The following is a 72,089-nucleotide window of genomic DNA, read 5'->3' on the forward strand; positions in this document are numbered from 1 at the left end:
AGCCAGAAAGACCTCGACGCCCCTATTCCTAAAGAATTGGGCCTCCCATCTCTTGAGGGGGAAATGTTAGGTAGGCAGAATAGGGAAAAGGAGTCCAAAATGGTGGTGGCTAAAAGACAAGTAAGGTCCGAGGACCAGAGTGAAGACTTCAGGCAGAACAAACACAACAAACAGCACTCCTGGCTAAGCCAAATTTACATAGGGCAGGCCCAGGTGGAGGAAAAAATATATAAAAGGAGGAGCCAAAGCGCTTTCTCTCGGGCTCTCTCTCCCGCGTGCGTGTGCTCTTTTCTTTCTCTCTCTCTCTCTCTCTCACCCTCTTCCTCTCTCCTGCTATCTTCTAAATAAAATGGAGCTGTAACACTGATTTGCCTAAGAGCTATAGTACGGTTTGTCCAAGACCCGAGAGCTGTGACACGCCGAGGGCTTTAATGTCCGTTGCTCCAAATCTTTGCTGTGATGAGACAAAGAACCGAGGAACATACACTAGTGTGACAGTATGATTTCAATCATCCTAAATTTTGAAGACTTCAATTTTATCCTAGTATATGATATATACTGGAGACAGTTTCAGGTGCACTTGTAAAGAATGGTATTCTGGCCCTTTCAGATAGAATGCTGTCTATATACTTTTTAAGTCTGTCTCATCTAATGTGTTGTTTAAGGCTTGTGTTCCTTACTAATTTTATGTCTGAATTATCTGTCTATGGGATGCAAACTGGGTGTTAAAATCTCCTATGGTTATTGCATTATTGTCAACGTCTTCCTATATGTTTGTTTGCATTTACTTTATGCCTTCACATGCCGTTCCCTGGATTTGAGTGCTGATAGTTTATCAGACCAAGTACACATTTCAGGAATTCAGGACAAAAGGTATAGCTTTAGGCTAATGTAGTAAGATGTTTATTGATGTTTTTTGATGTCTCAGACTCCTACACTGACTACCTAGCAATTTATACCTCACCTTAATTACTTATTGAGGATTTAAATAATTTACCACTTTTATCTTTCATATAGGCCTTATATGTGATTGATCTACCCTGTTCACTATGTGTTTGCCTTTACCACTGGGATCTTTACTGTTGCAATTTTTATACTTCTAGTTATGTTCTTTTCTTTTCTGCTTAAAGAAGTCCTTTCAACATTTCTTGTATAGTCAGTTTAGCAGTGCTGAGTTTTCATAGCTCTTGTCTGCTTGTAAAACTTTTTATACCTCTTTCATATCTGAATGACAGATTTTTCAGGTAGAGTGTTCTTGATTGTAGAGTTTTTTCTTTGCATCACTTGAAATATATTATGCCTCTTCTTTCTGGCCTGCACAGTTTCTGCTTAAAGGTCAGCTCAGCCTAGAGGCTTATGGGAGTTACCTTATGTAGAACTAGTTGCTTTTATCTACTGCTTTTCAGATTTTCTCATAATCTTTAGCTTGCATCATTTAATTACAGTGTACCTTGTTGTGGACCTCTTTGAGTCCATTTTAACTGTGACTCTCTGTTTCATTTAACTGGAAGTCTGTTCACTCTACCAAGTTAGGAAAGTTTTCAACTATTGGTTCCTTAAGTAAATTCTCTGCCCCTTTCTCTCTCTCTTCTCCTCCTAAGATCCCTGTAATATGAATGTTAATATGTGTGTGATATTGTCCCATAAGTCTCTTAAACTATTCCCATTCTTTATTTTCTTTTCTTTTTTAAGCTTGGGAGATTTTCACTGCTCTGTCTGTTACTTTTCTAATTTGTCCCTGTATATATCAGCTAATGTATTTTTCATTCCATCCTCTGTATTTTTTAAAAATTTCAGTTATTGTGTTCTTCATCTCAATTTGTTTATGTTTATATTTTCTTTCTAACTCTTTGTTAAACTTCTCATTGTTTTCATTAATTCTTCTCTTGTGTTTATTGGCCTCCTTATGATCATTATCTTGAGCCCTTTATCAGATAGATTTCTTATTTCCACTTGTTTATTATTTTTCAGAAGTTGGTATAAGTCCTCCTCCTCCCTCACCCCCCATTCTTTTGAAACTCTTTCCACTGTCTCCTCATTTTGCTGAACTGTCTGTGTTTACTGCATATATTAGGCAAATCAGTTTTTCTTTTTTTTCTTTTTTCTTTTTTAATTAGTGAAGTATCTTTATATAAGAAGTATTCAGTGAGGCCTAGCAACATACTGCCCTCTGGCTACAGAGTTTTGTGCTTTAAGTGTCCTTCAAGGTTTTCTGCATGTGGAGAGGCTGACTACTATGCATGTGGTGATAGGTGAGGATAGCCCACAGTTTGGTTGTCTCCAGGCCATGAGCCATGCTTTAGTCTTTTCTTGCTGGTGGATGGGTCCATGTCTTGGCATAGATGCTATGTGACATGGAACTTAGGTGGTGCTAGTGGTAAAGAATCTGTTTGCCAATGCAGAAGACATATCGGTTTGATCCCTGGGTTGAGAAGATACCATGGAGAAGGGAATGGCAATCCATTTCAGTATTCTTGCTTAGAAAATCCCATGGACAGAAAAGCCTGGTGGGCAGCAATCCATGGAGTTGCAAAGAGTCAGATACGACTGAACCGAATTAGCACAATGGGTGGCAGAGCTGGGTCCTCATACTGTTTACTGCATGGACTGGAGGGGATTGGGGCTGATGCCTGACTGCTGGTGGATGGATAAACCCAATTGCACTCAATTCACATGCCAGCAAGTTCATGCTTGAAATCCTTCAAGCTAAGCTTCAAAAATACATGAACGACGAACTTTCAGATGTTCAAGCTGGATTTAGAAAAGGCAGAGGAACCAGAGATCAAATTGTCAACATCTGTTGGATCATAGAAAAAGCAAGAGCATTCCAGAAAAACATCTACTTCTGCTTCATTGGCTATGTTAAAGCCTTTGACTATGTGAAACAAAACAAACTGGAAAGTTATTAAAGAGATGGGAATACCAGACCACCTTACCTGCCTCCTGAGAAACCTGTATGAAGGTCAAGAAGCAACAGTTAGTACCAGACATGGAACAATGTACTAGTTCCAAATTGGGCAATGAGTACATCAAGGCTGTATATTGTCACCCTGCTTAATATATAATAATGCTTAGTATATAATAATTATATATATATATATATATATATATATAATATAATGCAGAGTACATCATGTGAAACAAAATACCAGGCTGAATGAAGCACAAGATGGAATTAAGATTCCCAGGAGAAATATCAATAACCTCAGGTATGCAGATGATACTACCCTTAAGAAGAACTAAAAAGCTTCCTGATAAAGAAGTGAAAAATCTGGCTTAAGTCTCAACATTCAAAAACCAAAGACCATGGCATCTGGCCCCATCACTTCAAGGCAAATAATTGGGGAAACAATGGAAACAGTGATGAACTCTATTTTCCTGGGCTCCAAAATCACTGCAGATGGTGACTTCAGCCATGAAATTAAAGACGTTTGCTACTTGGAAGAAAAGCTATCACAAACCTAGACAGTAAATTAAAAATCAGAGACATTACTTTGCCAACAAAGGTCTGTGTAGTCAATGCTATGATTTTTCCAGTAGGCATGCAAGGATGTGAGATTTGGACCATAAAGAAGGCTGAGCACTGAAGAATTGATGTTTTAGAACTGCAGTTTTGGAGAAGACTTGATTGTCCCTTGGACTGCAAGATCAAACCACCCAATCCTAAAGGAAACCAACCCTGGATACTACCCTGAATATCCATTGGAAGGATTGATGCTCAAGCTGAAGTTCCAGTACTTTGGCCACCTGATACGAAGAGCTGACTCACTGGAAAAGAGTCAGTGGTATTGGGAAAGAAAGAAAGAAGGACGAGAAGAGGATGATAGTAAATGAGATGGTTGGACGGCATCACTGACTCAGTGGACATGAGTTTGAACAAACTCAGGGCGATTGTAAAGGACAGGGAAACGTCAGTCCATGGGGTTCCAAAGAGCTGGATAAGACTGAGTGACTGAGCAACAACAATATGCTAAAGGGAAGTCTTCAAAATATCACTTTTCTCTCTATTGTCCTCCCTAAGATGGCTGGCTGACAAACTCTTTAAAATGGCTACTTCCCATGAGTACATCTCCAGGGAAATGAATTGCTTCTTGCCTCGCTGGGAGTCTTACCAAATCACATATGTGTTTACCCACGCTCCTTTCAAGCTATTCATTCTCCACTGGGACTCAGAGATTGGGAGATTTTTTGCACTTTATGAGCAAAGTCTCTGTTTCCTATTGCCATCTGGTTCTTTCATATACAAACCTCACTGGCCTTTAATGCTAAAAGTTAGGGGGGCTTGTATTCTTGGTGCAGGACCTCCAGCCTGGGGATCCTAATGGGAAGCTCTGACTTCACGCTTACATTTATGATCATCTGTCCAGGAAGGTCGTTGATTATACTTCATCTCTGCCCCTCCTACCCACCTCAATGTGGCTATTTCCATATATCCTTAGTCAAGAAAAATCTTTTCTGCTAGATTTTAGGTTGTTTTTATAGGTGAAAGTGAAGTCCTCAGTCGTGTCTGACTCTTTGCGACCACATGGATTTGTAGCCTGCCAGGCTGCTTCATCCATTGGATTTTCCAGGCAAGAATACTGGAGTGGGTTGCTATTTCCTTCCCCAGTTTTTATAGGTAGCATCTTTATTAATCAGTATAATTTTGGTGTACCTGTGGAGGAGGTTAGCTAAGATTCTTCTTCCTCTGCCATCTTGGCCACATTTCTAGAGGAGATATATAAAATTAAAATCTTTAATGCTTTTTATATTTTTCCAAGTGTACATGTCAGAGACTTTAACATTTGGGTATTTTCCATAGCTATCTCATACTGACAAATAAAAATTTTCAACTAGAGTATCTATCATAATAAGAGATTATTATAAAAAAGAATGTATTGATTTGCTTTTCCAATATTTTGCATATTAAACAATTCTTTGGAAAAATTTTTCACTAGCATTTCTGACTAACAAAAATCAGAGTCACTCAATTCAATGTCCACATAAGGAAATACTTTATAGAGTCTATATAAAGAAAACTCAAAGTCTAGAAGCACTTGGTTATCCTCCTGTTTTTTATGATTAAAAAAAAAATCCCTTTTGTTTTTCTTCTCAGGTTAGTCTTCTTTCAATGATGTTCAAATTATGCTATTTATCTAATTTTGGCTTAAGTCAATATGAATGAATATGTAATTGCACTATTACTTAGAAAGGAACCTATATCTTCCATTTTGTGCTTTGTTTTGTTGCAATTTAGACAAAATAAAGGGCTTCTCCTAGTGGCTCAGACAGTAGAGAATCTGCTTGGAATGTGGGAGACCCGGGTTCACTGCCTGGGTTGGGAAGATCCCCTGGAAAAGGAAAGAGTTACCCATTTTCAGTATTCTTGTCTGGAAAATCCCAGAGACAGAGGAGCCTGGAGGGCTACAGTCTATTGGGTCACATAGAGTAAGACATGACTGAGCAACTAACACTGTCACTTTCACTTCATGGCAGGCCAAAAAATCCAAAAACTCATAAGACGATGGAAGTATAACAAAAAACTAGCCCCCCCCATATCCTTACATAGACATTTCCTACTGATCTTAATTGTGACATAAAAAAGAAAAGTTATCTGTGATGAGAGAAAGTTTTTGATTTGATAACCTAAATGGTTTGAAATGAAGTAAGAATGTATCTTGTCACGGCAAAGCTTGTAGTTGATTGCAAATGCTTTTTGGAATACATGTTCCAATAGACCCCCTACTACTACCAGCATGGGAGATAGCTATAAGAGTAAGGAGGAGAAAATTATCTTAATTCTCCATAACCCACTCGCATAGAAAAATCCAATTAAAAGCCATTAATTCAGTCTATAAAGAAAAATGCAAGCCACGTGTTAACTATGTCGGCCAAAGGAGGAAACAGAGACAGCCATCACCTTTCTCTTTAATCCTCAGCTTTTTCCAAGACAATAAATGGCCATTGTCCTGAGAACATCCTTCAGGAACAATGTGGGCAGTAACAGATGTTATATTTAGGATTCCTTTTAAATGGTTTGATGAACATTTGATTTCTTATACAGTCACTTGTTTACAATAATAAAAATCAAAGTAGAATGTTCAGATTCAGTGGGTTATAAAAGAGACACAATAACCTCTCAACAAGTTGCATTAGAGAATTATAAAATCTCAAAAAAAGCATCTTCCTCTTGGGTAAAGATTTGCTTTTTAAAATTTGGTAATAAGACAGATATTTCATTTTTTAGGAGATACAGATACCGGTGTTTTTCTTCATCCTCTTCTTCTTCTTTTTATGGATTTAAAACAATCTAACACAGTAATTATGTTGTATCAATACATTCCTTGTGAAACATTTTTACATATATTAAAGTTTGTTTTCTTATATGGAATTCTTAATATTTAATTTGGCTTTCCAGAAGGGAGAGGAATTTTTAACATTTATTATAAAACTTTGATTGAGTAAAATTGTGTGACAATTATTACACTCAGTCCTAATAGTGTTATTTTATTTGAAGCAAATTTAATAGGAAGGTCCATCATGTTCTTGTACAGCATTGAGCAGCAAATTGGAACAATTTTAGAGAAACTTGATTAGCAGAAACTTTGCAAGTATTACACTATCCATTTGTTGAACTAATAAATCATATCATATTGCATTAGGACTTACCTGAAAACTGCCATTAGCAATACAATTGTTAACTTTATGCTGATGAGAAGAGAAAATATTACTAAACATATAGCTTAAACTCAATATTCTTGAAGCAAATACAGCTCAACCCCAATTCCTAGAGTGTTTACCTGATTGATGAGACCTATTTTTGCCCAAGTTTGTTTCACTGTAAGCCAAAGTTTAGTTTCTTTTGAATCACTGCTTTATATCACTGATGGGCATAAAGTAAGATCAGATATTTTGTATTTATATTATCAATGATAAATTCACCTTTGTTGCAAGCTGGTTTTTTATCATAGAACTTGAATACTGGAAATGAACCTTTCTTTCTTCATATCCAGGTGCCTTAAGAAATGTCCTCTTGTGTTCAGTTCTCGATGTTGTCTATGGATTACATCAGATAACTATGGGAGATATAGTGTTTCATGGGTAATTTAGTATAAATAAAATTGAACAGAATAAATAAATGAACCAAGTTAGAAAGGTAAAACACAATTCTTTGTGAATTCTCAGCTACCTTCAGAACCAAGGATAATGATCTCACACTGAGAATGCAGCCAGCTTCATTGAGTGCTGTTGAGCACTCAGTGAAGTGGGGTGAGTGGGGTGGGTGAGCAGGGGTATTAGAAAAGGGTTAAGTTAAAATGCCACCAAACTTTCCCACAATGTTTATGCTGTCTTTTTCTTTGAACAGATTTTGCTTTCTTTCTGCAAAGTTTGGCCTCTTTTCAGATTTGGGGCAAAGTTGGATTTGACAGTATCTGTCTGTATTTCCTGGAGAGGGCAATGGCAGCCTACTCCAGCGTTCTTGCCTGGAGAATCCTAGGGACGGAAGAGCCTGGTGGGCTGCTGTCTTTGGGGTCACACAGAGTCGGACACAACTGAAGCGACTTAGCAGCAGCAGCAGCTTGTGTTTCTATGTTTCTGTGGAGGCATGAGCATTTGGAGCTACTTACTTCACCTTTTTGCTAATATTCAGTTCAGTTCAGTTCAGTTCAGTTCAGTCACTCAGTCATGTCCGACTCTATGACACCCCATGAATCGCAGCATGCCAGGCTGATATTACTTTCTCTCTTTCAAATCATTTTATTTACATTTTATATTGGTGTGTGCTTGTGAATTTTTGCTGCCCCATTTTTATTTTTATAAGTTTATTTATTTATCTTTAAAACTTGATTAAAATTACTTACCAGTATAACTTCCAACTTTTTTTTTTTTTGATATATATCATTACACCTTACAAAGCTAGGGTACAGAAATTCTACTTTGGAAGTTAATTTAAAAAAAAATTGAATCATTTTGTTCAAGTAAATAAGTACCATAAAATATGATCCTTTCATTTTTTGATTCTCAAAATCTGCCATTATGTAAAGATTCTCAGATATTTAAAATATTTCAAGTGGTTCAAACTGGAAAGAAATATTTTGACAACAAACTGATATGATGTCAGATCATACTTATAACTCTATCTTATTTATTTAAATGTCTTCAAAATACTCTAGAGTATACATAAAAGTTATAATAGCATTATTGTAAGCCACTTTATGGAAGATAAGAAGCATAAAAAACTCAGATTATAAGCTTGCAAAGACAAATTCTAGGAAAATTCTAGAAGGAAAATTCTAACTCTGGAATATTATGTAGAGTGTCACATTGAGTGCTATAATCATACAGGCAGCAACCGATAACATGTAAAACTTATTATAATAAAAAAATAGAGACAAGATGGCAGAGTAGTAAGTGAATGAGGAATGCATCACTCTCTGCAGATACATCAGGATTACACTTTCAGACACAGAAGTGCATGCGGAACAGCAGCTGAGAGGAGACAGGAGTACCTGACCAGTGGAAAAGTATATATCAGTTCAATTCAGTTGCTCAGTCGTGTCCCCATGAATTGCAGCATGCCAGGCCTCCCTGTCCATCACCAACTCCCGGAGTTCATTCAGACTCACGTCCATCGAGTCAGTGATGCCATCCAGCTATCTCATCCTCTGTTGTCCCCTTCTCCTCTTGCCCCCAATCCCTCTCACTATCAGAGTCTTTTCCAATGAGTCAACTCTTTGCATGAGGTGGCCAAAGGACTGGAGTTTCAGCTTTAGCATCATTCCTTCCAAAGAAATCCCAGGGCTGATCTCCTTCAGAATGGACTGGTTGGATCTTGCAGTTCAAGGGACTCTCAAGAGTCCTCTCCAACACCACAGTTCAAAAGCATCAATTCTTTGGCGCTCAGCCTTCTTCACAGTCCAACTCTCACATCCATACATGACCACTGGAAAAGCCATAGCCTTGACTAGAAGGACCTTCGTTGGCAAAGTAATGTCTCTGCTTCTTAATAGGCTATCTACGTTGGTCATAATTTTCCTTCCAAGGACTAACCCTCTTTTAATTTTATGGCTGCAATCACCATCTGCAGTGATTTTGGAGCCCAAAATAATAAAGTCTGACATTGTTTCCACTGTTTCCCCATCTATTTCCCATGAAGTGATGGGACCGGATGCCATGATCTTCGTTTTCTGAATGTTGAACTTTAAGCCAACATTTTCACTCTCCACTTTCACTTTCATCAAGAGGCTTTTTAGTTCCTCTTCACTTTCTGCCATAAGGGTGGTGTCATCTGCATATCTGAGGTTATTGATATTTCTCCCAGCAAGCTTGATTCCAGCTTGTGCTTCTTCCGGCCCAGCGTCTCATGATTGCCTCTGCATATAAGTTAAATAAGCAGGGTGACAATATACAGTCTTGACGGACTCCTTTTCCTATTTGGAACCAGTCTGTTGTTCCATGTCCAGTTCTAACTGTTGCTTCCTGACCTGCATATAGGTTTCTCAAGAGGCAGGTCAGTGATCTGGTATTCCCATTTCTTTCAGAATTTTCCACAGTTTATTGTGATCCATACAGTCAAAGGCTTTGGCATAGTCAATAAAGCAGAAATAGATGTTTTTCTGGAACTCTCTTGCTGTTTCCATGATCCAGCGGATATTGGCAATTTGATATCTGGTTCCTCTGCCTTTTTTAAAACCAGCTTGAACATCAGGAAGTTCACAGTTCACATATTGCTGAAGCCCGGCTTGGAGAATTTTGAGCATTACTTTAGAACCACACAAAACTCAATAAGAGGAAGGAACTGGGGGGTGGAAACAGGAGTTTTAGTAGGAATGGACCTGTCCTCAGTGGGTTGGAGAACTGAAGCAGGGGTCTGATCCCCACATTGGGGCAATTGTCTGAGTCAGAGGAGAAATATTAAAGGCTGAGATTGAAACAGCTGATATGTGGCAGCTTAAATGGAATGAGAATCAGACAGTCCTTGCTTCAGCCATACATACCCTGGAAAGGGATGCACGCCCCCTGGAAGGCCTGGCAGCTGGGAGCTGGAGTTTAGGGATTGTGGAGCAATCTCAGGGCAAGGGCTGCTGTGGACTGCAGAGAGACGGATCCAGGGGATGTGAGGGAGGAGATCATGGTGTTAAATGCCTGAGGAGGAAAGCCAAGGCAGCCATGGAAGCAAGGAGATACTGCTGAGTCATGCATAGTGGGTGGAGGCATCACCATAGCCTCTTTCTCCCCACACGCCAGCATCTGCAGCTGAACAATAGAGAGACTGGCCCATCAAATGACTGATGCACTGAGCTACAGAATAGGACCTCACACGGGGTGCTCCTCTATGTGCATGACACGCCAAACAACAGAGAAAGACCCCAGGCAAGGGAGCCCTCTAAGTGCCTGAATGAGCTGAGCTATGGAGGAAGACTGGTCAAAGAGGCTTTCTGATCACCAGCTACAAGAGGCTCAAAAAAAGACTGATAGGGCCATAACTCTTGTGGCAGAGGCAGTCCATGTCCCTGCACACTTGGTGCCGCCAGGGTCTCCACCAGCCAAAGAGCTGTGCCACCTTCATATTCAGCTTTCACTGGGGCAGAGCTGCCACAGGCAAAAAAAGTCTTGCATCTATGCACGCAGTGTCACTTTGATCGTGTCTAAATCTTTGCAACCCTGTAGACTGTGGCCTGCCAGGCTTCTCTGTCAGGGGGTTTCTCCAGGCAAGACTGGAGTGTATTGGCCAATACTGGTTGTCATATCCTTCTAGAGCACTCTATTTCCTGCTACCCTAGCCACCAACTCCCCTGAGTACATGGTGATGTCTGGTCCCCTGAGACTCAAGTAGCTGCACCACCTTCACTCCTGGCCCTCACAGGGGCAAGCCCAAACCTTCCAGGGCAGCCTCAGGAGCGAACCCCTGTGGACAACCCACATGCAAAGGTGGAAATAAAACCACGATTGAAACCCAGGGGCAGTGTGGCTAAGGAAGAAGACCAAAAAGCTTCCCACAGCTGTACAAACTGCACATTAAATCTACATGATAAACCAGACAGACTCTTTGTCTTTGGAATATATAAAAGGACAGTGAGAGCTCCCACAAAAGAAAACACTAGCTCTGATAGCTGTGGACCTGGGAGGCAAGAACACACAGGGTGTAGGACCAGATTATAATCTGAGCTGCTCCCATGGAAGGGCCAGAGACCAGCACAATGTTGGAGAACATCCTGGGGAAATGAGGTGGACTGTGATTCCCAGCGAAGGAAAGGACGCTGACAGCAGTGAATCAAGAAAAAAGTTATTATCTTTATGTTTTGACTTGTTCTGTAGATTCTGTTGGTTTTTTTTTTTTTCTTTGTGTTTGTCCTCTTTTTTTCCCCTTTGTTATAGTTGTCAATTTTACTGGCATTATGAAATCTAATTAAACTTTTGAGTTTTTTTTTTTTTTTCCTGAGTCACATTTTTTATTGTTGTTATTAACCTCTGCCTCTACATTGGGCTTTTGCAGTTCTGTGTCCTTTTTATTTTCTTCGTCTTCTTCTCTTTTTTTAATTTCAATTTTTAAAATCCATTATTGTTTTTTGACATTTATTCCTTTGTGTCTTTTCCTAACTGTTCTCTTCCCATTGCATTTAATCTGTAATGTATATAAATCTTTGTCTATATCTAGATTTACATATCAATTCTTTCTTTCTTTTCCTCTCAACATATATGGTAATTTCATTTTCATTGCTTTATTCCCCAATTGGCACCTTGTTTATTTTTGTTTTCTAGTTTGTGCCTTAGTTAGTTTTGTTCTTAGCTGATAATTATAATTTTTGGTTCCCTTTGTTCACTGGGCCAATCTATTTTACTTTATTTTTTTTTTGGACTTTTTTGATTTTGCTTATGAGTGTATATGTATATTTATATATTCCATCATACTTTTTATTGTTGTTATAAACCTCTGCCCCTAAGTTGGGTTTTGCAGTTCTGGAGTTTTATTTTTCTTTCTTTTCTCTTTTCTATAATTTTAATTTTTTAATCTATTATATTTTTTCTATATTTATTTCTTTGTTTTCTTTGCCTACTGTTCTTTCCCCTTTGTGGTTAATCTTTAATGTATATAAATCTTATTCATCCACCTCTATTTAACTTTGTGTGTCTATTCTGCTTCCTTTACTTTCTTTCCTTTCATCTCAACATATTTGTTAGTTTTGTTTTCATTCCTTTATTCCCTACTTGGCACCTTGCTTTAGTTTTGTTTTCCAGGTTGTGCTTTGGTTAATTTTGTTCTTAACTGGTAAATATGTTTTTTTATGTCCTTTGTTTCCAGTGTCAATCTATTGTACTTTATTTTTGTTAGACTGTTTTGACTTTGCTTATAGGTGTGTATATATATATGTGTGTGTGTGTGTATTCCATTATTTTAATTATTATTTTCCTGATTTTTTAACTGCCATTTGTCTAGGGTTCCTCTTTATTTTTTCATTTTGGGGTATCTGTTTTATTCTCACTTAGTGCCATAACAAACCAATTGTGGAATCTTTATTCCTGACAGAAGGCCAAGCCCTGAAGCTTTGGAGTGGGAACACTGATTCCAAGACACTAGACAACAGAAGAAATATCCCTATTTTAATAAACAAACAGTAAGATATCACACAAAGGAAACCTCTCGAATACAAGACCCAGCAGCACTCAAACACCAGTAGAACCCTGTTTAAGATGCCTCATATAAACAACAAACAAAACAAATATACAAGCCCAATCATTGGTAGACAGGATTATCATCTCACTCAGCCATGCCCATCATAAGAAAAGCAAACAAACAAACAATTAAAAAAAAAAAAAACAACACAAATTTCACCCTATAGGAAGCTTATACAAACAACTGGACTAACCTTAGGAGGGAAGAAAGCAAAAGGAAGAAAAAATTCATACTTGAACCCTGGAAAAGCAGACCTCAAACACAATAAGGTAAAAAAAAAAGAAAAGAAAAGATATCAAAATACTATACAAATTATAACAAACAAACAAAACACTAGAAGCACAAAAATGCAAATAAATTAAGAGGAAACAGGTAAACTACCTGAAAAAGAATTCAGAATAATGATAGTAAGGATAATCAAAAACCTTGGAAACATAATGGAGAAAATTGAAGAATCAATTAAAATGACCTACAAAATTTAAAGAATACACATACAAAGACAAACACAATTACTGACATAAAAAATACTCTAGAAAGAATCAATAGCAGACTAGCTGAAGCAGACAAATGAATCAGTGAGCTGGAAGATAAAATGGTGGAAATAACTTCAGAAGGCCAGAATAAAATAAAAAGAATGAAAAGAAATGAGGATAGTCTCAGAGACCTCTGAGACAATATCAAATGCACCAACATATGAATTATAGAGTTCCCAGAAGAAGAAGAGAGAGGAAAACAAATGAAAAGAAAAAAAAAAAAAACAAACAAACAGTATGAGAAAATTTTGGAAGATATTTTAGTTGAAAATTTCCCCAACATGGAATAGGAAATTGTCAGTCAAGTCCAAGAGACACAAAGAGTCCCCTACAGGATAAACCATGGAGAAACATGCCAAGACACATACTAATTAAACTAATAAAGACAAAATACAAAGAAAGAATATTAAAAGCAGCTAGGAAAAAATAACAAGTAACATACAAGGAAACCCCATATAATTAACAGCTAATCTTTCAGCAGAAACTCTGCAGGCTGGAAGGGAATGGCAGGATATTTAAAGTACTGAAAGGGAAAAATCTACAACCAAGATTACTATACCTGGCAAGGATCTCCTTCAAAATTGATGAAGAAATAAAAAGCTTTTAAGACAGCAAAAGTTAAGAGAATTCAGTACCACCAAATCAGCCTTACAACAAATGTTAAAGGGACTTATCTAGTCAAGAAATACAAAAGAAGAAAGAGAAGAAAAAAGATCTACAAAATTAACCCCAAACAGTTAAGAAAATGCTAATAGGAACATATGTATCAATGATTACTTTGAATGTAAGTAATGTAAATGGATTAAATGCTCCAACCAAAAGACAGAGACTGACTAAATGGATACAATAACAAGACCCATAAATAAGCTGTCTATAAGAAGCACACTTAAGACCTAAAGACACATATAGACTGAAAGTGAGAGGATGGAAAAAATATATTCCATGCAAATGTGAAACAAAAGAAGGCTGTAGTACCAATCCTCATATCACCCAAAACAGACCTTAAAATAAAGAGGATTACAGGAGATAAGGAAGGACACTAAATAATGATCAAAGAATCAATCCAAGAGGAAGATATAACAATCTCAAATATCTATGCACACAACATAGGAGCACCTCAATACATAACACAAACACTAACAGGCATAAAAGGAGAAACTGACAGTAACACAATAATAGTAGGAGACTTTAACACCCCACTCACACCAGTGGACAGATCATCAAAACATAAAATTATAAGGAAACACAAGTCTTAAATCATACATTAGGTAAGATGGATCTCATTGATATCTTCAGGATATTCCATCCAAAGGCAGAAGAATACATCTTCTTCTCAAGTGCACATGGAACATTCTCCAGGAGAGACCACATCTCAGGTCACAAATCAAACCTCAGTAAATTTAACAAAACTGAAATTCTATCAAGCATTTTCTCCAACCACAATGCTATGAAACTAACCTCAAAATGGATTAAAGACCTAAATATAAGACCAGAAACTATAAAACCCTTAGAGGAAAACATAGGCAGAACACTCGATGACATAAATCAAAGCAAGATTCTCTATGACCCACCTCCTAGGGTAACAGAAATAAAAACAAAAGTAAACAAATAGGACCTGATTAAATTTAAAGGCATTTATACAGCAAAGGAAACCATAAGCAAAGTGAAAATACCACCCTCAAAATAGGAAAAAAACAATAGCAAATGAAACAACTGACAAAGAATTAATTTCAAAATATACAAGCAGCTCATACAACTCAATACCAGAAAAACAAACAACCTGAACAAAAAGTAGGGAAAATACCTAAACAGACATTTCTCCAAACAAGATATACAGATGGCTACCAAACAGATGAAAAGATCCACAACATCATTCATTATTAGAGAAATGCAAATCAAAACTACAATGAGATATCACCTCACACCGATCAGAATAGCCATCATTAAAAAGTCTATAAACAGTAAGTCCTAGAGAGGATATGGAGAAAAGGGCAAATGTTCTTGCAATGTTGGTAGGTATGTAAATTAATAACAGCCACTATGGAATATGGTGTAAAAAATATACCATCATCCTTAAAAAATAGGAAGAAAACCACCATATGACCCAGTAATCCCACTCCTAGGGATATACCCTGAGGGAACCAAAATTGAAAAGACACATGTACCCCATTGTTCATTGCAGCACTATCCACAATACCTAGAACACGGAAGTAATCTAGATGTCCATTGACAGATGAATGGATAAAGAAGTTGTGATGTATACACATAATGGAATATTACTCAACCATAAAAAATAACACATTTGAGTCCATTCTAATGTGGTGGATGAACCTAGTACCTATTATACAGAGTGAAGTCAGAAAGAGAAAAATAAATATTATATTCTAATGCATACATAAGAAATCTAGAAAAATGGTACTAAAGAATTTATTTACAGGGCAACAATGGAGGAAAAAACATAGAGAACAGACCTATGGACTTGGGGAGATGGAAAGAGAGGGTGAGATGCATGGAAAGATCAACATGGGAACTTACATTATCATGTGTAAAATAGATAGCCAAACGGGAATTTGCTAAATGGCTCAGGAAACTCAAACAAGGGCTCTGTATCAACCTAGAGGAGTGGGATGGGGAGATGGGAGGGAGGTTCCAAAGGCAGGGTATATGTATGTGTATTACATACACCTATGGCTGATTGGTTTTGAGGTTTGACTGAAAACAACAAAATTCTGTAAAGCAATCATCCTTCAATAAAAAGAAAAAAAAAAAAAAAGAAAAACAGTATAAAGGATTTTGAGTCCAGTTAATGTTTGAACTGTGGTGTTGGAGAAGACTCTTGAGAGTCCCTTGGACTGCAAGGAGATACAACAAGTCCATTCTAAAGGAGATCAGTTCTGGGTGTTCTTTCGAAGGACTGATGCTAAAGCTGAAACTCCAGTACTTTGGCGACCTCATGCGAAGAGTTGACTCATTGGAAAAGACTCTGATGCTGGGAGGGATTGGGGTAAGGAGGAGAAGAGGACGACAGAGGATGAGATGGCTGGATGGCATCACCGACTTGATGGACATGAGTTTGGATGAACTCCGGGAGTTGGTGATGGACAGGGAAGCATGGCAGGCTGTGAGTCATGGGGTCGCAAGGAGTCTGACGCGACTGAGCGACTGAACTGAACTGAATGCTTACATGACAATCTAAAGCATCTCTTACATATATTTTAATATCAATTAATTAATCTAAATTTTATTATACAGAATTTAAAGTTTATAACATATACAATTATAAATTTCTCAAACTTTGCTAAAATGGAAAAATTCAAAGAAATTACTAACCTTTATTTAGGATTCTTTAGGTCATCTTTAGTGCATCATTGGTAATGCTATTAATTGTCAGTGGTTGACTTCTTAGTTTCTCCATGGTGCCTTTTGTTTACAGAAGAAAATCGTTAATTTTGTGATGGTTTTAAAAATAATATTTTAAAATTTAGTTCATTAAAGTTACAAATCCCAAAGCATAGTTCTTTCTTAAGATTTTCTTTTTAGTTTATATATCTAGGTTTCCATATAAAAATATAAAGCACATTTAATAACACCTTAAGTGGGTTTCTTATAACTTATTTTCCTTAAACTTGGATTTAGACTTTAAAGTATTTGACTTTCTTCTTAAGAACTAGGATTTTTCTCTAAGAAATAAAATCTTTCAAAATAATTAAAAAAATTATAAATGCAATAAATTTAACACAAATCAAATGAATATGATGACTCTTAAGATCTTCTCTATAGTCCAATAATGTTTATGAACATATTCATGAAACAACTTAAAATTTTAAATCAATTACTCAATAATTTATTTTAAATTGCATCACAAGGTAATTTATTACTCTTTAATATGGAAACTTTAAAAAATTTAATGTAAATTAAATGTACAAAAGTTATATTTCTTCTCAGAATATTAAACTATGGTTTTCATTAATATTAATATCCATGTAACTAATTCAGAAACTTCTTAGCTTTAAAAATAAGTACACCGCATGGAAACAATTATCTCCTAATCTCCTGAGTGTATTAACTTATCTGCTCTGTATGCTATGATAAGAGATACAGAGATATAGAAATCTATGATTATATCTAGGATAATATTGTTTAGGGTCTTAACTCTCAGATACCATTTTTAGAATACTATGTCAAAGACTATCAGACATGAAGATAGAATTAGTATTTTTATTCTATGAAGCCATGTTTTCTTAATAAAGAATCTACTTTTGTTCTTTGGTTTTGCAATTTTTTTCTTTTTTTACTTTTTGAAAGTGCTTAATTTTTTTCACATTTTTAAATGATACATTCAAGTTATTCCACTCAATCCTTTGTACATTTATATATATTTTACAAACTTTTCAACTCAAACCTCCTAGCCATTTTCTTAATACCTAGTGGCACTGCAACATTTTGCTCATGACAACTGATTAGATTCTAGAAATTGAATGATTGCTTGAATTTAGTCTGTGGTTACAGCTTCACAAATTAGTGACATCTATGGTTAATAGAATTATGCTATAGAAAGTCTTATGATCCTATAATACTAGTCTGGATGCTTGATTCAAATCCAGTGTTAAGTTCAATCATTCTAAATAAAATTCTGTATTTGAAATGTTTTAAATATTTGATAAACAACAGTCTTTCTTGAATTTACTTTTTTTCCTCTCATACATTTGTTTTCTACTTTTTCTTGAATGATGATTCCATAATATTTGTTTAAATTAAAAATAAAAAAACTATTACTGTGATAGAGATATAAAATTAATATATATTACAGTTTTATTTAACTTACTATTAATAATGTCATAACTAGTTCAGTGGAGAATGAGCAAAGTTCCTGACTTACAATAGCTTGACTTTAGTTGATTTTGTTTGTTTGTTTTTTACTTTACAATGGTACTAAAGTGATATGCATTCAGTACAAACTGTACGTCAAATTGTGAATTTTCTTTTCTCCAAGTAGTGATATGCAGTATGGTACTCTCTAGTATTGCGAGGTGGAGGCAGCAAACTTTAACCTCCCTTCAGCCACATGATCACCAGTGCAAACAATCATGCACTTATAATCATTCTATACTCATAAAATCATTTTTTTTTCATTTTTTACAGTAATCAATAAATTACATGAGATATTAAAAAGTTTACTGTGAAATAAGATTTGTGTTGAATTATTTTAGGCTAATGTAATTGGCTTAATGTAATTAGCCTAAAATAATTGAACACAAAGGCTACTTCAAGCCTATGTAAGTATTCTGAGCATGTTTAAGTTAGAGCTATGATGTTCAGTAGGTTTGGTGTATGAAATACACCATTTTTTATTTTATATTTTTGAAATACATTGTAGTTTTTAGCTTATGGCTGGTTTATTGTGACTTAATTCCATCATAAATTAAGTAATCTTTGTGCACGAATGAGACACTTACAGCTCAGGAATATTAAAATAAATTTGAAAGTGGACACAAAAGTGACGTTTTCACAATGGGAAAGATTGTTCTTCTACCGACAAGGAATCATTTATGTGTCTACAATACAATCATTATTTTGTAATTTTCTAAACTATCTACAATTTACAGAATTGTGAAATAGTTTGTATGTAATGAAAGGAATCATTTATGTGTCTACAATACAATCATTATTTTGTAATTTTCTAAACTATCTACAATTTACAGAATTGTGAAATAGTTTGTATGTAATGAAAGGCTATGATCAGATAACCAACAATGTTGTTCTAAATAATATCTTCCATTGGCAACTTCTAGGAATGTACTTTTTCTCCTACATTGATTTTTATTCAAAATATTTCTGCAAATTTAGTATAATTATATTGCATTCTGAGGAAGACAATGTGGATGATACAAAGCAAATTGTATTGTAATAACTGCATTTTCTTATATCACCTTAGTTAAATGCATCAAGGAATTAAAATTTATTATTCTAGGAAATTATACTAAACATGAACTTTTAGGTTGAAATTCTCATTGAAATAATTGTAGATTCATATGAAGTAATAAAATATAATACCAGAGATCACATACATAATTTAATAAGTTATTTAAATAAGTTATTTCCAATGGTAATATTTTACAAAATGATAGTATAATATCAAAAGCAGGATATTGCTATTGACACAGTCTATTTATGTAACATTTGAAATTTCTTGATATCATCTATTTAATTAAGTACATATCTAACTGAACTATCACATTGCAGGGCAAGTGTCTTAAAATTATGACCCTTAGGGCAGAAAATATGAAAGAAATGATTGCTAGATATACTACATGAAAAAAGTTTATATCATTTAATTTATTGTTTTGCAAGTCAGATATATTTTGTTTATAAAGGAAACAGTTAAAAAATCTTTCAAGCCTAAAATAGTTTAATACTATGTCTACATAATTAATCTATTTATCTGTCTATTCACTTAGACAGTGATAAGTGACAAGTTTCAAGTGAAAAGATGAGGGTTTTTTTTCTCATTTAACAAATAGCATTACTTTTTTTTTTTTTAATATTATGTGTTTGTAATTCTTGTTGTATTATTGTCAGTGGAAAAATAAATACTGGACAGACTCTCTTTGTTTGGAAACAGGATTGATCATTTTCAAAACAAGTTTTTTGGCATAGTTAGAAAAATCAATTTATAACAACTTCTATGTAGAAATACTCTAAATCAGCCATTATAAGATAACTTTTTTAATTGACAATAATTTCTTTATTTTTAATTCTAAATTAATTGAGACAATCTTTCAAAAATCAAAATTTTATAATGATTATTAGACTAAATTCATGATTTTAATTATTTTGCTTTGAATCAGGTGAAGGCATACCCTAGCTAGTTATTGAAAATGTATTATTAGTATTTTATTTCTTCTTATTCCAAGCTTTTTTGATTATCAAATATTTTAAACAAATAGATTTGGTATTTCCAAATAACTCGAAAATCACCCTCTTTCATACACTGCATAATCATTATTTCCCTGTGTAGTTAGAAATAGTAGACGAAATAAAGATGTCACACTCAAATAAAACCTGTTAAAGTCTTTTGGAATGCATAAAAATTCACCTTTGCCCTATATTTCATGATAATATAACTGATTATTAATTAATAATTATAACAAATAATATTTTATGTCATAGAAAATTATATACAAATAAAATAAGATTAAAATTAAATTTTTATGGACATAACAATTATCATGACCTCCTATGTCCAGTGATCTCTTAGTCAAAAATTGTTCATTTATTCAAAAATAATCTCAAAAAATAGTATCAGCAATATATTTTTTCAAGAAATATAGGCATTATCATAACTGAAAAGTTAATATTTCATTTATATTTGAGATCATTCATATTTTCATATTGATCAGGAAAAAATCATATCTTGATGAAATAAAGAATCTGAGGAGTTTGAATGTTTTGCTTCATGTCTTGCTCATCACTGAGTATGAAAGAGGTTGAACTGTCTGACTAAACATCTATGGGGTGCCTGTGTCAGAGTCTGCTCTCTTTTTCATGATGAATCAACATGTATAGCATTATATGGAAAGAACCACAGACACTGAGAGCAAAACTGCTCTTGTTCAGTGACCTGTGAATGTAATATTCTTTGAGAAATTGGTTGCAAAATAATAACAAGAAGTAGACTTGAAAATTATTCTAGAATCAAAGCTGTATACTAGTCTATCTACTTTCAGTTCAGTTCAGTCTCTCAGTCATGTCCGACTCTTTGCGACCCCATGAATCACAGCACGCCAGGCCTCCCTGTCCATCACCAACTCCCGGAGTTCACTCAGACTTATGTCCATCGAGTCAGTGATGCCATCCAGCCATCTCATCCTCTGTCGTCCCCTTCTCCTCCTGCCCCCAATCCCTCCCAGCATCAGAGTCTTTTCCAATGAGTAAACTCTTCACATGAGGTGGCCAAAGTACTGGAGTTTCAGCTTTAGCATCATTCCTTCCAAAGAAATCCCAGGGCTGATCTCTTCAGAATGGACTGGTTGGATCTCCTTGCAGTCCAAGGACTCTCAAGAGTCTTCTCCAACACCACAGTTCAAAGGCATCAATTCTTCAGCACTCATCTTTCTTCACAGTCCAACTCTCACATCCATACATGACCACTGGAAAAACCATAGCCTTGGCTAGACGGACCTTTGTTGGCAACGTAATGTCTCTCTTTTTCAATATGCTGTCTAGTTGGCCATAAATTTCCTTCCAAGGAGTAAGCGTCTTTTAATATTGTTGCTGCAGTCACCATCTGCAGTGATTTTGGAGCCCCCAAAAAAAAGTCTGACACTGTTTCCACTGTTTCCCCATCTATTTCACATGAAGTGATGGGACCGGATGCCATGATCTTCTTTTTCTGAATGTTGAGTTTTAAGCCAACTTTTTCACTCTGCACTTTCACCTTCATCAAGAGGCTTTTTAGTTCCTCTTCACTTATGACATAAGGGTGGTGTCATCTGCATTCTGAGGTTATTGATACTTCTCCCGGAAATCTTGATTCCAGCTTGTGCTTCTTCCAGTCCAGCATTTCTCATGATGTACCCTGCATATAAGTTAAATAAGCAGGGTGACAATATACAGTCTTGACGGACTCCTTTTCCTATTTGGAACCAGTCTGTTGTTCCATGTCCAGTTCTAACTGTTGCTTCCTGACCTGCATACAGATTTCTCAAGGGGCAGGTCAGGTGTTCTGGTATTCCCATCTCTTTCAGAATTTTCCACAGTTTATTGTGATTCACACAGTCAAAGGCTTTGGCATAGTCAATAAAGCAGAAATAGATGTTTTTCTGGAACTCTCTTGCTTTTTCCATGATCCAGCAGATGTTGGAAATTTGGTCTCTGGTTCTTCTGCCTTTTCTAAAACCAGCTTGAATATCAGGAAGTTCACTGTTCACATATTGCTGAAGCCTGGCTTGGAGAATTTTGAGCATTACTTTACTAGCGTGTGAGATGAGTGCAATTGTGCGATACTTTGAGCTTTCTTTGGCATTGCCTCTCTTTGGGATTGAAATGAAAACTGACGTTTTCCAGTCCTGTGGTCACTGCTGAGTTTTCCAAATTTGCTGGCATATTGAGTGCAGCACTTTCACAGCATCATCTTTCAGGATTTGAAATAGCTCAACTGGAATTCCGTTACCTCCACTAGCTTTGTTCGTAGTGATGGTTTCTAAGGCCCATTTGACTTCACATTCCAGGATATCTGGCTCTAGTTGAGTGATCACACCATCGTGATTATCTGGGTCATGAATATCTTTTTTGTACAGTTCTTCTGTTTATTCTTGCCATCTCTTCTTAATATTTTCTGCTTCTGTTAGGTCCATACCTTTTCTGTCCTTTATCGAGACCAACTTTGCATGAAATATTCCCTTGGTATCTACTAGAAGGATTTAAGGGATAAAAAGCACTTTCTTTTAAAAGCAATAAGGGAATTTTAATTGGAGTAAGTGTATGAATAATACATCAAATATATTCTATCATTTTTATTATACAGAAACTGCTGAGGTCTTAGAGATGATGACTGTTAATTAAGTTTATTAAGTCAAAGCCTTAACAGATAAAGAAAATGTTAGGATGAATTAAAAATAATATGAAATGAGCTTTTTTATCAGTAAAAGGAGATTTTTGTAGTAAAATGTCTATAAGTAACTGGTACTTTAGTTGTTCAGCAGGTACAGTATACATAGATCATTGGATTAAAAAATAATTCTATACTTAATTTAATGAGGTGTTCAGAAGTTACAAGTAGTTACTTTCAGTCTCATTATTCTTCATACAGTTTAGCACCGTCATACCTTTTAGGATGTTTCTGTCATTGAAAATGACAAACATGTTAAATATAAAACTACACATGATGACATGGTTTAGAAAATTATGGATGTATTTCAGATAGGTTCCATATTTTTCTGTATTTATTTTTTAATAATTCAACAAAGTCCAGTTTAATAACATCTCAATTGCTATGCTTTTGCTTTTTTATACTGCTTAGGGGGTTCTCACAGCAAGAATACTGGAGTAATTTTCCATTTCCTCCTTCATTATGATCCATCTGTTTTGGGTGGCCCTGCAGAGCATGTCTCATAGCTTCATTTAGTTATGCAAGCCCCTTCACCAAGACAAGGCTGCAATCCATGAAGGGGGGTTGGACCATAAGGAGGACTGAGTGATGAAAATGCTTACAAATGTGGTGCTGGAGAAGACTTTTAAGAGTATCTTGGATGGAAAGGAGTTCAAATCAGTCAATTCTAAACTGAATCATCCCTGAATATACATTGAAAGAAAGGATTCTGAAGTTGAAACTCCAATATTTTGGCCACCTGATGTTAAAAGCAGACTCATTGGAAAAGACCCTGATACTGAGAAAGATTGAAGGCAAAAGGAGAAGGGAGTGGTAGAAAATAGGATGGTTAGATAGCATCACCAAACTCAATGGACATAAATTTGAGCAAACTCAGGGAGATAGTGGGGGACAGAGGAGTCTGGTCCGCTGCAGTCCATGTGGTTGCAAAATGTCATACACTGCTTAGAGACTGAACAAGTGCTATGTATATTTTATCTCATGCTAACTTTTGATTTTGAATTGTTTTGTTACAAAGCTTTAATTTTTGTACTCACTACAAAATATTGGTAAATTCAAATGAGATAAAATAAATACTGTAGTTTTTACATCACTAATAACAGAAATGCACCTCAAAACTATGATGAGGTATCACCTCACACTAGTCAGAATGGCCATCATTAAAATGTCGGCAAATAACAAATTCTAGAGAAGGTGTGGCGAATAGGCAACCCTCCTATACTGTTGACGAGAATGAGAATTGGTATAATCACTATGGGAGACATTATGAAGTTTCCTCAAAAATCTAAAAATAGTGTTGTTCTATGATACAGCAATTTCACTCCTGGCCATATACCTGGACAACACTATAATTCAAAAACATGCATGCACTCCAATATTCATAGCAGTACTATTCAGAAGAACAAAAACTTGGAAGTAAGCTAAATGTTCATTGATGAATGATTGGATAAATAAATTGTGGTACATATATATAATGGAATACTATTCAGCCATAAAAAGAACAAAGGAATTCTATTTGTAGCAACATGAATTCAACTAAAGATTATCATACCTCATGAAGCAAATCAGAAAGACAAATACCATATAATATCATTTTTATGTGGAATCTAAAATATGGCACGAATGAATCTAACTACAAAATAGTAATAGGCTCAGGGACACAGAGAACAGATTTACGGTTGCCAAGAGGGATGGGGGAAGGAGCCAGAGGGATGGACTGAGAGTTTTGGTTTTGTAGATGCAAAGTATTACATTTATAATAGATAACAGAAGTTCTTACTATGTAGCAAAGTGAACTAAATCTAATCTCCTTGGATACACCATAATGGAAAAGAATATAAAACAGAATGTATGTATTTGTATAACTGAGTCACTTAGCTGTACAGTAGAAATTAGTTCAACATTGTAAATAAACTATTCTTCAATTTGAAAAATAAAAAAATAAATAATTATGAGAATATACTAAAATGTGCTTGTTGCTTATACATAAAAATAATATACAATTTGGTAAGAAAAGCAAAAATATATCTAAATATAAATAACAAACAGATAATTTCAGTGAAAATATAAGCAACAAATGAACACTTTAAAGAATCTGATATCTATAGTAATCAAGAAAGCAAATTAAAATGAAATGTATTTCTTACTTTTCAAATTTGGGGAAAAATTGCATGTTATTGATTTTTAGAGGTGATCACTATGTATATAGAAGTCAAAATCTGAAGCACAACTGAAATTTGTAGTTAAATGATTATAATTTATTATAAAATTATAAATAAATCAAAGTTAAATAATTTAAATAATTGCAACATCCACCATAACAGTTAATATTTCAGTATATAGTATTCATACTTTAATTTTGTATTTGCATTCATTTCTAAACATACATATGTTTATATAAACATGTAAATGTATACATTTATAAAAACGCTTCATAAACCATTACGTTTTATAAAATTATTTAAGGCCTTGTTTTCATTCTGTGACAGATGATACACAGTGCAATTTTGGGGGTCATACAGAAATATGTTCTTATCTTGGCTTTTTCCTTTACCAATAAGTAATACGGAATAATATATCTGTGAAAAGGGAGCAATAGAATTTTCTCATACTGATGTGAGAATTTAAAGAGAAAATTCATAAAAGTACTTCACACATACTCCTTTCTTCTTCAAGAAATTAAAATATCCTCAAGTATTTAACTATAATTATTTTATCAAATTAATTCTAACTTGAGATCAGCTGTTTCATTTACTAGAAATGTATTTCTAAAAAACTTGGGAACTTTTTAATGCATGATATGGAAAAAGTTAATAGCATAGCAATGATCTCTTTTTTTGAGATCTAGTAGAAAACTCCCAGAATATTCTTTTAACCTAATGTTATTAGTGTTATTCAGAGTAGATTAGCCTTTTTTTTTTCCTCCCATTTTAGCTATTGTTAATTATATATAGTTTCTTCTCTTGAGTTTATTTATGTTTCATAGAAAAAATTCCATTTCAATTTTTTCAAAATTTATTATAGACATATTCATATCCTTTCTTCATAAATTTAAATGTTTTCCTTATGTAAAACAATAATTTATTAGTCATGGTATTTTCTGTGTGTATCATAACAGTATACTAAAGGAGTGTGACTCCAATTTTTTATATGTGACTGCATACAACTTTTAAGCCTCATTGCTTTCTCTACACTTTCCTTACCCAAATTTCAGCTGATGATTAAAAAGTCCTGTAATTCCCCCTTTTGTGGTCTCCAGGAGATACAAACCATGCAAGGCCTTCCTTTTCTTGGAAACCCTAATTCCAGTCCCACTACACAATCTCCATAACAACCTTGAAGCTGTAGTCACTTATGGCTGTTTCTCAGAATATTTTCAGGTCAGCCTGGAGGATATTACCTGATCTCCCAGGAAATCTCATTACGTAAGTAAGAAACCTTTTCATACAGTCTTGGTGTACATGTACGTGTGTGTGTGTGTGTGTGTGTGTGTGTGTGTGTGAGAGAGAGAGAGAGAGAAAGAGAACCAGTCTTAACATCCAAATTGAATATAAGTTGGATTTGGAGTCCATCTCCTTTCTTCTGAATAGCTAAAATAAATGCAAATGCAATGGTATTCTTAAGAGTAACCTCTTAATGTCTCATAAATAGGTTAGAAAATAAAAAATAAATTTACATAAACCTCCCCCAAGATAAATTATAGGTAATTTACTTTTTTGTGTATCTATAGTACATATGTGAACACTTTTTATTCCACAGAATATCCAGAAAAAAATAGTGTGGTTTCCTAAACTCTATAGAGTGAACTTAATTTGCCAAATTAAGAAAAAAATACTATTTTTTTCTGGATATTCTGTGGAATAAAAAGTGTTCACATATGTACTATTGATACACAAAAAAATAAATTACCTATCATTTATTCTTGTTCTCATTCTAGTTTTATATATATATATATAAAATGACAGGCTGTGAATATGCATAATTTCACTGATTTTATTTTTCTAAACTCAAAATGTATTCACTTTCCCATTTAACCAGATTCCATTCCTCTAGATCTTCATTTCTAATCAGCCTTAAGGCAAAGAAATGTAATATATACAAAAACAAACCAAACATAGACTAACTAAAATGGAACTAGATGTGAAATGTAGATCTCTCCATAATAGGACTGTGTATATAAAATAAACAATATTTTATATTATTATTATATTTCTGATATCCTCATATACAACTACATTTTCAAGTCTTTTTTTTTTTCCTTGCCTTGAAGTGGTCATCAGTAAGTTTCCCAGAAACTTTACTTGGGACACGTGATTCTCTTCTGTGTTCCTTGTGTTGGGCTCAGTTGCTCCGTGGCATCCCACTCTTTGTGACCCAATGGACTGTAGTCCACCAGACTCCTCTGTCCATGGGATTTCTCAAGCAAGAATACTGGAGTGGGTTGCCATTTTCTACTCTCGACTCTCTTTTGGTATATATATATATATATATATATATATATATATATATATATATATATATATATATATATATACACATACACACACAATATCTTATTTGTTCAACATGGATTTTTCGGTCCTGGTGTTAGTCAGGAAATTAGGCATGAGCAATAAGGAGTGGCCAAACTGAAAAAGATTCAAGTTGATCTCTAAACCCCATCCAAGACACACCGCAGTGTAGCCCAGGACAGATCACAGATATGCTACAAATCACCACAGGAACTTTTCCAACTCTGGTGCATGTGCCCTAGGTACACAGTGAATACAAACTAACCACAGGAGCTTCTCCAACTAAGGCGCATGTGCCCCTGATGCACAGCTGTGTCCTCTGCTGTGTCCTCTAGTGACAACAGACAGTCAGGAACTTACTCAGTTCAGTTCAGTTGCTCAGTCGTGTCTTACTCTTTGCAACCCATGAATTGCAGCACGCCAGGCCTCCCTGTCCATCACCAACTCCCAGAATTCATGCAGACTCATGTCCATCGAGTCAGTGATGCCATCCAGCCATCTCATCCTCTGTCGTCCCCTTGTCCTCCTGCCCCCAATCCCTCCCAACATCAGAGTCTTTTCCAATGAGCCAGCTCTTCACATGAGGTGGCCAAAGTTCTGGAGTTTCAGCTTTAGCATCATTCCTTCTAAAGAACACCCAGGATTGATCTCCTTCAGAATGGACTGGTTGGATCTCCTCGCAGTCCAAGGGACTCTCAAGAGTCTTCTCCAACACCACAGTTCAAAAGCATCAATTCTTCTGCACTCATCTTTCTTCACAGTCCAACTCTCACATCCATACATGACCACTGGAAAAACCATAGCCTTGACTAGATGGACCTTTGTTGTCAAGAGCTTATTAAGGGTTAATAAATATTCTATACATGTATACATCTGATTATAACAGACTGAATTGTGGGAAAGACATGCACAATAGAGCCTGTTGTTGTGTAACTTGCAGCTGTAAGTCAAAACTGTCAGCCCATGCCCGCCTAAATGTATATGTAAAATCCCTTTCTTGAAAAGTATAATATCTCTTCTTTCTGGTGCCAGTGCCCCTCTTGGCTTGGCCCACCTTTCCCTTGAAGTATTCTTTCTGTTCTTTCCTTAATAAACTTGTTTTTGCCACATGTAAGATCTCACATTCTTCCTTGTGTCCTTACCAAGAACCAAGGCCCACAAAAGAAGGTCCTCATCTACTCTCCCCAAATCCAATAACACTGGGAGTAAGGAGCCTATACTGACCAGGGGAGCCTGAGCAGAGGGTCCATTAGGTCACAAAGAGTTGGACATAACTGAGCACTACACGTACTCACCATGGCACTCCCCTTATCCCAGTTTGCAATTAGAGAAAGTTGGTCTGAGGGATGCCTTTGGAACAAACACAAAAACATTCTGTATTCACAAGGGCCCAAAGGAATAATTATTGTGAGTTTAGGAGCCCCTGACACTAGCTCCAGGATCAGAATCAAAGCCTTCTTCATATCTCACACTATACCACAGGGAAAAAGCATTTACTGTATTTGCTACTCACTTCAGCCCTTCCTTCCAAAAAATCTGTCCTTGTACACAAGTAAATCTTATATATTTTGGACCTTCTTTTTCATGTGACCATGATGACCCATCACCTGTACTTTTTCCATCTCATATAAGTGCCAGACCTGGAGACATAAAAAGAATGCTCATATGAGTTACCCAGGTCTACCATATGGAAATCACTAACTAATGAAGAAATATACACAGATGAATATAGAATCAAACATTTGAAAGAGGGAAAAAATAGATATTTGAAACTCTGCATTTGATGCTGGGAAAGATTGAGGGCAGGAGGAGAAGGGGACAACAGAGGATGAGATAGTTGGATGACATCACTGACACAATGGACATGGGTTTGGGTGGACTCCAGGAGTTGGTGATGGACAGGGAGGCCTGGTGTGCTGCAGTTCATGGGATCGCAAAGAGTCGGACACGACTGAGCAACTGAACCAAACTGAACTGAATTCAACCATTCTCAATCCTGTCTACCACTAGATAATATATAAAAGAGAAATGTTGTAAAATTGCTTCAGCTTGTGATTAAATATTTTCTCAATAAAATCAGTATCTCAAATGTGTTTTTTAAAAATGTCAAAGACTTTCATATATAGCTGAAATAAAAATTTAAACATAAATCAGTTCAGTTCATTTCACTCAGTCATTTCTGACTCTTTGTGACGCCATGAACTGCAGCACGCCAGGCCTCCCTCTCCATCACCAACTGCTGCAGTCTACCCAAACCCATAAATAAATATGAATATATTTATATAGTATAAAATAAATGTAAATATAAATATATATATATATATATATATATATATCTCAATCTGATTTCAGCATTGACTATCTGGTAATGTCCGTGTGTAGAGTTTTCTCTTGTGTTGTTGGAAGAGAGTGTTTGCTATGACCAGTGCATTTTCTTGGGAAAACTCTATTAGCCTTTGCCCTGCTTCATTCCGTACTCAAAGGCCAAATTTGCCTGTTACTCCAGGTATAGAAAAAGGAGTACATCAAGACTGTATGTTGTCACCCTGCTTATTTAACTTATTTAACTTATCATGAGAAATGCTGGGCTGGAAGAAGCACAAGCTGGAATCAAGATTTCCAGGAGAAATATCAATAACCTCAGATATGCAGATGACACCACCCTTATGGCAGAAAGTGAAGAGGAACTAAAAAGCCTCTTGATGAATGTTAAAGAGGAGAGTGAAAAAGTTGGCTTAAAGCTCAACATCAGAAAACTAAGATCATGGCATCTGGTCCCATCACTTCATGGGAAATAGATGGGGAAACAGTGGAAACAGTGTCAGACTTTAATTTTTTGGGCTCCAGAATCACTGCAGATGGTGATTGCAGCCATGAAATTAAAAGACACTTACTCCTTGGAAGGAAAATTATGACCAACCTAGATAGCATATTGAAAAGCAGAGATATTACTTTGCCAACAAAGGTCCATCTAGTCAAGGCTATGGTTTTTCCAGTGGTCATGTATGTATGTGAGAGTTGGACTGTGAAGAAAACTGAGCATCCAAGAATTGATGCTTTTGAACTGTGGTGTTGGAAAAGACTCTTGAGAGTCCCTTGGACTGCAAGGAAATCCAACCAGTCCATCCTAAGGGAGATCAGTCCTGGGTGTTCATTGGAAGGACTGACAAAGCTGAAACTCCAATACTTTGGCCACCTCATGCGAAGAGTTGACTTATTGGAAAAGACCTTGATGCTGGGATGGATTGGGAGCAGGAGGAGAAGGGGACGACAGAGGATGAGATGGCTGGATGGCATCACTGACTCGATGGACATGAGTCTGAGTGAACTCCGGGAGTTGGTGGTGGACAGAGAGGCCTGGAATGCTGCGATTCATGGGGTCGCAAAGAGTCGGACACGACTGAGCAACTGAACTGAACTGAACTGATAGATGCTGAAATTCACAATACTGGAAATCTAAACCCAATACATTAAAAGGATTAAACACCATTATCAAGTAGGGTTTATCCTGGAAATTCAATGGTGGTTCAACGTAACTAAGTTAATCAATGCCATAATATTAGTAGAAGAGAAAAAAAAAAAAAAAAAAAGCATCTCAGTTAAGGCCAAAGACGTATGTAATAGGTGCAAACACTTTTTTATGATAATGCTACTCATGAAACTAGAAAAATAATGAAAATTCATGGACATAATAAATAGCATTTAGAAAATTTCACAGCTAACAGCATACTCAAGAGGAAACTAAATTTTTTCTACTAAAGAAAGGAATAAGATAAAGGTGTCCACTTTTAGCACTACTATTCAACATTGTACCAGAAGTTCCAGCCAGACTTATTAGAGAAGAATAAGAAATAAAAGATATATAAATTTTAAATGGAGAAGTAAAAGTATCTCTATTTATAAATGCCAATACTATTTACAGATTTTCACAAATAATAGTCAAGAAAGTGTCTAGAACTAATAAATAAGTTCAATAGAGTTGTATCTCTAATATAATAAATCTGCTTCTAGATGATGGACCAATTCTTGTGGGAAATGTTTTATATTGAGTCCTTCACTTTGATCTTTGTAGAATAGTAAGAGGTAGAATGGTCATTAACAATTGTAGGATCAGTTTTGGTGAAAGGAAGCCCATGTATCCAAGTTCATAGATAAATTTCATCTTTCTTGAGATCTTTGAGCAATTTGGGGGTAACTAGGTAAAGGGTCTGACAGACATCATCATAGCAATTTTCTTGTCCATCTGATTATTGAAAATCTCTTCTGCTACTTGGGTGAGCATTCTCATAATTTTACACGTATCCTATTAATAATCTTTTCCATCTGTCCTTCCAAGTGGCTTCATTACAAAGTCAAGACACTAGCAACTGCTTTTGAATAAATCTTTGTAACTATGTCTCTTCTTGGGCAAATTTGACAGACAGTTTCACTGCTTAAAATATCTGCTTATTAGAGTATCTCATTTCCTCACTGTTCTTTAGGATCATAATGCTGTGGACATGAGGTTTCTGCAGTCAGTTTCTACAGTTTCTGCTAAAATATCTGCTTATTAGAGTATCTCATTTCCTCACTGTTCTTTAGGATCATAATGCTGTGGACATGAGGTTTCTGCAGTCATATTCTACAAATATTGGAAAGAAAAAATTATAAATCAAGCCACATTTTTCTTCTTGCCTTGTTGATTCTCCATAGGAAGGAGTGTGAATGTGTCTGTGTGTGTGTGTGTGTAGGCATGCATGGTCAGGCACACGTGTGCCTACAAAACAAAATAATGGATTTTTTTTCTATCAGGTTTTAAACTTAGAGTTTGATAAGATATATTAGCTACATTTTCAAAACACAAAAAAATAAAGCCCACAACTCAAAAATATGTGGCAGACAAATAGATACAAATTCCCTTTCCAGAAGATTATGAGGAAATGTAACATCTGGCTGAAGTTGGGACATATACACTTTACTCCCTTCATTCTATCTCATTAAAAAAAAAAAAAGTAATTGCTTCCTTCATAATTCTGTATTGGTCAGAATAAAACCTGCAGAATTAAAGAAGTCTTATTTAGTAGTAGTTATAATTTTGCTTCACATTTTAAGAGTAGATTGTGTAATGTAAAATTATATTAAAAATAATATTGAAAGCATGGCTGTATACATGTTATCAAGTCCAAATTTGCACTGCTTGCAGCACAACAGGCCAATAAACTGATAAATGTGTCATTGGGGCAAGGAATTAGTAACTTTATTCAGAAGCCAACAGATCCAGAAGATGGCGAACTAGTTGTCCCAAAGAACACATCTTACTCAAATTAGAATCCAGCTTTCTTCTACAACTAAAAGGCGAGGGAGAGTGGCTGGTTGTTGCAAAATTTCTTGGTGCAGGAATATCTTGCTCTTGCAGCTGTCCATGTAGGTCTAGTCACAGTATTCTTATGAGCCTCCAACAAAACAAACTGTTATTTTCTGCTCTATAACTTTTTATCTCTGTATAAATTGAAACCTTTACACTTATAAAGTTCAGAGTCCTTAGAAGAAGGTTATTGTGCATATTTTCAGGCTATGCTGCTGCTGCTGCTGCTAAGTCGCTTCAGTCGTGTCCAACTCCTGTGTGACCCCATAGACGGCAGACCCACCAGGCTCCCCTGTCCCTCGGATCTCAAGGCAAGAATGCTGGAGTGGATTGCCTTTCCTTCTCCAATGCATGAAAGTGAAAAGTGAAAGTGAAGTTGCTCAGTCGTGTCCGACTCTTCATGACGCCATGGACTGTAGCACACCAGGCTTCTCCATCCATGGTATTTTCCAGGCAAGAGTACTGGAGTGGGGTGCCATTGCCTTCTCCAATTTGAGGCTATAGGTAAACATTTATTTTACAAAGGCTCAGAGTCATCATGGCTAAGCACAGGGAACAGAGCAAAAGGGTTGGAGCTAAAGAAAGCAGATGGAACATAGAGTCAGGTTTGCTCTTCTCTATTGCATACAGATTCTATTTCATGAGCAAAATAATTAATCTCTTGTATTTTAACAATAACAACAACAAAAAAAAACTTTTCTGAAATTTGGTGAAGAAGTGGAAAAGAGGGATGTTTCAAAGTTTGAACTAATTTGGCTCTGATTTTAATATTCTACAATTATTGTTAAAGTTTAAAATACTCTTTGCCTTCTATAACATGGTTTTGTGAAAACATCCTTGATTCATTGTATGACCATGACTATGAGTCAAACTAAATACACCTGTTCCTGATTCACAACACACCTAGTCCTCAGATAAAGTGAACTGCATAGATTTTATTTTTCTGGATTTAGTAAAACTATCATTGAATGGAATATGATTTAGAATAAGCAGTCCTTTTTCAAATATTATACAAAAATAATGCTAGTGATTTTTTCATTGGGGAATGCAAATCTACTTCATTTTGTTATTTCCTGAGAAAATAAAGATCATTTCTATTGAAGAATACTGAGAGCTCTGCAGCTCAGCGATGCCTATGCTAGTCATCTTGAATATTGCAACTTAAAAGTAGATTCATTTCATCTTGAAAAATAAAGAAAACATTATAGATACTACAAAAAGTTTGTTTTGATTATTAAATGATTTTACACTATATATATTAATAAATTAAATTGCCCCGATACATATTAACACTCACTAAATCGTTAGGTAGTGTTATTATGAGAACTTTTGTCAGATTAAACATAGTTGCATGCATAAATATAAAAATATAAGTCCTAGTAAAAGTGTCAAAATTAATGTACTAGGTAGGCCACTTTTGGTCTTCTATAATGTGAGTCAAAATAAATTGCATTGGATTTAAACTAAGGTCAAAAGGAAATATCCCCATTTTTACAGCCTGCATTTATATGCCAAATCTGGTCCTTTAGTGATTTTTTGTGTGGGAAGACCAAACCAAGTATAAATTTAAACTCAATGAATGACACTTTATTAAATCACAAAATGTCGCCTTTAAACGCCAAATAGGTTTTTAATACATTTCAGAGTTAGCGCTATCTGGCAAGTCAACAGATGTACATGACCAGGCTTGCCATAATTTATCTACTAACAATAGTATTGGTCCTTTCTAAGAGCTTGTAACATTGCCTGCAATAACAATCTTAATACATCATTGATTTCTGGCTTCACAATTTGCAATAGAGTTTTTAAAGCAGTACCACTTTGAAAATGTCAATAAAATATACATTTTATTTAATTCAGATGCACAGTATGATACACATAATTTCTCAAAACTGATGCAAGGATCTGTCAGAAGATATGTCACAGCTAAGAGTTTACATGTGTATCCTTATCAAAATCAAAATGTCCCAATTAATATTATCTTTTCTCAAGGATCGTGAAGACAAAAATTCTTTTTCTCAAGGAAATGTTTTTATTTATGAGACTGTGTAGCATATTGGGTAAGGGTCATACATAACCTGGAGGCAGATTACCCACAATTAATTTCACCTTCTAGCACTTCCTAGCTGTGTGACTTTGTATAACTTACTTAACCTCATCAAGACTCTACTTCCTGTGTTATGCTGTTGTTTTTCAGTTACTCAGTCATGTCTAACTCTTTGTGACTCCATGGACTGCGGCACAGCAAGCTTCCCTGCTGAAAGGTTGTTGCTGAATCACAAAAGACACTGGGATTATTGGCTTCTAGAAGAGAGGAATTCAATCCTGGGCTGGTGACAAGGCTTGATCACTCAGTTTTTGTTTAATAAAGTTTTATTAAAGTATAAAAGAGATAGGGAAAGCTTCTGAAATAGGCATCAGAAGGGGGCAGAAAGAGTGTTCCCCTGCTAGCCTTTAGCAGTATGTTATATACCTATCAGCACACTGTTAATTAGTGAAAGAGGAAGTATCAGAACTCAGAGTGGCACTAGGCCCCTCATCCACAACATGCATTTTGAGATAACATTTTCACCAGGTGAGTCATACAGGGCCATAAAAGGTTCTTTGACATGAATCTCGAAGAAAGGTGGGGTTTCCAAGTAAATATATAGTTTCATTAACATAAGATTAGGAGAACAATGTATGAGTAAAAAAATACAGGTTTGTTAAGCCATTATCAGTTCTAAGTCTTAAGTGGGAGCTGACTTGAAGAAAGACAAATTTCTCTGTTGTCTCCCTTCTCTTCTTTCCCTCAATTATTCCGAGCACCAGGTTCTTTTCCAATGAGTGGACTCTTCCACATCAGGTGGTCAAAAGTATCTAGGGCTTCAGCTTCAGCATCAGTTCTTCAGCATGTGTTATGTTAGGGAAAACAAAAATAGCTTCTTCATTGGACTGTTGGGGAAAGGGAGAAAAAAATGTATAGGCATATGTGTGTAGTTTCTTCAGTTTTGGCCTTGGAGTACAGAATGAAGCAGGCAAAGGCTAATAGAGTTCTGTCAAGAGAATGCACTGGTCATAGCAAACACCCTCTTCCAACAACAGGAAGAGAAGACTCTAGACATGGACATCACCGATGGTCAACACCGAAATCAGATTGATTATATTCTTTGCAGCCAAAGATGGAAAAGCTCATACAGTCATCAAAAACAAGACCAGGAGCTGACTGTGGCTCGGTCATGGAAATTCTTACTGCCAAATTCAGGAGTTAAATTGAAGAAATTAAGGGAAAACCACTAAGACCATTCAGGTAGGACCTAAATCAAATCCCTTAAGATTATACAGTGGAAGTGAGAAATAGATTTAAGGGACTAATATCTGCATAGACAGACTGCCTGATGAACTATGGATGGAGTTTCATGACATTGTACAGGAGACAGGAATCAAGACCATCCCCAAGAAAAGAAATGCAAAAAAGTAAAATGGCTGTTTGAGGAGGCCTTACAAATAGCTGTGAAAAGAAGGGAAGTGCAAAGGAGAAAAGGAAAAGATAAACCGCATTTGAATGCAGAGTTCCAAAGAATAGCAAGGACAAGATAAGAAAGCTTCCTCAGTGATCAAAGCAAAGAAAAAGAGGAAAACATAGAATGGGAAAAGACTAGAGTTCTCTTCAAGGAATTAGAGATATCAGTGAAATTTCATGCAAGCAACTCATCTTTCTTTCACAGTCCAACTCTACATCCATACATGACCACTGGAAAAACCATAGCCTTGACTAGACGGACCTTTGTTGTCAAGAGCTTATTAAGGGTTAATAAAATTCTATACATGTATACATCTGATTATAACAGACTGAATTGTGGGAAAGACATGCACAATAGAGCCTGTTGTTGTGTAACTTGCAACTGTACAGTCAAAACTGTCAGCCCATGCCCGCCTAAATGTATAGTAAAATCCCTTTCTTGAAAAGTATAATATCTCTTCTTTTCTGGTGCCAGTGCCCCTCTTGGCTTGGCCCACCTTCCCTTGAAGTATTCTTTCTGTTCTTTCCTTAATAAACTTGTTTTTGCCAACATGTAAGATATCACATTCTTCCTTGTGTCCTTACCAAGAACCAAGGCCCACAAAAGAAGGTCCTCATCTACCTCTCCCCAAATCCAATAACACTGGGAGTAAGGAGCCTATACTGACCAGGGGAGCCTGAGCAGAGGGTCCATTAGGTACAAAGAGTTGGACATAACTGAGCACTACACGTACTCACCATGGCACTCCCTTATCCCAGTTTGCAATTAGAGAAAGTTGGTCTGAGGGATGCCTTTGGAACAAACACAAAAAACATTCTGTATTCACAAGGGCCCAAAGGAATAATTATTGTGAGTTTAGGAGCCCCTGACACTAGCTCCAGGATCAGAATCAAAGCCTTCTTCATATCTCACACTATACCACAGGGAAAAGGCATTTACTGTATTTGCTACTCACTTCAGCCCCTTCCTTCCAAAAGATCTGTCCTTGTACACAAGTAAATCTTAATATTTTGGACCTTCTTTTTCATGTGACCATGATGACCCATCACCTGTACTTTTCCATCTCATATAAGTGCCAGACCTGGAGACATAAAAAGAATGCTCATATGAGTTACCCAGGTCTACCATATGGAAATCACTAACTAATGAAGAAATATACACAGATGAATATAGAATCAAACATTTGAAAGAGGGAAAAAAATAGATATTTGAAACTCTGCATTTGATGCTGGGAAAGATTGAGGGCAGGAGGAGAAGGGGACAACAGAGGATGAGATAGTTGGATGACATCACTGACACAATGGACATGGGTTTGGGTGGACTCCAGGAGTTGGTGAGGACAGGGAGGCCTGGTGTGGCTGCAGTTCATGGGATCGCAAAGAGTCGGACACGACTGAGCAACTGAACCAAAAACTGAACTGAATTCAAACCATTCTCAATCCTGTCTACCACTAGATAATATATAAAAGAGAAAATGTTGTAAAATTGCTTCAGCTTGTGGATTAAAATATTTTCTCAATAAAATCAGTATCTCAAAATGTGTTTTTTTAAAAATGTCAAAGACTTTCATATATAGCTGAAATAAAAATTTAAACATAAAATCAGTTCAGTTCATTTCACTCAGTCATTTCTGACTCTTTGTGACGCCATGAACTGCAGCACGCCAGGCCTCCCTCTCCATCACAACTGCTGCAGTCTACCCAAACCCATAAATAAATATGAATAATATATTATATAGTAATAAAATAAATATATATATATATATAATATAATATATATATATAATCTCAATCTGATTTCAGCATTGACTATCTGGTAATGTCCGTGTTAGAGTTTTCTCTTGTGTTGTTGGAAGAGAGTGTTTGCTATGACCAGTGCATTTTCTTGGGAAAAACTCTAATTAGCCTTTGCCCTGCTTCATTCCGTACTCAAAGGCCAAATTTGCCTGTTACTCACTCCAGGTATAGAAAAAGGAGTACATCAAGACTGTATGTTGTCACCCTGCTTATTTAACTTATTTAACTTATCATGAGAAATGCTGGGCTGGAAGAAGCACAAGCTGGAATCAAGATTTCCAGGAGAAATATCAATAACCTCAGATATGCAAGATGACACCACCCTTATGGCAGAAAGTGAAGAGGAACTAAAAAGCCTCTTGATGAATGTTAAAGAAGAGAGTGAAAAAGTTGGCTTAAAGCCAAACATCAGAAAACTAAGATCATGGCATCTGGTCCATCACTTCATGGGAAATAGATGGGGGAAACAGTGTCAGACTTTAATTTTTTGGGCTCCAGAATCACTGCAGATGGTGAGGCCGCCATGAAATTAAAAGACACTTACTCCTTGGAAGGAAAATTATGAACCAACCTAGATAGCATATTGAAAGCAGAAGATATTACTTTGCCAACAAAGGTCCGTCTAGTCAAGGCTATGGTTTTTCCAGTGGTCATGTATGGTATGTGAGAGTTGGACTGTGAAGAAAACTGAGCACCAAGAATTGATGCTTTTGAACTGTGGTGTTGGAAAAGACTCTTGAGAGTCCTTGGACTGCAAGGAAATCCAACCAGTCCATCCTAAGGGAGATCAGTCCTGGGTGTTCATTTGGAAGGACTGACAAAGCTGAAACTCCAATACTTTGGCCACTCATGCGAAGAGTTGACTTATTGGAAAAGACCTTGATGCTGGGATGGATTGGGAGCAGGAGAAGAAGGGACGACCAGAGGATGAGATGGCTGGATGGCATCACTGACTCGATGGACATGAGTCTGAGTGAACTCGGGAGTTGGTGTGACAGAGAGGCCTGGATGCGCGATTCATGGGGTCGCAAAGAGTGGACACGACTGAGCAACTGAACTGAACTGAACTGATAGATGCTGAAATTCACAATACTGGGAAATCTAAACCCAATACATTAAAAGGATTAACACCATTATCAAAGATGGGTTTATCCTGGAAATTCAATGGTGGTTCAACGTAACTAAGTTAATCAATGCCATAATATTAGTAGAAGAGAAAAAAAAAAAAAAAAAAGCATCTCAGTTAAGGCCAAAGACGTATGTAATAGGTGCAAACACTTTTTTATAATAATGCTACTCATGAAACTAGAAAAATAATGAAAATTCATGGACATAATAAATAGCATTTAGAAAATTTCACAGCTAACAGCATACTCAAGAGGAAACTAAATTTTTTCTACTAAAGAAAGGAATAAGATAAAGGTGTCCACTTTTAGCACTACTATTCAACATTGTACCAGAAGTTCCAGCCAGACTTTATTAGAGAAGAAAAGAAATAAAAGATATATAAATTTTAAAATGGAGAAGTAAAAGTATCTCTATTTATAAATGCCAATACTATTTACAGATTTCACAAATAATAGTCAAGAAAGTGTCTAGAACTAATAAATAAGTTCAATAGAGTTGTATCTCTAATATAAATAAAAATCTGCTTCTAGATGAGGACCAATTCTTTGGGAAATGTTTTTATATTGAGTCCTTCACTTTGATCTTTGTAGAATATAAGAGGTAGAATGGTCATTAAACAAATTGTAAGGGATGACAATCTGATTATTGAAAATCTCTCTTCTGCTTACTTGGGGAGCCATTTCTCAGTAATTTTACACGTATCCTATTAAATAATCTTTCCATCTGTTCCTTCCAAGTGCTTCATTACAAAGTCAAGACACTAGCAACTGCTTTTGAATAAATCTTTGTAACTATGTCTCTTCTTGGGCAAATTTGACAGACAGTTTCACTGCTAAAATATCTGCTTATTAGAGTATCTCATTTCCTCACTGTTCTTTTAGGATCATAATGCTGTGGACATGAGGTTTCTGTCAGTCTAGTTTTTCTTTAAAGTCCATTGTTTTTGTCATATTGGGACATGAGGTTCAGATAAATATTTGAAAAAATATAAATCAAGCCACATTTTTCTTCTTGCCTTGTTGATTCTCCATAGGAAGGAGTGTGGAATGTGTCTGTGTGTGTGTGTGTGTGTGGTAGGCATGCATGGTCAGGCGCAACGTGTGCCTACAAAACAAAATAATGGATTTTTTTTCTATCATTTTAAACTTAGAGTTTGATAAGATATATTAGCTACATTTTCAAAAACACAAAAATAAGCCCACAACTCAAAAATAATGTGGCAGACAAATAGATACAAATTCCCTTTCCAGAAGATTATGAGGAAATGTAACATCTGGCTGAAGTTGGAACATATACACTTTACTCCCTTCATTTATCTCATTAAAAAAAAAAAGTAATTGCTTCCTTCATAATTCTGTATTGGTCAGAATAAAACCTGCAGAATTAAAGAAGTCTTATTTAGTAGTAGTTATAATTTTGCTTCACATTTTAAGAAGTAGATTGTGTAATGTAAAATTATATTTAAAAATAATATTGAAAGCATGGCTGTATACATGTTATCAAGTCCAAATTTTGCACTGCTTGCAGCACAACAGGCCAATAAACTGATAAATGTGTCATTGGGGCAAGGAATAGTAACTTTATTCAGAAAAGCCAACAGATCCAGAAAATGGCGAACTAGTGTCCAAAGAACAATCTTACTCAAATTAGAATCCAGCTTCTTCTAACACACTAAAAGGCGAGGGAGAGTGGTGGTTGTTGCAAATTTCTTGGTGCAGGAATATCTTGCTCTTGCAGCTGTCCATGTAGGTCTAGTCAACAGTATTCTTATGAGCCTCCAACAAAAACCAAACTGTTATTTTCTGCTCTATAACTTTTTATCTCTGTATAAATTGAAACCTTTACACTTATAAAGTTCAGAGTCCTTAGAAGAGGTTATTGTGCATATTTCAGGCTATGCTGCTGCTGCTGCTGCTAAGTCGCTTCAGTCGTGTCCAACTCTGTGTGACCCCATAGACGGCAGCCCACCAGGCTCCCCTGTCCCTCGGATTCTCAAGGCAAGAATGCTGGAGTGGATTGCCTTTCCTTCTCCAATGCATGAAAGTGAAAAGTGAAAGTGAAGTTGCTCAGTCAGGTTCGACTCTTCATGACGCATGGACTGTAGCCACCAGGCTTCTCCATCCATGGGTATTTTCCAGGCAAGAGTACTGGAGTGGGGTGCCATTGCCTTCTCCAATTTGAGGCTATAGGTAACAATTTATTTTACAAAGGCTCAGAGTCATCATGGCTAAGCACAGGGAACAGAGCAAAAGGGTTGGAGCTAAGAAACAGATGGAACATAGAGTCAGGTTTGCTCTTCTCTATTGCATATCAGATTCTATTCATGAGCAAAATAATTATTCTTGTATTTTACAATAACAACAACAAAAAAAAACTTTTCTGAAATTTGGTGAAGAAGTGGAAAAAGGGGGATGTTTCAAAGTTTGAATTAATTTGGCTCTGATTTTAATATTCTACAATATTGTTAAAGTTTAAATACTCTTTGCCTTCTATAACATGGTTTTGTGAAAACATCCTTGATTCATTGTATGACCATGACTATGAGTCAAACTAAATACACCTGTCCTGATTTACAACACACCTAGTCCTCAGATAAGAAGTGAACTGCATAGATTTTATTTTTCTGGATTTAGTAATAACTATCATTAATGGAATATGATTAGAATAGCAGTCTTTTCAAATATATAAAAAATAATGCTAGTGATTTTTCATTGGGGATCAAAATCTACTTCATTTTGTTATTCCTGAGAAATAAAGATAATTTCTATTGAAAATACTGAGAGCTCTGCAGTCAGGATGCCTATGCTAGTCATCTTGAATATTGCACTTAAAAGTAGTTTCATTTCATCTGAAAAATAAAGAAAAACATTCTAACTTGAGATCAGCTGTTTCATTTACTAGAAATGTATTTCTAAAAAAACTTGGGAACTTTTTTAATGCATGATATGGAAAAAGTTAATAGCATAGCAATGATCTCTTTTTTTGAGATCTAGTAGAAAACTCCCAGAATATTCTTTTAACCTAATGTTATTAGTGTTATTCAGAGTAGATTAGCCTTTTTTTTTCCTCCCATTTTAGCTATTGTTAATTATATATAGTTTCTTCTCTTGAGTTTATTATGTTTCATAGAAAAAATTCCATTTCAATTTTTTCAAAATTTATTATAGACATATTCATATCCTTTCTCATAAATTTAATGTTCCTTATGTAAACAATAATTTATTAGTCATGGTATTTTCTGTGTGTATCATAACAGTATACTAAAAGGAGTGTGACTCCAATTTTTATATGTGACTGCATACAACTTTTAAGCCTCATTGCTTTCTCTACACTTCCTTCCCAAATTTCAGCTGATGATTAAAAGTCCTGTAATTCCCCCTTTTGTGGTCTCCAGGAGATACAAACCATGCAAGGCCTTCCTTTCTTGGAAACCCTAATTCCAGTCCACTAACACAATCTCCATAACAACCTTGAAGCTGTAGTCACTTAATGGCTGTTTCTCAGAATATTTCAGGTCAGCCTGGAGGATATTAACCTGATCTCCCAGGAAATCTCATTACGTAAGTAAGAAACCTTTTCATACAGTCTTGGTGTACATGTACGTGTGTGTGTGTGTGTGTGTGGTGTGTGTGTTGTGAGAGAGAGAGAGAGAGAAAGAGAACCAGTCTTAACATCCAAATTGAATATAAGTTGGATTTGGAGTCCATCTCCTTTCTTCTGATAGCTAAAATAAATGCAAATGCAATGGTATTCTTAAGAGTAACCTTTAATGTCTCATAAATAGGTTAGAAAATAAAAATAAATTTACATAACCTCCCCAAGATAAATTATAGGTAATTTACTTTTTTGTGTATCTATAGTACATATGTGAACACTTTTTATTCCACAGAATATCCAGAAAAAATAGTGTGGTTTCCTAAACTCTATAGAGTGAACTTAATTTGCCAAATTAAAGAAAAAATACTATTTTTTCTGGATATTCTGTGGAATAAAAAGTGTTCACATATGTACTATTGGTACACAAAAATAAATTACCTATCATTTATTCTTGTTCTCATTCTAGTTTTATCATATATATTATATAAAAATGACAGGCTGTGATATGCATAATTTCACTGATTTATTTTTCTAAACTCAAAATGTATTCACTTTCCCATTTAACCAGATTCCATTCCTCTAGATCTTCATTTCTATCAGCCTTAAGGCAAAGAATGTAATATATACAAAAACAAACCAAACATAGACTAACTAAAATGGAACTAGATGTGAAATGTAGATCTCTCCATAATAGGACTGTGTATATAAAATAAACAATATTTTATATTATTATTATATTTCTGATATCCTCATATACAACTACATTTTCAAGTCTTTTTTTTTTTCCTTGCCTTGAAGTGGTCATCAGTAAGTTTCCCAGAAACTTACTTGGGACACGTGATTCTCTTCTGTGTTCCTTGTGTTGGGCTCAGTTGCTCCGTGGTATCCCACTCTTTGTGACCCAATGGACTGTAGTCCACCAGACTCCTCTGTCCATGGGATTTCTCAAGCAAGAATACTGGAGTGGGTTGCCATTTTCTACTCTTGACTCTCTTTTGGTGTATATATATATATATATATATACACACACACACATACACACACAATATCTTATTTGTTCAACATGGATTTTTTCGGTCCTGGTGTTAGTCAGGAAATTAGGCATGAGCAATAAGGAGTGGCCAAACTGGAAAAGATTCAAGTTGATCTCTAAACCCCATCCAAGACACACCACAGTGTAGCCCAGGACAGATCACAGATATGCTACAAATCACCACAGGAACTTTTCCAACTCTGGTGCATGTGCCCTAGGTACACAGTGAATACAAACTAACCACAGGAGCTTCTCCAACTAAGGCGCATGTGCCCCTGATGCACAGCTGTGTCCTCTGCTGTGTCCTCTAGTGACAACAGACAGTCAGGAACTTACTCAGTTCAGTTCAGTTGCTCAGTCATGTCTGACTCTTTGCAACCCATGAATTGCAGCACGCCAGGCCTCCCTGTCCATCACCAACTCCCAGAATTCATGCAGACTCATGTCCATCGAGTCAGTGATGCCATCCAGCCATCTCATCCTCTGTCGTCCCCTTGTCCTCCTGCCCCCAATCCCTCCCAACATCAGAGTCTTTTCCAGTGAGCCAACTCTTCACATGAGGTGGCCAAAGTTCTGGAGTTTCAGCTTTAGCATCATTCCTTCTAAAGAACACCCAGGATTGATCTCCTTCAGAATGGACTGGTTGGATCTCCTCGCAGTCCAAGGGACTCTCAAGAGTCTTCTCCAACACCACAGTTCAAAAGCATCAATTCTTCTGCACTCATCTTTCTTCACAGTCCAACTCTCACATCCATACATGACCACTGGAAAAACCATAGCCTTGACTAGATGGACCTTTGTTGTCAAGAGCTTATTAAGGGTTAATAAATATTCTATACATGTATACATCTGATTATAACAGACTGAATTGTGGGAAAGACATGCACAATAGAGCCTGTTGTTGTGTAACTTGCAACTGTCAGTCAAAACTGTCAGCCCATGCCCGCCTAAATGTATATGTAAAATCCCTTTCTTGAAAAGTATAATATCTCTTCTTTCTGGTGCCAGTGCCCCTCTTGGCTTGGCCCACCTTTCCCTTGAAGTATTCTTTCTGTTCTTTCCTTAATAAACTTGTTTTTGCCACATGTAAGATATCACATTCTTCCTTGTGTCCTTACCAAGAACCAAGGCCCACAAAAGAAGGTCCTCATCTACTCTCCCCAAATCCAATAACACTGGGAGTAAGGAGCCTATACTGACCAGGGGAGCCTGAGCAGAGGGTCCATTAGGTCACAAAGAGTTGGACATAACTGAGCACTACACGTACTCACCATGGCACTCCCCTTATCCCAGTTTGCAATTAGAGAAAGTTGGTCTGAGGGATGCCTTTGGAACAAACACAAAAACATTCTGTATTCACAAGGGCCCAAAGGAATAATTATTGTGAGTTTAGGAGCCCCTGACACTAGCTCCAGGATCAGAATCAAAGCCTTCTTCATATCTCACACTATACCACAGGGAAAAAGCATTTACTGTATTTGCTACTCACTTCAGCCCTTCCTTCCAAAAAATCTGTCCTTGTACACAAGTAAATCTTATATATTTTGGACCTTCTTTTTCATGTGACCATGATGACCCATCACCTGTACTTTTTCCATCTCATATAAGTGCCAGACCTGGAGACATAAAAAGAATGCTCATATGAGTTACCCAGGTCTACCATATGGAAATCACTAACTAATGAAGAAATATACACAGATGAATATAGAATCAAACTTTGAAAGAGGGAAAAAAATAGATATTTGAAACTCTGCATTTGATGCTGGGAAAGATTGAGGGCAGGAGGAGAAGGGGACAACAGAGGATGAGATAGTTGGATGACATCACTGACACAATGGACATGGGTTTGGGTGGACTCCAGGAGTTGGTGATGGACAGGGAGGCCTGGTGTGCTGCAGTTCATGGGATCGCAAAGAGTCGGACACGACTGAGCAACTGAACCAAACTGAACTGAATTCAACCATTCTCAATCCTGTCTACCACTAGATAATATATAAAAGAGAAATGTTGTAAAATTGCTTCAGCTTGTGATTAAATATTTTCTCAATAAAATCAGTATCTCAAATGTGTTTTTTAAAAATGTCAAAGACTTTCATATATAGCTGAAATAAAAATTTAAACATAAATCAGTTCAGTTCATTTCACTCAGTCATTTCTGACTCTTTGTGACGCCATGAACTGCAGCACGCCAGGCCTCCCTCTCCATCACCAACTGCTGCAGTCTACCCAAACCCATAAATAAATATGAATATATTTATATAGTATAAAATAAATATATATATATATATATATATATATATATATATATATATCTCAATCTGATTTCAGCATTGACTATCTGGTAATGTCCATGTGTAGAGTTTTCTCTTGTGTTGTTGGAAGAGAGTGTTTGCTATGACCAGTGCGTTTTCTTGGGAAAACTCTATTAGCCTTTGCCCTGCTTCATTCCGTACTCAAAGGCCAAATTTGCCTGTTACTCCAGGTATAGAAAAAGGAGTACATCAAGACTGTATGTTGTCACCCTGCTTATTTAACTTATTTAACTTATCATGAGAAATGCTGGGCTGGAAGAAGCACAAGCTGGAATCAAGATTTCCAGGAGAAATATCAATAACCTCAGATATGCAGATGACACCACCCTTATGGCAGAAAGTGAAGAGGAACTAAAAAGCCTCTTGATGAATGTGAAAGAAGAGAGTGAAAAAGTTGGCTTAAAGCACAACATCAGAAAACTAAGATCATGGCATCTGGTCCCATCACTTCATGGGAAATAGATGGGGAAACAGTGTCAGACTTTAATTTTTTGGGCTCCAGAATCACTGCAGATGGTGATGCCGCCATGAAATTAAAAGACACTTACTCCTTGGAAGGAAAATTATGACCAACCTAGATAGCATATTGAAAAGCAGAGATATTACTTTGCCAACAAAGGTCCGTCTAGTCAAGGCTATGGTTTTTCCAGTGGTCATGTATGGATGTGAGAGTTGGACTGTGAAGAAAACTGAGCACCCAAGAATTGATGCTTTTGAACTGTGGTGTTGGAAAAGACTCTTGAGAGTCCCTTGGACTGCAAGGAAATCCAACCAGTCCATCCTAAGGGAGATCAGTCCTGGGTGTTCATTGGAAGGACTGACAAAGCTGAAACTCCAATACTTTGGCCACCTCATGCGAAGAGTTGACTTATTGGAAAAGACCTTGATGCTGGGATGGATTGGGAGCAGGAGAAGAAGGGGACGACAGAGGATGAGATGGCTGGATGGCATCACTGACTCGATGGACATGAGTCTGAGTGAACTCTGGGAGTTGGTGTTCGACAGGGAGGCCTGGCATGCCGCGATTCATGGGGTCGCAAAGAGTTGGACACGACTGAGCAACTGAACTGAACTGAACTGATAGATGCTGAAATTCACAATACTGGAAATCTAAACCCAATACATTAAAAGGATTAAACACCATTATCAAGTAGGGTTTATCCTGGAAATTCAATGGTGGTTCAACGTAACTAAGTTAATCAATGCCATAATATTAGTAGAAGAGAAAAAAAAAAAAAAGCATCTCAGTTAAGGCCAAAGACGTATGTAGTAGGTGCAAACACTTTTTTATGATAATGCTACTCATGAAACTAGAAAAATAATGAAAATTCATGGACATAATAAATAGCATTTAGAAAATTTCACAGCTAACAGCATACTCAAGAGGAAACTAAATTTTTTCTACTAAAGAAAGGAATAAGATAAAGGTGTCCACTTTTAGCACTACTATTCAACATTGTACCAGAAGTTCCAGCCAGACTTATTAGAGAAGAATAAGAAATAAAAGATATATAAATTTTAAATGGAGAAGTAAAAGTATCTCTATTTATAAATGCCAATACTATTTACAGATTTTCACAAATAATAGTCAAGAAAGTGTCTAGAACTAATAAATAAGTTCAATAGAGTTGTATCTCTAATATAATAAATCTGCTTCTAGATGACGGACCAATTCTTGTGGGAAATGTTTTATATTGAGTCCTTCACTTTGATCTTTGTAGAATAATAAGAGGTAGAATGGTCATTAACAATTGTAGGATGACATCTGATTATTGAAAATCTCTTCTGCTACTTGGGTGAGCATTCTCATAATTTTACACGTATCCTATTAATAATCTTTCCATCTGTTCCTTCCAAGTGCTTCATTACAAAGTCAAGACACTAGCAACTGCTTTTGAATAAATCTTTGTAACTATGTCTCTTCTTGGGCAAATTTGACAGACAGTTTCACTGCTAAAATATCTGCTTATTAGAGTATCTCATTTCCTCACTGTTCTTTAGGATCATAATGCTGTGGACATGAGGTTTCTGCAGTCAGTTTCTACAGGTGTCAAATATTGGAAAGAAAAAATTATAAATCAAGCCACATTTTTCTTCTTGCCTTGTCGATTCTCCATAGGAAGGAGTGTGAATGTGTCTGTGTGTGTGTGTGTGTGTGTAGGCATGCATGGTCAGGCGCACGTGTGCCTACAAAACAAAATAATGGATTTTTTTTTTTCTATCAGATTTTAAACTTAGAGTTTGATAAGATATATTAGCTACATTTTCAAAACACAAAAAATAGAGCCCACAACTCAAAAATATGTGGCAGACAAATAGATACAAATTCCCTTTCCAGAAGATTATGAGGAAATGTAACATCTGGCTGAAGTTGGACATATACACTTTACTCCCTTCATTTATCTCATTAAAAAAAAAAAAGTAATTGCTTCCTTCATAATTCTGTATTGGTCAGAATAAAACCTGCAGAATTAAAGAAGTCTTATTTAGTAGTAGTTATAATTTTGCTTCACATTTTAAGAGTAGATTGTGTAATGTAAAATTATATTAAAACTAATATTGAAAGCATGGCTGTATACATGTTATCAAGTCCAAATTTGCACTGCTTGCAGCACAACAGGCCAATAAACTGATAAATGTGTCATTGGGGCAAGGAATAGTAACTTTATTCAGAAAGCCAACAGATCCAGAAAATGGCGAACTAGTGTCCCAAAGAACAATCTTACTCAAATTAGAATCCAGCTTTCTTCTACACTAAAAGGCGAGGGAGAGTGGCTGGTTGTTGCAAATTTCTTGGTGCAGGAATATCTTGCTCTTGCAGCTGTCCATATAGGTCTAATCACAGTATTCTTATGAGCCTCCAACAAAACAAATTGTTATTTTCTGCTCTACAACTTTTTATCTCTGTATATATTGAAAACTGTACACTTATAAAGTTCAGAGTCCTTAGAAGAGGTTATTGTGCATATTTCAGGCTATGCTGCTGCTGCTGCTGCTAAGTCACTTCAGTCGTGTCCGACTCTGTGTGACCCCATAGACGGCAGCCCACCAGGCTCCCCTGTCCCTCTGATTCTCAAGGCAAGAATGCTGGAGTGGGTTGCCTTTCCTTCTCCAATGCATGAAAGTGAAAAGTGAAAGTGAAGTTGCTCAGTCATGTCTGACTCTTCATGACGCCATGGACTGTAGCCCACCAGGCTCCTCCATCCATGGGATTTTCCAGGCAAGAGTACTGGAGTTGGGTGCCATTGCCTTCTCCAATTTGAGGCTATAGGTAACATTTATTTTACAAAGGCTCAGAGTCATCATGGCTAAGCACAGGGAACAGAGCAAAAGGGTTGGAGCTAAAGAAACAGATGGAACATAGAGTCAGGTTTGCTCTTCTCTATTGCATATAGATTCTATTTCATGAGCAAAATAATTAATTCTTGTATTTTAACAATAACAACAACAAAAAAAAACTTTTCTGAAATTTGGTGAAGAAGTGGAAAAAGAGGGATGTTTCAAAGTTTGAACTAATTTGGCTCTGATTTTAATATTCTACAATATTGTTAAAGTTTAAATACTCTTTGCCTTCTATAACATGGTTTTGTGAAAACATCCTTGATTCATTGTATGACCATGACTATGAGTCAAACTAAATACACCTGTCCTGATTCACAACACACCTAGTCCTCAGATAAGTGAACTGCATAGATTTTATTTTTCTGGATTTAGTAAAACTATCATTAATGGAATATGATTAGAATAAGCAGTCTTTTCAAATATATAAAAAAATAATGCTAGTGATTTTTCATTGGGGATGCAAAATCTACTTCATTTTGTTATTTCCTGAGAAAATAAAGATAATTTCTATTGAAAATACTGAGAGCTCTGCAGTCAGGATGCCTATGCTAGTCATCTTGAATATTGCACTTAAAAGTAGTTTCATTTCATCTGAAAAATAAAGAAAACATTATAGATACTACAAAAGTTTGTTTTGATTATTAAATGATTTTACATATATATATTAATAAATTAAAATTGCCTGATACATATTAACACTCACTAAATGTTAGGTAATGTTATTATGAGAACTTTTGTCAGATTAAACATAGTTGCATGCATAAATATAAAAATATAAGTCCTAGTAAAGTGTCAAAATTAATGTACTAGGTAGGCCACTTTTGGTCTTCTATAATGTGAGTCAAAATAAATTGCATTGGATTTAAACTAAGGTCAAAAGGAAATATCCCCATTTTTTACAGCTGCATTTATATGCAAAATCTGGTCCTTTAGTGATTTTTGTGTGGAAGATCAAAACAAGTATAATTTAAACTCAATGAATGATACTTTATTAAATCACAAAATGTGCCTTTAAATAGCAAAATGGTTTTAATACATTTCAATTAGCTATCTGGCAAGTCAGCAGATGTACATGACCAGGCTTGCATAATTTATCTACTAACAATAGTGTTGGTCCTTTCTAAGAGCTTGTAACATTGCCTGCAATAACAATCTTAATACATCATTGATTTCTGGCTTCACAATTTGCAATAGAGTTTTTAAAGCAGTACCACTTTGAAAATGTCAGTAAAATATACATTTTCTTTAATTCAGATGCACAGTATGATACACATGATTTCTCAAAACTGATGCAAGGATCTGTCAGAAGATATGTCACAGCTAAGAGTTTACACATGTATCCTTATCAAAGTCAAAATGTCCCAATTAATATTATCTTTTCTCAAGGATCGTGAAGACAAAAGTTCTTTTTCTCAAGGAAATGTTTTTATTTATGAGACTGTGTAGCATATTGGTTAAGGGTCATACATAACCTGGAGGCAGATTACCCACAATTAATTTCACCTTCTAGCACTTCCTAGCTGTGTGACTTTGTATAACTTACTTAACCTCATCAAGACTCTACTTCCTGTGTTATGTTGTTGTTGTTCAGTTACTCAGTCATGTCTGACTCTTTGTGACTCCATGGACTGCGGCACAGCAAGCTTCCCTGCTGAAAGATTGTTGCTGAATCACAAAAGACACTGGGATTATTGGCCTCTGGAAGAGAGGAATTCAGTCCTGGGCTGGTGACAAGGCTTGATCACTCAGTTTTTGTTTAATAAAGTTTTATTAAAGTATAAAAGAGATAGGGAAAGCTTCTGACATAGGCATCAGAAGGGGGCAGAAAGAGTGTTCCCCTGCTAGCCTTTAGCAGTATGTTATATACCTATCAGCACACTGTTAATTAGAGAAAGGAGAAGTATTAGAACTCAGAGTGGCAACAGGCCCCTCACTCACAACATGCATTTTGAGATAACATTTTCACCAGGTGAGTCATACAGGGCCATAAAAGGTTCATTGACATGAATCTCGAAGAAAGGTGGGTTTCCAAGTAAATATATAGTTTCATTAACATAGATTAGGAGAACAATGTATGAGTAAAACATACAGGTTTGTTAAGCCATTATCAGTTCTAAGTCTTAAGTGGAGGTGACTTGAAGAAAGACATTCTCTGTCGTCCCCTTCTCTTCTTTCCCTCAATCATTCCAAGCACCAGGTTCTTTTCCAGTGAGTGGACTCTTCACATCAGGTGGTCAAAGTATCAGGGCTTCAGCTTCAGCATCAGTCCTTCAGCAGGTGTTATGTTAGGAAAACAAAAATAGCTTCTTCATTGGATTGTTGGGAAAGGAGGAAAAAATGTACAGGCATATGTGTGTTAGTTCTTCAGTTTTGGCCTTGGAGTACAGAATGAAGCAGGGCAAAGGCTAATAGAGTTCTGTCAAGAGAATGCACTGGTCATAGCAAACACCCTCTTCCAACAACAGAAGAGAAGACTCTAGACATGGACATCACCTGATGGTCAACACCGAAATCAGATTGATTATATTCTTTGCAGCCAAAGATGGAAAAGCTCATACAGTCATCAAAAACAAGACCAGGAGCTGACTGTGGCTCGGTCATGAAATTCTTACTGCCAAATTCAGAGTTAAATTGAAGAAATTAGGGAAAACCACTAGACCATTCAGGTAGGACCTAAATCAAATCCCTTAAGATTATACAGTGGAAGTGAGAAATAGATTTAAGGGACTAAATCTGATAGACAGACTGCCTGATGAACTATGGATGGAGTTTCATGACATTGTACAGGAGACAGGAATCAAGACCATCCCCAAGAAAAAGAAATGCAAAAAAGTAAAATGGCTGTTTGAGGAGGCCTTACAAATAGCTGTGAAAAGAAGGGAAGTGCAAAGGAGAAAAGGAAAGATAAACCCATTTGAATGCAGAGTTCCAAAGAATAGCAAGGACAGATAAGAAAGCTTTCCTCAGTGATCAATGCAAAGAAATAGAGGAAAACAATAGAATGGGAAAGACTAGAGTTCTCTTCAAGGAAATTAGAGATATCAAGTGAAATTTCATGCAAAGATGGGCTCAATAAAGGACAGAAATAGAATGGACCTAACAGAAGCAGAAGATATTAAAAAGAGGTGGCAAGAATACACAGAAGAACTATACAAAAAAGATCTTCACAACCCAGATAATCATGAAGGTGTGATCACTCACCTAGAGCCAGACATCCTGGAATGTGATGTCAGAGAGCCTTGGGAAGCATCATATGAACAGAGCTAGTGGAGGTGATGAAATTCCAGTTGAGCTATTTCAAATCCTAGAAGGCAATGCTGTGAAAGTGCTGCACTCGATATGCCAGCAAATTTGGAAAACTCAGCAGTGGCCATACGACATGAAAAGGTCATTTTTCATTCCAACCCCGAAGAAAGGCAATGCCAAGGAATGCCCAAACTACCACACAAGTGGACTCATCTCACATGCTAGTAAAGTAGTGCTTAAAATTCTCCAATCCAAGCTTAAGCAATACATGAACCATGAACTTCCAGATGTTCAAGCTAGTTTTAGAAAAGGCAGAAGAACCAGAGATCAAATTGCAACACCTGCTGGATCATCGAGAAAGCAAGAGAGTTCCAGAAAAGCATCAATTTCTGCTTTATTGACTATGCCAAAGCCTTTGACTATGTGGATCACAGTAAACTGTGGAAAATTCTGAAAGAGGTGGGCATACCAGATCACTTGACCTGCTTCTTGAAAAATCTATATGCAGGTCAGGAAGCAACAGTTAGAACTGGACATGGAACAACAGACTGGTTCCAAATAGGAAAAGGAGTACGTCAAGGCTGTATATTGTCACCCTGCTTATTTAACTTATATGCAGAGTACGTCATAAGAAACACTGGGCTGGAAGAAGCCCAAGCTGGAATCAAGATTGCCGGGAGAAATATCAATAACCTCAGATATGCAGATGACACCACCCTTATGGGAGAAAGTGAAAAAGAACTAAAGAACCTCTTGATAAAAGTGAAAGAGGAGAGTGAAAAAGTTGGCTTAAAGCTCAACATTCAGAAAACCAAGATCATGGCATCTGGTCCCATCTCTTCATGGGAAATAGATGGGGAAACAGTGGAAACAGTGGCTTACTTTATTTTTCTGGGCTCCCAAAATCACTGCAGATGGTGACTGCAGCCATGAAATTAAAAGACGCTTACTCCTTGGAAGGAAAGTTATGACCAACCTAGATAGCATATTAAAAGGCAAATACATTACGTTGCCAACAAAGGTCCATCTAGTCAAGGCTATGGTTTTTCCAGTGGTCATGTGTGGGTGTGAGAGTTGGACTATAAAGAAAGCTGAGCACATAAGAATTGATGCTTTTGAACTGTGGTGTTAGAGAAGACTCTTGAGAGTCCCTTGGACTGCAGGGAGATCCAACCAGTCCATTCTAGAAGAGATCAGCCCTGGGTTTCTTTGGAAGCAAAGATGCTGAAGCTGAAACTCTAGTACTTTGGCCATCTCATGCAAAGAGTTGACTCATTGGAAAAGACTCTGATGCTGGGAGGGATTGGGGGCAGGAGGAGAAGGGGACGACAGAGGATGAGATGGCTAGATGGTATCACCGACTCAATGGACATGAGTTTGTGGGAACTCCAGGAGTTGATGATGGACAAGGAGGCCTGGCGTGTTGCGATTCATGGGGTCACTAAGAGTCGGACATAATTGAGCGACTGAACTGAGCCGATCTTGTTAGGAAGTGTTCTAATCTCATCCTTTTATATGTATGTTTCTTAAAGAGATTATCTTTCCCCAGTGTATATTCTTGCCTCCTTTGTCAAAAATAAGGTGCCCAGAGGGTTTGTGGGTTTATCTCTGGGCTTATATCCTATTTCATTGGTCTATATTTCTGTTCAGTACCATCTTTTAAAGAGACTGTCTTTTCTACATTTTGTAGTCTTGCCTCCTTTGTCACAGATTAATTGACCATAGATGCATGGGTTTATTTCAGGGTTTTCTGTTCTGATTCATGGATCTATATTTCTATTTTTGTGCCAGTACCATAGTATTTTTATAATTGTAGCTTTGTAGTATTGTCTGAAGTCAGGGAGACTGATTCATCCTGCTCTGTTTTTCCTTCTCAAGATTTCTTTTGTTATTTGGGGTCTTTTTTGTCTCCACACAAATTTTGAGATACTTTGATCATGTTTTATGAAAAATACCATTGGTATTTTTATAGGGATTGTGTTGAATCTATAGATTGCCTTCAGTGGTATAGTCATTTTAACTATTGATTCTTCTAATCTATGAACATGGTATATATTTCACTCTGTTGTTTTCTTCATTTTTTTTTTTTTTTTAATCAGCATCTTATAGTTTTCAGAGTACAGGTCTTATGTAGCCTTAGGTAGTTTTATTCCTAGGTATTTTATTCTTTTGATGTGATGATAAATGGAATTATGTCTTGAATTTATCTTTATTATCTCTCATTGTTAGTATGTAGAAGTGCAACATATTTCTGTGTGTTAATTTCCATAACCTGCAATTTTACCAAATTAATTGATGAGTTCTAGTAGGTCTCTGGTAGCATCTTCAGGGTCTTCTATGCATAGAATCATGTCATCAGTAAACAGTGACAGTTTAAATTCTTCTTTTCCAATTTTGGTTCCCTTTACTTCTTTTTCTTCTATGATTGCTGTAGCTAAGATATTCAAATCTATGTTGAATAAAAGTGGTGAGGGTGAACATCCTTGTCTTGCTCCTAATCTTAGTGGAAATGTTTTCAGTTTTTAATAACTGAGTATGATGTTAGCTGTAGGCTTATCATATGTGGACTTTATTATATTGAGGTATGTTCCCTCTATGTCCATGTTCTGGAGAGCATTTATCATACTGGATGCTGAATTTTGTCAAAACTTTTTCTGCACCTACTGAGATAATCATATCTGTTTGTTTGTTTGTTTTTTCCTTCAGTTTGTTGATGTGGCATATCACATTGATTAATTTGTGGATATTTAAAATTCTTGCATCCCTGGAATGAGGCATACTTGGTATGCTGTATGATCTTTTTAATGTATTGTTGAGTTCAGACTGGTAGTATTTTGTTGATGATGTTTGCACCTATATTCATTAGTGATACTGATTTATAATTTTCTTTTATGTGGTGTCTTCATCTGGTTTTGGTATCAGAGTGATAGTGGCCTCATAAAATGAGTTTGCAAGTTTTCTTTCCTCGTAATTTTTTTTCTAATAGTTTCAAAAGTGTAAGTGTTACCTCTTCTCAAATCAACTGTGAAGTCGTCAGGTCCGGGGCTCTTGTTTGTTGGGTGTTTGTTAATCCCAGTTTTAGTTTCAGTGCTTGTGATTGGTCCATTCATATTTTCTATTTCTTCCTTTTTCAGTATTGGAGGACTGTTCATTTCTAATAATTTGTCCACTTTTTCCAGGTTGTCCACTTTATTGGCATACAGTTGCACAGAGTAGTCTATTATGATTCTTTATATTTCTATGGAGTCAATTACAACTTATTCTTTCTCATTTCTAATTTTAATTATTTGAGTCCTTTCCCTTTTGTTTTCTTGATGAGTCTGACTAAAGGTTCATCAGTTTTGTTTATCTTTTCAAGCACGAGCTTTCAGTTTCATTATCTTTGCAACTGTTTTCCTTGCCTCTATATCTTTTGTTTCTGTTCTGATCTTTATGATTTCATTCCTTCCATTAACTTTAGGTTTTGTTTGTTTTTCTTTCTCTATTGTTTTAGGTATAATGTTAGGTTGTATATTTGAGATTTTTCTTTGTTTTTGAGGTAAGATGGTATTGTTATAAACCTTCCTATTAGAACTGCCTTTGTGGCACATTGCAAAATGGCAGAGGAATAGGATGGGGAGACCACATTTCCCCCACAAATACATCAAAAGATCATCTGTATGTGGAGCAATTCCCACAGAACAACTTCTGAATGCTGGCAGAGTACCCCAGATGCCCAAAAAGGGAAAGCAAAATCCTTGGAATGCTACTGTAATATGTCAGGACTGAAACCCAGAGGCTCTCAATTCTAGGAGTTTGGGCCATTAGAGAACTCCTGACCTCAGGGAATATTAGTAGAAGCCCACTCAAAAGCCTTCATACATACACTGAGGCCAAACTCCACCAAAGAGCCAGCAAGCTACAGTGCAATATACCCCACACCAATTTGCCACCAAGAGAGGAATGCAGCCCTGCACATTAACTGACAGGGTGCCCGATACATACCATAGCCATAGAAATGCCAACCTCACTACTAGACACTGTACTACCCTCCAGAAAGATGAGATACAGCTCCATATACTAGAACACAGGGACAAATTCCCCAACCAGGAAACACTTACAAGTGGTCCAATTCCACCCACAGGGAGCAAACCCACAAATAAGAGGAACTATGACCCTTCAGCCTGAAGAAAAGAGACCCCAGAGAAAACTAAACAAAAAGAAAAGGCAGAGAAATATTCAGCAGGTGAAACAACATGATAAAAACCCACTAAGCCAAAGAAAAAGAAAGATGGGAAGTTTACCTTAAAAGAATTAAAAATAATAATAGTAAAAATGATGCAAATACTTTAAAACATCATAGGGACACAGACATATAACCTGGAGATCAAGAAAGAGAAGATGCAAGAAATATTTAACAAGGGCCTACAAGAAATAAAGAATAGTCAATCAGCAGTGAACAACACTGAAGAAGCTGAATTTGCAGTTCTAGGAAGACCTGCAAGACCTTCTAGAACTAACACCCAAAAAAGATGTCCTTTTCATTATACGGGACTGGAATGCAAAAATAAGAAGTCAAGAAATACCTGGAGTAACAGGCAAATTTGGCCTTGGTGTACATAATGAAGCAGGGTAAAGCTAGTAGAGTTTTGCTAAGAGAACACACTGGTCATAGCAAACACCTCTGTTCCAACAACACAAGAGAAGACTCTACACATGAACATCACCAGATGGTCAATACCAAAATCAGATTGATTAGATTATTTGCAGCCAAAGATGGAGAAGATTTATACAGTCAGTAAAAACAAGACTGAGAGTTGACTGTGGCTCAGATCATGAACTCCTTATGCCACATTCATATTTAAAATGAAGAAAGTAGGGAAATCGCCAAACCATTCAGGTATGACCTAAATCAAATACCTTACAATTATACAGTGAAATTCACAAATAGATTCAAGGAATTAGATCTGATAGTCAGAGTGCCTGAAAAACTATAGACAGAGGTTCCTGACATGGTACAGGAGGCAGGGATCAAGACCATCGCCAAGAAAAAGCCATGAAAAAAGGCAAGGTGGTTGTCTGAGGGGGCCATACAAATCACTGTGAAAAGAAGGAGAAAAGGCAAAGGTAAAGGAAAAAATGAAAGATATATCCATTTGAATGCAGAGTTTCAAAGAATAGAAAGGAGAGATAAGAAAGCCTTCCTCATTGATTAATGCAAAGAAATAGAGGAAAGCAATAGAATGAGAAAGACTAGAGATCTCTTCAGGAAAATTAGAGATACAGGAGAACATGTCATGCAAAGATGGACTCAATAAAGGGCAGAAATGGTATGGACCTAACAGAAGTAGAAGATAATAAGAAGAGGTGGCAAGAATACACAAAAGAACTATACTAAAAAGATCTTCACAACCAGATAATCATAACAGTATGATCATTCACCTAGAGCCAGACATCCTGGAATGCCAAGTCAAGTGGGCCATAGGAAGCATCACTACAATCAAAGCTAGTGAAGGTGATGGAATTCCAGTTGAGATATTTCAAATCCTAAAGGATAATCCTGTAAAAGTGCTGTACTCAATATGCCAAGAAATTTGGAAAACTCAGCAGTGGCCACAGGACTAGAATAGTCAATTTTCATTACAATCCCAAAGAAAGGTAATGCCAAAGAATGTTCAAACTACCACACAATTGCACTCATCTCACACACTAGCAGAGTAATGCTCAAAATTCTCCAAGCCAGGCTTCAACAGTATATGAATCATGAACTTCCAGATGTTCAAGACAGATTTAGAAAAGGCAGAGAAATCAGAAATCAAATTACCAACATCCTTTGAATCATTGAAAAAGCAAGAGAGTTCCAGAAAATATCTACTTCTGCTTTATTAATTATGCCAAAGACTTTGACTGGGTGGATCACAACAAACTGTGGAAAATTCTGAAAGAGATGGGAGTATCAGGCCACCTGACCTGCCTCTTAAGAAATCTGTATCCAGGTCAGGAAGCAAGAATTAGAACTGGAACAACAGACTGGTTCCAAAATGGGAAAGAAGTACATCAAGTCCGTATATAGTCACCCTACTTATTTAATTTATATTTAGAGTACATTATGAGAAATGCTGGGCTGGATGAAGCACAAGCTGGAATCAAGACTGCCAGAATCAAGACTGCTGGAAATTGAGTGACGGAGACTGTCTTTGGTCCCAGGGTTAAATATTCTCCTTCAGGGACTACAAATCTGGTGATACTCTTCACCATTCATTCACTGTAAGCCATCATACTTATCAATAATTACATTAAATGTGAATGGGCTAAATATTCCAATCAAAAGACTAATCTTGCTTAATGGATAGAAAAACAAGACCTCAATATATGCTGTTTAGAAGAGTCCCTCCTCCAACCTAGGAACACATACAGACTGAAAGTGAAGGGCTGGAAAATATATACCATGCCAATGGAGACCAAAAGAATGTGGGAGTAGCAAACGTATTAGATAAAATAGATGTTAAAATAAAGACCATTATAAAAGACAAACAAGGTCACTGCATAATGATCAAGGGATCAATTCATGAAGAAGATACAACAACTTTTAACATATATGAATCCAAATCAGAAGCACCCCAATATATAAGGTAAATGCTACAACAATTAAATGGGAATTCAACAATAACACAAAAATAGTGGGGGGACCTTAATACCGCACCCACACTAGTGAACAGTTCATCTAGACAGAAAATTAATCAGGAAATATAAGCTTTAAATTGTACATTGGAACAGCTGGATTTTAGTTGTTACTTACAAATAGGGCATTTCACCCCAAAAATGGATTTCACCATTTCCTTAAGTGCTCATGGAACATTCTACAGGATAGATCACATCTTGGGTCACAAATGAAGCCATGGTAAATTTTTTTTTTTTTAATGAAATAATTTCAAGCAACAGTTCTGGTAACAATCCTGTAAGATTAGGTATCAATTGTAGGAAAACATTTAAAAACACAAACACATGGAGGCTAAACAACAGAGTTCTGAATAACGAACAGATCACTGAAAAAAAATTTTAAAAAAAAAAAAGAAAATAAAGTATCCATGAAACATATGACTGTGAAAACAACAATCTAACACCTATGGGATTCAGTAAATGCAGTGCTGGGGGAATTTCTTAGTAATACAAGCCTACTTCAAGAAACAAGTGAAAGTGAGTGAAGTCGCTCAGTTGTGTACAACTCTTTGCAACCCCATAGACTGTAGCCCACCATGCTCCTCTGTCCTTGGGATTTTCTAGGCAAGAGTACTGGAGTGGGTTGCCATTTCCTTCTCTGGAGGATCTTCCCAACCCAGGGATCAAACCCAGGTCTCCTGCATTGTAAGCAAGACTGCTTTACTGTCTGAGCCACCAGGGAAGTCCTAGAAACAAGAGAAACATCAAATGAACAGCCTAATCTTATACATAAATCTACTGTAAAAACAAGAACAACCCACCCCCCCCCCCCCGCCCAAGTTAGTAGCAGGAAAGAAATCATGAAGTTCAGAGCAGAAATAAGCACAAGAAATGAAGGAGACTACAGCAAAGATCAATAAAACGAACAGCTGGTTCTTTGAGAAGATAAACAAAATAGACAAACTGTTAGCCACACTCTTCAAAGAAAGAGAGATGCCTCAAATCAATAAAATTAAAAGTGAAAAAGGAGAAGTCACAACAAGCAACACAGAAATACAAAAGATCCTAAGAGACTAGTATGAACCGCTATATGCCATTAAAATTGACAACTTGGAAGAAATGTACAAAGTCTTAGAAAAGTATTACTTTCCAAAACTGAACCAGGAAGAAATAGAAAACATGAGCAGACTAATCACAAGCATAGAAAATGTAACTGTAATGCAAAGCCTTCCAAGAAACAAAAGCCCAAGACCAGATGGATTCACAGGTGAATTCTACCAAAAATTTAGGAAATAGTTAACACATATCCTGCTCATACTCTTCCAGAAAATCACAGAGGAAGGAAAACTCTCTACATTCATTCATGAGGCCATCATCACCCTGATGCCAAAGCCAAAACAGATGCCACACACAAAAAAAAAGAAAGAAAGAAAGAAAGAAACTTACAAGCCAATAGCACTAATGAACATAGATGAAAAATTCCTGAGCAAAATTCTAGCAAACGAAATTCAACAGCATGTTAAAAAGATTATACATCATGGCTAAGTGGATTTTATTCCAGTGATGCAACAATTCTTAAATATACACAATTAATCAGTGTGATATACCATATTAACAAATTGAAAGATAAAAATCATCTGAATATTTCAACAGATTCAGAGAAAGCTTTGAAAAAAATCAACACCCACTTATGATAAAAACTCTCTACAAGTAGGAACAGAAGGAACATACCTCACCATAATAAAAAACCATGTATAACACACCCTCAGCAAATATTATCCTCAAGGGGCAAAAATTGAAACCATTTTTAAGAGAAGTGTGCCCACTCGCACCACTTCTATTCAATATAGTTCTGGAAGTCCTAACCACAGCAATCAGAGAAGAAAAAGAAATAAAAGGAATCCAAACCAGAAAATAAAAGGAAAACTGTCACTGCTTGCAGATTACATGATTCTCTACATAGAAAACCCTAAAGATGTCATTAGAAAATTACTAAAGCTAATAGTAAATTTGCAGGATACAAAATTAATATACAGAAACCTTTGTATTACTATATACTAACAATGAAAAATCAAAATGAAAAATTTAGGAAACAATTCCATTCATTATTGCAACAAAAGGAACAAAATACTTAGGGAGAAATTTACCTAAAATTTTAAAATTTACCTTCTAAAAGCAAAAATAAATAGGACCTAATTAAACTTAAATACCTTTGCATAATGAAGAAAACTATATGCAAGATGAAAAGACAGCCCTCAGAATTATAGAAAAAAATAGCAAGTGAAACAACTGACAAAAAATTAATTCTCCAAAGTATACAAGTAACTCTTGCAACTCAATACCAGAAAAACAAACAACCCAATCAAAAAGTGGGAAAAGACCTAAACAGACATTTATGCAAAGAAGATATACAGATGGCTAACAAACACATGAAAAGATACTAGACATTGCTCATTATTAGAGAAAAGTAAATCACAACCACAATGAGGTATCATCTCACAACTATCCTAATGGCCATCATCAAAATGTCTACAAACAATGAATGCTGAAGAGGGTGTGGATAAAAGGGAACCCTCTTATACTATTAGTGGAAATGCAAACCAATAAAACCACTATGGAAAACAGTATGAATTTTCCTTAAAAAACAACAATAAAAGCACCATATGACTCAGAAATCCCACTCCTGGGTATATACCTTGAGGAAACCAGAAATGAAAAAAACACAGGTACACCAATGTTCATTGCAAGGCTATTTACAACAGCTAGGACATGTAAGCAATCTTGATGTCCATTGGTAGATGAATGGATAAGGAAGTTGTGGTATACATATACAATGGAGTATTACTCAGCTATAAAAATGAATGCATTTTATTCAGTTCTAATGAGGTGAAAGAACCTATTGTAAGGAGTGAAGTAAGTCAGAAAGAGAAAGACAAATACCATATATTTAAACATATAAATGAAATCTAGAAAGATGGTACACATGATCCTGCCTGCAGGGCAGCAAGGGAGACACAGAAGTAAAGAACAAACTTTTGGACTCAGTGGTAGGACAGGATGGGATTATTTGAAAGAATAGCTTTGAAACGTATACATTACCATATGTAAAATAGATAACCAGTGCAAATTTGATGTATGACACAAGGCACCCAAAGCCAGTGCTCTGTGATAATCTAGAGGGATACAGTGGGGAGGGAGGTTAGATAGGATGGAGTGTTCAGGATGGAGGACACACGTATATACCTATGGCCAATTCATACTGACATATGGCAAAAACCATCACAATATTGTGAAGTAATTATCCTTCAATATGGTTTTTCCCGTGGTCATTTATGCATGTGAGAGTTGGACTGTGATGAAAGTGAAAGTGGAGAGTGAAAAAGTTGGCTTAAAGCTCAACATTCAGAAAACGAAGATCATGGCATCTGGTCCCATCATTTCATGGGAAATAGATGGGGAAACAGTGGAAACAATGTCAGACTTTATTTTTCTGGGCTCCAAAATCACTGCAGATGGTGACTGCAGCCATGAAATTAAAAGACGCTTACTCCTTGGAAGGAAAGTTATGACCAACATAGATAGCATATTCAAAAGCATTGCCAACAAAGGTCCGTCTAGTCAAAACTATGGTTTTTCCTGTGGTCATGTATGGATGTGAGAGATGGACTGTGAAGAAGGCTGAGCGCTGAAGAATTGATGCTTTTGAACTGTGGTGTTGGAGAAGACTCTTGAGAGTCCCTTTGGACTGCAAGGAGATCCAACCCGTCCATTCTGAAGGAGATCAGCCCTGGAATTTCTTTGGAGGGAATGATGCTAAAGCTGAAACTCCAGTACTTTAGCCGCCTCATGAGAAGAGTTGACTCATTGGAAACGTCTCTGATGCTGGGAGGGATTGGGGACAGGAGGAGAAGGGGACAACAGAGGATGAGATGGCTGGATGGCATCACTGACTCGATGGACGTGAGTCTGAGTGAACTCCGGGAGTTGGTGATGGACAGGGAGACCTGGCGTGCTGCGATTCATGGGGTCGCGAAGAGTCGGACACGACTGAGCGACTGATCTGATCTGAAAATAAATAAATTTGAAAAGAAGAACTCCTTTTCCTGCATCCCATAGATTTTGGATTGTTGTGCTTTCATTTTCATTTACCTCTAAGTGTTATTATTATTTTTTTCTTTGATTTCTTTAGTGATCCATTGGTTGTTTCATAGCATATTGTTTAGCTGCCATATGTTCGTGTTTTCTATAGCTTTTTTTTTTTTCTCTTTCTTTTTCTTATATTTCATTTCAAATCTAATGGCATTATGATCAGAAAAGATGCTTGATATAATTTTAATTTTCTTAAATTTACCAAGACTTGTCTTGTGCCCAGCATGTGGTCAATCCTGGATAATGTTCTCTATGCACATTAGAAAAATCTATAGGCTTCTGTTTTGGGATGGAATGCTCTATAAATATTAATTAAATCCAACTGGTCTAAAGTGTCATTTAAAGCCTCTGTTTTCTTACTAATATTATTTCTGGATGATCTGTCCATTGATGAAACATAAAGAAGCCTACTATTTTAGTGTTACATCAATTTCTGCCTTTCATATTGAGGTGTTCCTATTTTGGGTGCATATATATTTTTAATTGCTATATCTTCTTCTTGGATTGAACCCTTGATCATTAGGTAGTATAACTGCACCCCTCCTACTGTCTCACTGTGACTTCTTTTTCATCTTTGGGCATGGGGTACCTTTTCTGGTGTGTTCTAGCATCCTCCTGCTGATGTTTGTTCAATAGCTAGTTGTCATTTCAGTTCTCCTGCAGAAAAGATGAGTGCACATCCTTCTACTCCAACATCTTGAGCCAATCTACATCATTAGCTTTAATTTGAATTCTTTTTCACCTTTATATACTAATCAGGTAGAAAGTTTTACTATAATCAGGACATGCTTAGAAAAAGGGAAATATAAATTAAGATGTGTTTCATGGGAAGAAGTAAAAACCTTGAAAAACTTAGAAAAGCTAGTAAAGGATATTTTTAAGATGACTGGACTTGGGTATAATCATTGTAAATCATGGATGTAGTATCACAATTAAAAAAAAAACAAACAAAAACTAATGAAGACCTGAGCATGTTTGTAAGAACATACTATAAAAGAAGCTATGCATGACACTCCACTTCCCTGGCAATTCTACTGTGTGGAGAGAATGAAGCAGAATTGCTAAAGGGCTTCATCTGGATAAATGGATTGATGCTACAGGCTGGCATAGGGCTTGTGACAGATTCAGACATTCCTACATGCCTGTTTTGAAACACAGAAGTGCCAAGACCAAGACAATAAGTGATCCTGAACGGGCCTGGGCTTGTCTAGAATGTCCAGGTGACTGAATTGAACCATACTACCTTCAGCTGATTCTACATTATCATAAATGATCCCACACAATTGATATATTGACACATGATTGCAAGTTGGAATAGATAAGAAATGTGGGCGTTCACAGTGGAAATTGAGGAAACCCCGAAGACATCAAGTGGACCAGATGATGTCCTAAATAGTAATTTCCTGATTATGGAAATCCAGAAGCTACTCTAATTACATTTTTACTTAAAATAGTGATATTCAGGGCCTCCTTCAGGTTTCTGAATTTTTTAGTGACATTTTAATATATCATTATTATTATTACTTTGTTATCTGCAACTTGTTTCTATTATTTGCTAATGGAAAAATGACACTACTTAAAAATTGATCCTGAAAGGCAGTCAGCACAAAATAGAAAGATGTAAAATGCTTGGAATTGATGATTATATTAAGGTGTTATAAAAGACTGTGAAATACTCACTCAGAGTTTGGAGAAGTATATGGTTTTCAGAGAGGAAAAAACAAAACAAGAAAAAGCTGAGTAACATTCTCTGATTATCAGAGGCCTCAAACTAAACTCTGGAGTCTCTATGTCTGCTACATTGTGCCAAATAATACAGTAATTGATGATTAAACCTTCAATTCAGTTCAGTCGCTCAGTTGTGTCAAGCAAATGCAATTTTGAGTTACATCTGTCCTAAGAAATACTCTTTTGAACTCCTCAAATATCCCTTTTCCCATGTTACAAAGAGTAAATTGGTAGTGAAATGCCATAATTTTAAAAACAATAGAACCATTCTTTGCTGTTTTTTTTTTTTTTTTTTTCTTCTCAAGTTGAGAATGTGGAAGAAAAGAGTTGATTTTATAAAGAGTCTCTGATGTTAGTGGAAATGGAAAGAGTCTGAGACACCAGACTTCACATATGCATTTATCTAATCCATTCAAATGTGACCACGGTTAACAGATCAGGAAGTGGAGTTAGCTGCCAATAAGAACTCAGCAAGTTGCATACATGCTGTGAACTTTGGACAGGATTAATTAATTATGGAGCCCCTCAGAAAGAAATCAACAGGCAACCTGTTCACAAATCTATCAGAAAATGTTTATGCACTGTGAAAAGTATAAGTTATTCATCTCTTTGGAAAAGAAATCTAATTTAACTACCAGCATAGATAGTTGTAGCATCTCTCCCAGGTCCGTATCACAGACACAGAGCCCCTTGAATGAAGACTGTACACTTGAAGAATGGGCTGTTATAAAACCACATATAGTTATTGTTGAAAGCTTTATATAGTCATTTCCAAAACAGTCAGTGATCAGTATCTGAGATAATTGTAAACTAGGTAAAGCAGAAATTCCCAAATATTCAGCAATAATTTCAGGGAGCATAAAATCATCTTGGCCAAATGTTTCTGGAATGTACTCAAGAATGTCATGTTATAAATAAATGTATAACCAATTTTTGTGCCATGTTAGTAAAACTAGTGAAACTCTAAACATAACCAGTGCTTTCTATTTTGAGAATTGTGGGGAATTACAAGTATTTCTTTCTTAAATATCTGGTAGAATTTGCCACCAAAATCATCAGAGGATGGAGTTTCCTTCTTTGGAAAGTTTTCAATACAAGTTAAATTACTTTATTAGACTATTTGTATTATATATTTCAAGTTATTTTGGTAGGTTTCCCTTTCAGAAATAGATCAATTTCACCTAAATTTTCAAATGTATTTGTAGAAAGCATTTCACAGTTGTCACTTATTCTTTAAATGTCTCTGGGCTCTGTATAATTATTTTTCTTTAAATATCTGTGGAGTCTGTATAATAGTCTGTCTTCATTCCAGCTGTCTTCACACTCATTTTTTTATTTCTACTTTGTTACTTCATATAGTTTTATCAATTATTTCTGACTTTAAAGAGAAAGCATTCAGTCTGTTTGGAATCACAGAGTCAGAAAGGACAGAACACATATGCAATCAAGCCACAAAATATTAGTGTAGGTTTTATACAGATGCTCTTTATCATTTTAAGAAAATGTCCTCTTATTCCTTTTGTGTTGAATGTTTTTATTCCAAATGAGTGCTTCATTTTTCCCAAATGTTTTTCATGTGTTTATTGAGATGATAATGTGTTTTTTTTGTTGTTGTTCTTTGTCTGGTATATTATGTTAATTGATATTCAAATGTTTACTCAATCTTTCATTTCTGAGATAAATCCCACTGGCTAAAATTTTGGAAAAGAGTGGAAATGTGTAATAGTTACTCTTTAAGTGTTTGGTAAGAATATCTAGTAAGACATCTGTGTCTGGGTTTTTGCCTTTTTGTGAGATTTTAAATCATACTCCACTTCTCTTGCTTTTTCACACATCTCTTGCACTTTCTCAAATATCATTGGATTAATCTTTTATTTAATAATATTGTTAGGGGAAGCACACTGAATGAAACCACCCACTCTGGCCAGACACTATAATAACCATTTGCATAAGTTGTTTTATGACAGGAGGTCCTGGTAAGGAACAAGGAACTAACAAGCCACTACCAACCAGAAGAATTTGAGAAAGGTCAAAAGGAGACACCACATGCCTGACCACCTCCCAGAATCCTTCTCTCTCACATCTATCTTGGCTGAACAAGGGGTACACCACTAGGAAGGACTCTGAGTCAGAATGATTGGCTAAAGACAACCTGGAAACTAATTCCATCACCATAAAACCTGAGATTGCAAGCCATCTGGCAGAGCTGTTCTCCTGGGTTCCCTTAACCTACTGCTCTCCACCCAGGCAAGCTTTCCCAATAAGATCTCTTGCTTTGTCAGTTCCTGTGTCTCCTTGGACAATTCATTTTCGAGTGTTCGACAAGAGCTCAGGCCCTGGAAGGGGTCCCATTTCCTGCAACAATATCTTGAGCATAAAACCACCTCTCAAGATTTTGGGAAAACCATGGGAGGTTTGAATAATCACCTCCCTTATTTAAATCCATTTATACCAATATCCTCTGGATGTTTTTTGTAAAGGTTTTTGTTTTAGTTGGCAGCTATTTCACTCTTAAAGATGAAGTTCATGATTGTGTTTTTAATGTTTGGTTTACTTTTCCTTCAAGCAAGACATCATAATCTATAAATAGAAGTACCTCAGAACTGTCTATTAAGTAACTTTTGATTTTAGAATATTATTCAGTTCAGTTCAGTCGCTCAGTCGTGTCCAACTCTTTGCGACCCCATGAATCGCAGCACGCCAGGCCTCCCTGTTCATCACCAACTCCTGGAGTTCACTCAGACTCATGTCCATCGAATCAGTGATGCCATCCAGCCATCTCATCCTCTGTCGTCCCCTTCTCCTCCTGCCCCCAATCCCTCCCTGCATCAGAGAATATTATTATAATTACATAAAAATAATACAGAGTTCTTATATAAACCATTATTACCATCTTAGTATATTATGTTTGTCACACTTAATAAATCAATATAGACACATTATATTTAGTTGAAGCATATATCTTATCTAGATTTCCTTAATTTTAAAATAATGTTTTTCTGCCTCAGGATTCAATCTTGGATATTACATTACACTTATTTTTCATGTCTTCTTGTGTTCTTCCTTGCTGTAGCAGTTTCTTAGGCATTTCTTATCTCTTTTTTTTTAAATATAAATTTATTTATTTTAACTGGAGGCTAATTACTTTACAATATTGTATTGGTTTTGCCATACATCAACACAAATCCGCCACAGGTATACACGTGTTCCCCATCCCGAACCCCCCTCTCTCCTCCCTCCCCATACCATCCCTCTGGAATCGCCAGTCCAAGTTCAATGCATGATACTTGTTGCTTGGGGCTGGTGCATTTCTTATTTCTTAATCCATGAGAGATTTGAATAGTTCTAGTCAAGCAATTTGTAAAATATCTCTCACTTAGGATTTTGCTGATTTTTGTTCTCAGGACTAGGTTGGGATTATAAGTTTTGGGGAGGAAGACCCCAGAGGTAGAGTCTTTCTTGTTGCTTCCAGGGTACATGCTATCATCATGACTTTGACCCTTGTTGATCATGATTATCACCTGTTTGATACAGTAATTTTCAGGCTTCTCTCCTGTAAAGTTATTGCTTTAATCTCTTTACACACTTTTAGAAGGAATTCACAGTGTATAGTGGCCCTGAGGCGGTGGGGAATTGTGTCCTACCACTTTGAGGGCACATTATCTACATAAATCATTTGGAATTTTTCTGTATGCAAGACTTGTCTATTTATATCATTGGTTTATTTATTCAATAATTCTGTTATATAATTATAGAAACAATCATATTTATTTTGTATTTCTATTTGCTTTTCAAATTTTGCCAGCTTCAGCCATCAGGAGTTTTGCTTGACTTTTTGTCCCTTTGACATATCCCTATCTTTCTGGCTTTTTGTTTAACTTTGATAATTAAAAAAAATTTTTTTTGATGTTACAAAAATAATCCAGGTTCATTGTGTATCTGTGTTGCCACAGTCTAAAATTCATCTATTTCTCCAAGGACTTCTGAATCATTTTATTTAAGAACAACATTAGAAGGTATGATCTGAGGGGCAGGTATTTCTGTATGCTGAAGTGTAGTTGCTTCTAGGCCATCTTTGCTTACAGAGGGAAAATTGTGTGTGTCTGTGTGTGTCTGTGTGTGTCTGCGTGTATGAGTGTGTGTGTTTGTGTGTGCCTGTGTGTTTGTATGTACCAACCTATATAGGTGCACATAGCTATGAATATTTCTGTGTATAAACATCTCTAGATTGCCAGAATTTTTGCAGTTCAGTTCAGATCAGTCACTCAGTCATGTCCAACTCTTTGCGACCCCATGGAATGCAGCACACCAGGCTTCCCTGTACATCACCTTTGCAGAGCATACAGAAAGTCAGGACCATTGTGTCGGTGATGCCATCCAACAATCTCACCTTCTGTCAGCTTCTTCTCTTCCCACCCTCAGTCTTTCCCAGAATCAGGGAATTTTCCGATGAGTCAGTTCTTTGCATCTGGTGGCAAAATAATTGGAATTTCAAGTTCAGCTTCAGTCCTTCCAATGAATATCCAGGACTGAACTCCTTTAGGATGGACCAGTTTGATCATCTTGCAATCCAAGGTACTTGCAAGAGTCTTATTCAACATCACAGTTAAAAAGCATTGATATTTCGGCACTCAGCTTACTTTATACTCCAGCTCTCACATCCATATACGACTACTGGAAAAACCATAGCTTTGACTAGATCTACCTGTGTTGGCAAAGTTATGTCTCTGCTTTTTAATATGCTCTCTAGATTGGTCATAGCTTTTCTTCCAGGGAGCAAGCGTCTTTTGATTTCATGACTGCAGTCACCATCTGCAGTGATTTCGGAGCCCCCCAAAATAAAGTGGGCCACATTTTCCCAACTATTTGCCACAAAGTGATGAAATAGATGCCATGATCCTGGTTATCTGAGTGTTGAGTTTTAAGCCAACGCTTTCACTCTTCTCTTTTACCTTCATCAAGAATCTCTGTAGTTTTTCATCACGTTCTGCCATAAGGATGGTGTCATCTGCATATCTAATGTTATTGATATTTCTCCTGGCAATCCTGATACCAGCTTGTGCTTCCTCCAGCCCAGTGTTTCTCATAATGTCATGATGTACTCTGCTGCTACTGTATAAGTTAAATAAGCAGGGTGACAATATTCAGCCTTGACATACTCCTTTTCCTATTTGAAACCAGTCTCTTTTTCCATGTCCAGTTCTAGCTGTTGCTTCTTGACCTGCATAGGGATTTCTCAGGAGACAGGTCAGGTGGTCTGGTATTCCCAACTTTTTCAAAATTTTCCACAGTTCGTTGTGATCCACACAGTCAAAGGCTTTAGTGCAGTCAATATAGCAAAAGTAGATGATTCTCTGAAACTTTCTTGAGTTTTTGATAATTCAGCAGATGTTGGCAATTTGATCTCTGGTTTCTCTGTCATTTCTCAATCCAGATTTAACATCTGGAAGTTCATGGTTCACATACTGTTGAAGCCTAACTTGGATAATTTTGAGCATTACTTTGCTAGCATGTGAGATGAGTGCAATTGTGTGGTAGTTTGAGCATTCTTTGGCATTGCTTTTCTTTGGGATTGGAATGAAAACTGACCTTTTCCAGTCCTGTGGCCACTGCTGAGTTTTCCAAATTTGCTGGCATATTGAGTGCATCACATTCACAGCATAATCTGTTAAGATTTGAAAGACCTCAACTGGAATTCCATCACCTCCACCAGCTTTGTTCATAGAGATGCTTCCTAAGGCCCACTTGACTTCATATCCCAGGAAATTTGGCCTTGGGGAGGAGAATGAAGCAGGGCAAAGGCTAATAGCATTTAGCCAAGAGAATGCACTGGTCATAGCAAACACCCTCTTCCAACAACACAAAAAAAACTCTACACATGGACATCTCCAGATGGTCAATACCGAAATCATACTGATTATATTCTTTACAGCCAAAGATGGAGAAGCTCTATACAGTGAGCAAAATAAGACTGGGAGCTGACTGGGGCTCAGATCCTGAACTCTTTACTTCCACATTTAGACTTAAATTGAAGAAAGTAGGGAAAACCACTAGACCATTCAGGTAGGACCTAAATCAAATCCCTTATGATTATACAGTGGAAGTGTAAAATAGATTTAAGGGACTAGATCTGATAGACAGAGTGCATGATGAACTATGGATGGAGGTTCCTGACATTTTACAGGAGACAGGAATCAAGACTATCCCCAAGAAAAAGAAATGCAAAAAGCATAATGGCTGTCTGAGGAGGCCTTGCAAATAGCTATGAGAAGAAGAGAAGTGAAAAACAAAGGAGAAAAGAAAAGATATACCCATTTGAATGCAGGGTTAAAAGAATAGCAAGGACAGATAAGAAAGTCTTCCTCAGAGATCAGGGCAAAGAAATACAGGAAAATACTAATGCATATATATGGAATTTAGAAAGATGGTAACAATAACCCTGTGTATGAGACAGCAAAAGAGACACTGATGTATAGATCAGTCTTATGGACTCTGTGGGAGAGGGAGAGGGTGGGGAGATTTGGAAGAATGGCATTGAAACATGTATAATATCATGTATGAAACGAGTCTCCAGTCCAGGTTCGATGCATGATACTGGATGCTTGGGGCTGGTGCACTGGGACGACCCAGAGGGAGGGTATGGGGAGGGAGGAGGGAGGAGGGTTCAGGATGGGGAACACAGGTATACCTGTGGCGGATTCATTTCGATATTTGGCAAAACTAATACAATATTGTAAAGTTTAAAAATAAAATTAAATTAAAAAAATAATAGAATGGGAAAGAATAGAGATCTCTTCATGAAAATTAGAGAAACCAAGGGAATATTTCATGCAAAGATGGGCTCAATAAAGGACATAAATGGTAGGGGCCAAACAGAAGCAGAAGATATTAAAAAGAGATAGCAAGAATACACAGAATGACTTTACCAAAAAATATTCATGTCCGAGATAATTACAATGGTGT

This window comes from Bos taurus, chromosome 9, assembly GCF_002263795.3.
Source record: "Bos taurus isolate L1 Dominette 01449 registration number 42190680 breed Hereford chromosome 9, ARS-UCD2.0, whole genome shotgun sequence".
NCBI classification, from domain to species: Eukaryota; Metazoa; Chordata; class Mammalia; order Artiodactyla; family Bovidae; genus Bos; species Bos taurus.